This window comes from Lygodium microphyllum, chromosome 1, assembly GCF_053477565.2.
Source record: "Lygodium microphyllum isolate KBCC chromosome 1, Lygodium_microphyllum_v1.1.10, whole genome shotgun sequence".
In the NCBI taxonomy this organism is placed as follows: domain Eukaryota; kingdom Viridiplantae; phylum Streptophyta; class Polypodiopsida; order Schizaeales; family Lygodiaceae; genus Lygodium; species Lygodium microphyllum.
Window position 1 is genome coordinate 47,043,381 of NC_141135.1, and position 72,089 is coordinate 47,115,469.

Below are 72,089 nucleotides of genomic sequence, written 5' to 3' on the forward strand. Positions count from 1 at the left end.
GCGTGACCCCTTGATAGATCTATCCAATGGTAGGGTGGTCCTGATTAGCTGGGAGCTTTCTAAATTTGCAATAGAAATAGAAAAATGATAGAATGACCATCTAATTGCTAGGTAGAACTGACTTGCATTGTTTTATGGGGTCACAATGGGATTTTACCTTATAGGAAAGAGGGTTGACATGCCACGGACAGTTCAGGAAAGATTGTCCAAAGCTTGGTGGAAACCATTGCCAAGGCCAATTGCGAGGTCAAGGCAAAGCTGACCAAGGCCAAGGTCAAGTAGCTATGGCAAGAGAAAGAATGTCAAATATTATCCTTAAAGAGATTAATAAGGAGAAAGACCCTTCTATGGAAGAAGATATTGAAAAAGCGATTGTTCATGTTGCATTCCACAAAAAGGGTCCAAATTGTTAATATTCAGTAATACAGACACCAACTAGTCACTGAGGTAAGTCATTTAAATTTTTGATTGATTGTGGAAGTACACACTCGTTTATTTCGCCCAAGTGTGATAAGAAGTTAGGGATAGATATAGTAAATGCATCAAAACTACTTGTGGAGTTAGCAAATGGAAAGAAAGTACTTTCTACATAACAAACTGCCAAGGTAGAATTTAGTCTAGGAGAAAATCTTTCAAGTATGAGGTTCAATGTAATGAACTTAGGAGCTTATGAGTGTTTACTAGGAATGGATTGGCTAATTCCCAATGATGCTCATATCCATTGTGGAAAAGGTCAAGTCACATTTTAGAATTTGAACGGTGACGTAGTGACTACACAAGGTGAAATAGAGAAACCTAAGGTTCAACTAGCAAAAGATTCTTGAATTGTGAAAAGGCCTAAAGAAAGGATTACATGTTTACTTGATTAAGCTTAACAAGGTAAATTAAGATGGTCAGACAGAAGAAGAACCATCTTGGTTAAAAGAATACACCAACCTAATTCTCGAAGAGCTAACTGAGTTACCTCTAGAAAGAGAAGTTGATCATGAAATCAAACTTGTTCTAAGAGCTGCTCCAGTTGCAAAAAGACCTTACAAAATGTCTATTTTTGAAGCCATCAAACTAAAAGAGCAATTCAAACAACTACTAGATCACGGGTATATTTGGCCAAGTAGTTCACCATAGGGAGCCCCAATATTATTCCAGAAGAAGAAAGATGAAACTCTCTATTAGTGTATTGACTACCGAGTGTCAAGATTGTGGGAGAGAAGGAAGGAGTCTCACTTGTAGCTTTCTTGCTTGCACAATGGGGGAATACACACAAGGGTGGAGGCTGAAAACAGTTTTCCTCTTCTTAGTTGTGTAAGCCAAAAGAACTCAAGTACAAAGAAATAGAAGAACCCTATATATGGGTCTCAAACCAAACTCAACTAACTAAGGTGGCATACTAACTGAGCCACGAACTAGAGTAGATAAGGATAGCTATCATGTAGCTATTATTCATGGGCGGTGTACCAACCGCATCTGCAACTGACAAGTCGGTGACATAAATACACAACGGTCACCCTGGCGTATCACGAGTGGAGCTCGATATCTCAACACTCCCCCTTGAGCTCAATCCCAATTCCTGCACACCTAGTAGGTCTCTGAACTTGCGCAGCTTCTCTGCGCCCAATGCCTTTGTGAATATGTCAGCTACCTGATCCTCTGTGGTGACATAAACTAGATCAATAAGACTTAGTAAAACCCTCTCTCGCACATAGTGATAATGCACCTCAATGTGCTTTGTTCTAGCATGATAGACTGGGTTATTTGCCAAGTGTATACTACTCATGTTGTCACAATAAATGACAACTGGCCCATCTGTAGACTGATGCATATCATAAAGTAGCTTATGCAACCAAGCTACCTCACATGCAGCCATTGCTGCACCCCTGTACTCAGCCTCTGTGCTTGACAAGGCAACTGTAGGCTGTTTCTTGCTGCTCCAAGTGACTGCAGCACTCCCAAAAGAGAACACATATCCACTGGTAGATCGTCTATCGGAAATACTACCAGCCCAATCAGCATCAGTGTATCCATGCAACTGTATCTGAACCCGAGTCTCATAAAATAGTCCATACTGCAATGTGGACTTCACATACCTGAGTATGCGTCTAGCCGCATCCAAATGCGGTTTCCTTGGAGCCTGCATAAACTGACTTACCAATCCAACAGCATAGCTCAAATCTGGCCTGATAATAGTCATATAAATCAAACTTCCTACTATGCGTCTGTACATAGTAAGGTCTTCTAGAAGCTCACCTGCATCTGTGCTCAACTCCACATTCTGCTCCAAAGGAACTGAAATAGGCTTACAGCCTGTCATCCCATATTTGGACAGCATGTCCAATCCATACTGCCTCTGCAAGAGCTGTATCCCACTTGGTGATCTAATCACCTCAATGCCCAAGAAATAATGCAGCTCTCCCAAATCCTTCATCTCAAACTTCTGCTTCAATAGCATTTTCACATGAAGGATATCTTCATCACTATCTCCTGTCACAATCAAATCATCAACATAAATGACAAGTAGCATAATACCTTTCTCTGTTTTTCTCACATAAAGTGAGAAATCTGCCTTGGAAATCTGAAAGCCAATAGTGACAAGATACTGTCCTATCTTGTCAGACCATGCTCTAGGTGCTTGCTTCAAGCCATACAAGGCTTTCTTCAACCTGCAAACAAACTTAGGATGAACAACATGCACATAACCTGGTGGCTGCTCCATATAGACCTCTTCTTGCAAATCACCATGCAAGAAGGCATTCTTTACATCCATCTGATGTAAAGACCATCCCTTTGATGCAGCCATAGCAATGACTGCTCTTACGGTTGCCATCCTTGCAACCGGACTAAATGTTTCTTCATAGTCAATGCCATATGTTTGTGCATACCCCTTGACTACTAATCTTGCCTTGTATCTGTTCACAGAACCATCTGCATTGTGCTTCACCTTATAAACCCACTTACAGCCAATTGCATTTTTACCTTTAGGCAAAGATACCAATTCCCATGTAGCATTTGCTTCCAAGGCATCCATTTCTTCATCCATGGCTTTCTTCCATTTTTCTTTTCCCATGGCTTGCTCAAAAGAAGTAGGTTCTGGTTCCTGTATCATGTTGACGATATATGCATAGTGAATGGCTGTAAATCCATCATATTTCAGCCTATCCACAGGATACCTAGCTCTCGTAGACCTGCGCAAAGTAGGTTCACTCCCAGGTGCTCTCAAAACATCCCTGGTCTTCCTTACTCCAGGTGTAACAATAGAAGGAATACCCAACTCATCATCAATGCTCTGTTCAGAGCCACTGGATTCACCATCCACATAAGAGTGACCTGCATTCACATCAAACATGGGCTAATCAACCTTCTCTTTTCCTTTTCGTGATACCTGCATACCACTATCTGCATTGCTTTGAGAAGATTCTCCTAATCTCAATCTGCCTGTCCATGGCGAAGAATGTGAACCACTGCTAGAGGACGCTCCAGGTCCACTAATATTTTGTGACTGCTGCTGTGAATTCTGTGCAGCATTACCATTTTGTGCATCTACATCATCAATCACATTTACTGGTTTATACCAGCTACTCATCTCATTAAAAACAACATCTCTGCTCACTGTAAACTTACAAGTAGAAGGGTTATAGCATCTATACCCTTTTTGCTGCAGAGAGTAACCAATAAAGATGCACTTCTCAGCTTTTGGATCCAACTTGGATCTCAACTCATCTGGCACATGTACATAGGCAATGCAACCAAAAATTTTCAAATGAGAAATATCTGGTGTCCTACCACTATACCTCTACTCTGGAGTCATTCCATGTATTGCTGCAGTGGGAGTCCTGTTCATTATGTAGACTGCTGTAGCAACTGCTTCAGCCCAATAAAAATCTGGCAAGTCTTTTTCATTGAGCATGGCACGAGATACCTCTCCAATATGCCTGTTTTTCCTTTCTGCAATTCCATTTTGTTGTGTTGTATGACTGCATGAATATTGCTGCTTTATGCCATGCTCCTGTAGGAACCTTGCAAACTCATTTGAGAGGTACTCTCCCCCTCCATCTGACCTTAGGCATTTTATCTGCATGCCTGTTTCTTTTTTAACCATCGCTTTAAGAGTTTTGAAATGCCCAAAAACTTCACTTTTCTTTTTCATAAAATACACCCAAACTTTTCTGCTATAGTCATCAATAAAAGTGACAAAATAATGACAGCCTCCAAGAGATGCAGCTTTAGTTGTCCACACATCAGAGTGGATTAATTCCAATGGCTTCTTACTCTCTTGAACATGTCTAGGAAATGGTTTCCTTGCCTGTTTTCCAAACTGACAGGCTTCACATACCTTATGCATTTCTGCAACCTTGAATTTTGGCAAACCTGCAACAATATTTTGGGCCTGGATTGATTTAAGTCGCTGTACATTAACATGACCAATGCGTTTATGCCAGATATCAATATCTGCAACTACACCAGTCCCATGTGCAAACATTGCTACACTCAATTCAGACATGTCTGCATCCAATGTAAACATTCTGCCCTTCTTCTTTCCTTTTGCTATCAAGCGACCTTTATTTTTCATATCCTCAACAAAGCATCCATGAGGATTAAATCTGACCTGCAAGCCCTGCTCAACCATTTGACCAATAGAAACCAGATTCTTGGTGATATTCGGGACATGAAATACATCGGACAGGTATTTCTTTTTCCCATCCTGCATAGACAAGGGAATTTTTCCAATCTGCACAATAGGATGTGCAGTATCATCACCAGTCTCCACAAATCCTGGTTTTTCCATTTTTCTTGCATCCTCCATCCATTCTGCATGACCTGTCATGTGGTTTGATGCACCTGAGTCAACATACCATACATCATTGCTTTCTTCTGCACTTGTCACAGAATTGTTCATGTGCTGCACCATAAACAAGTGCTCATTTCTGTCATCACCCTGTCTACTAGAAGATGCATAATTCCCTTGTTGCAGTTTTCCATTCATGATGTCATTCTGCTTTTTATAGCAGTCTTTAGCCATATGACCCATTTTACCACAGTAGTAGCATTCAACATTACTGTTTGCATTTTAGCCTCTTTGCCATCCACCACGACCTCTTTGGCTCCCCCTGCCTCTAGAGTTACCACGTCCTCCTCCATAGGACTGGTTTTCTTGAGTTTGCTGCATATTCAGATTTCTGCCACGGCCTCCAAATCGGCCTCCTCTACCTCTGCCTCTACCTCTTCCAGCATTTGAGTAGAAGACAGCTTCTTTTGAAGTTCCTCCTGAAGAAGATGCACCACCATTTCTCTGCTCCTCAGAAATTAGAAGAGCAATCAACTCCTCAAAATCAGGAAATCTTTCATGGATGGAAATGGATGTTCGAAACTGTGCATAATCATTTCCTAGACCATTCAAGGTCACGGAAACTAAATCATCATCTTCCACTGGCGACCCAATGGAAGCAAGTGCATCTGCAATCTTCTTCACCTTCATGTGGTAGTCGTTGATGCTCATACTTTCTCTTTGCACATTATGCAACTCTTGCTTGAGCTGCATTTTCCTGGCTTGCGTATTTGTGCTATACATTTTTGACAAAGTATCCCATGCCTCCTTTGGCGTACTTGCATCCTGAATATGCACAATCATAGAGTTTGAAATACTGATAGACAGCCAATACATAACTTTCCTGGCTCTCTCATGCCATGTTTTGAATGCCTGCATTTGCTATTGATTGGGAACATCAGGAAGAACTGGTTCTTCTTCATTTCCTGCAACAAATTCCCAATATCCTTTTCCCATAAGGAAATTTTTCATTCTAAACTTCCATGCTTGGAAGTTGTTCTTGTCAAGCTTTTCAGTGACAATCTGTGAAAGAGAATCAGATGCCATTACAGAACACTGCAAAAAATTCTGTCACTGCAAAGAACATAGCTTCAGCCTCACAAGGGCAAATCTGCAAAACTGACGAAAGTGGTATTTGACCACACAGTCACTTCCTAGTGACGATTTTGCATCAACTGGCAACAGGGATGATTCTGTAACTCCCAATGTCTCTGCACACAGGCATACAATGCAATTTCTACAGTAACTTTTCACCGACCTGTAGAACAGTGGTCGCACAGCATAAAACTGGGCCTTTTCCTGAGTGCGTGCAAAAAACTTCCGCCTCCAAAACAGGCCCCGAAATGGCCTCAAATAAAAAAAACAAGGTCGCCTAGGGCTAATGCCCTATCTCGCAGCATATACTGCCCTCTTGCTTCACCGCGAAGGGCGTCTCAACCTGAGACAATGCACTCCTGCACTTTTCGGCTATGCTACCTGCAGAGATCTGCTCCCAAAACAGAAAATGAAAGCAACATTGCTCCTCTTACCAGAACACCGCGAGCTTGGCTTGCTTTCTTGAGCTCCTTACCACGAACAAGGCTCTGATACCATGTCAAGATTGTGGGAGAGAAGGAAGGAGTCTCACTTGTAGCTTTCTTGCTTGCACAATGGGGGAATACACACAAGGGTGGAGGCTGAAAACAGTTTTCCTCTTCTTAGTTGTGTAAGCCAAAAGAACTCAAGTACAAAGAAATAGAAGAACCCTATATATGGGTCTCAAACCAAACTCAACTAACTAAGGTGGCATACTAACTGAGCCACGAACTAGAGTAGATAAGGATAGCTATCATGTAGCTATTATTCATGGGCGGTGTACCAACCGCATCTGCAACTGACAAGTCGGTGACATAAATACACAACGGTCACCCTGGCGTATCATGAGTGGAGCTCGATATCTCAACACCGAGGGCTAAACTAGGTAATAGTAAAGAATAAGTACTTGATTCTGGGGATAGATGAGCTTCTTGATTGTCTACAAGGAGCAAGGATATTTTCTAAGATGATCTTCGATCAAGATATTATCTGATTAGAATCAAGAATGAAGATACTCCTAAAATTGCCTTCAACACAAGATACAATCATTTTGAATTCATTGTGATGTCATTTGGGTTGACAAATGCTTCAGTCACCACCACCGCCAATAGGTTAATGCATGACATTTTAGACCTCATCTCGATGATTTTGTTCTTGTATACTTTGATGACATCCTAACTTTTTCTAAGGAGGAAGAAGATCATGAACCACATCTTTGCATTTTCCTAGAGACAATGAGAACACATAAGTTGTATGTCAAGAAGAAGAAGTGTGACTTCTTCAAAAGGAAGATTGAATACTTGGGATTCATAGTGTTTGCCAAAGATATATTAGTAGATCATGCAAAGATCAATGATGTTCAAGATTTTCCACCCCCAACCACTATCAAGAAAGTGAGAAGTTTTCTAGGTCTAATAAGATGGTATAGGATATTCATAAAAAACTATGCCCAAATTGCAACACCTCTTACAGACCTACTCAAAAAGCAAGTTGCTATTACTTGGATGCTAATTGAACAATCTAGCTTTGAGCAACTAAAGCATAGTTTGATAATTGCTTGTATCTTAAGGCTACCTAACTTACTCAAGGAATTTGTGGTTGTCCTAGATGCCAGCTCTCTTGCATCGGGATGTGTACTGATGCATGCAAGTCATAATGTAGCTTACTCTTCGAGAAAATTAAAAGTCCAAAAAAAGAGTTATGATACTCATGACCTAGAGTTCTTAGCTGTGATTCATGCTCTCAAATTATGGAGATATTACTTGCATGGAAATAAGTTTTCCATAGTAACAGATCATAAAGGTCTTAAGTGGATTTTTACACAGCCTGATCTTAATATGAGACAATGATGATGGATCAAAATTTTATAGGAGTATGACTTTTAAATTAAGTTCAAACGCGGTAAAAAAATGTAGTAGCAAATGTCCTTAGTCGTAAAGCCTTCCTTAATGCTCTTATCATCACTGAAGAACCATCTAGGGTAGAAACTCTAGCTACAATGGTATCAATGCCAACCAATCATATCATTGAGTTGACTAAGGATGAAGCAAATAAGGACCTAGACTATCATCAATTGTTTTGGGAAGTTCAAAATAAGGAACAAGATCCCAAATTCAAGACTAACTATCAAGAATTCTCAACTGATGAGGACAAAGGACTTGTTTATTTTCGAATGAGACTATGCATTCCTTCAAGTCAAACTCTCAAGAGAAGGATACTTTGGGAAGCACATGATTCTCCTTTTTTAGGACACCCAGGTTATGCACAAAAACTCTTAATTCTATCAGGAAAAGCTATAACTAGAAAAGACTCAAGGGTGATGTACTTAAGTATGTTACTGAATGTCTAAGCTGCCAAAGAGAAATCTAAACGTGTCAAGTTACCAAGAAAACTCCAGCCACTTGACATTCCTAAGATGAAATGGAGCATGGACTTTGTAGTTGGGTTACCTTCTGTGCAAGGAGGATATAACTTAATGATTGTGATAGTAGACATGCTAACAAAGGTCGCTCATCTTATTCCAACCAAAACCAATTACAAAGCTTCATATTTTGCAAGAATTTTTGTAAAAGATATTTTTAGGTTACATGAGTTACCTAAAAGGATCATCAATGATCGTGATTCTCTTTTCACATCACACTTTTGGAAAAGTTTATTTGAAGCCATTGGAACCCCTCAGTACTACTTATCATCCATAAACTGATGAGCATACAAAACAAGTTAACTAGGTGATTGAGGATATTCTACAAGCATATTATTGCAGCAAGGAACCTAAAAGGTAGATTTAATATCTACCCTTAGTGGAATTTGCTTATAATGTCTCCTATCATCGAAGTATTCAGATGACTCCATTTCAAGCACTATATGGTCAAGTTTGTCTTATGCCACTTAATTTTTTCAATCCTATCATAAGGGTAGAAGCTTCAAGAAAAATGTTAGAAGAAATGGATGATCAAATCAAGATTATCAGACATGATATTCAATCTGCCAAGGACTGACAAAATGCATATTTGGAAAGGCAAGAATGAATCTTCAAAGAAGGAGACATGGTCTTTGTCCATGTCCATCTGAAGAAGAGCTCCTCGTCTTTGGGAGAATTTAAGAAGCTAAGTCCAAGATATTGTGGACCCTATAAGGTTCTCAAGTGCTTAGAACTAAGCACCTATAAGATACAACTCCTTGAGATTTGAAAATCCATAATGTATTTCATGTTAGCTTATTGAAAGCATACGTAGCTAACCCTAACCATATCATTGATAATCAACAAGTCATAATACCTAGCTAAGGCATCCTTGAGCTACAACCTAATAGAGTAATTGATGTAAGAGAGAGAAAATTGAGAAGTGGAATCGTTGGAGAATACCTTATCCAATGGAAAGACTACCCTGAAGAAGATGCTACATGGATAGATGAGAATGTTCTATATCAACAATACCCACAGTTTCTCTTGAGATGAGGACATCTCGATTCCTCTAAGGGGAGGGGGATGTAACATTCCCACATCTTGAAAAAAAAAAGGTTAGTTAAGACAAAAATATTAGTTTGTTATAAGTTAGTAAGTTACTTTATACGTTAATTAGTAAGTTAATTTATACGTTAATTAGTAAGTTAGGAAGGTTAGTAATATAACTTATATGTTATATAAGCTATATAATAGATACTTATTATAAAATTTTAAACATTATAATTAATATTTGTTTAAAAAGTGTTGCAAACTAACTAGTTATTGCTACCATAAAGGGCACCACCTCTCCTGAATCTCCTCGATGAATAGGTCGTGATCATCATCATCAACGCCATCATCACTGATGTTAACACCACCATTTTTTCCAAACGTAAAGAGCTCCCACTCTAAAACTGAGAGTGAAGGAGTTATTATGGCAAGAAGGAAGGAGAAAGAGATGGGAAGGGAGAGGTAGCACGTATTCCCTTCTGCCTATATAAATCCATGCCCTTTACTCGAAACGGAAAAGGAAGATTTCGAGAGGTTGAGAGAGAGAGAGAGAGAGAGAGAGAGAGAGAGAGAGAGAGAGAGAGAGAGAGAGAGAGAGAGAGAGAGAGAGAGAGAATAGGGAGTTAGTGAGAATAGAGAGAGAGAGAGATAACTTATTCCCTCTCTCAATCATCGACTAGGAAATCTTCTCTCATGCTCTCCCCTCCCAAGTTCAACCCTCCTTCCTTATCTCTCAATCCCACTCTCGACAATGGCACCAAAGCAATGAGGTGCAAAGACCATGAGAACCACTGCAACCAGCCAAGGAACGGGTATTGCAAGAAATGTATGAGTGCTCGAGGTTGTTGGAGTTTCCAGTACCAATGGAACATTGGATGTGGCGAACGCAATTGTAAGAAATATGAAATTCATAATGTCGTCATGTCGAACCAAGTTACTCACATCTCAGAAATTGACTATTGTTTTCATATCAGTACATAAAATAATAAGGTTTTTAAATTTTATATAAAATGTTCATTTTTGTATTAAATAGTGCACAAACTACTTGTTAGATTGCATGGACAATATCCATATAACACTTAAGTACATAAAATATTGGTTTCCATACTTGCACTTACATGAGAAGATAGCTTTGATCTAGAATGTGCGTTAATGTATGCATAAATTGATAACTACTACCTATGGTTTGTAGTTAAGATTAGTCAAGGTTATAATCCGTAGAATCATGATAGAAAAAGTTGTAGATGGATATTGCATAAGTTATGAAATAGAAACCTACACTACATACTAAACTCTTAGGTAGTTGTGTAGATGGTTGCATAACAAAGAACTTAGTATTATGGAATGATCTATGCAATAGGATATTGTGAATAGAAGTGCAATCTATGCATTAGCTAACACACAAAAGGAATTTCTAATTGCATTGCATAAAATGAGTAAATGACTATATGTGCACTTGAGATCAGTTAAAGTAAAATAGCTCGATATACCTATTGTCAAATGCGAAAATGTCATGTATTGTGAATAACACTTGTTATATAACGTAAAGGTCTATTTAAAAGCCTTCTAAATCATCTCGATAGGTTATCATCGTTGTATTTTTCTAGGTACCAACTGAAGTAAAATCGCTATTTCCTAGGATAGATCAACATTAAGGAAATATTGGATGGAATTACCTACAAACCCCCAAAATTGAAATGGAGGAATATTGTATATTCTTGAAAAATAGTTTATGCAAAGGTATTGCTTATGTTGGGTTAGTTAGCCCTAAGAAGCAAGAAACTCATGCCTTACATAAAAAATTTTGAAAGATATGTGCTCAATACTTCTTTATGGGGAGGAGAATCCTCATTAGATTGTAAGGTTACCTTAGGTTAAGGTCTATCTTGTATTCTGCCCACCAAGATTCCACCCTTGTAACTAGTATTAGGGTTCCAAGATCCCATCCTAGGTCAGAAAGGGACTCTCGTCAGATTCTAGGAGTAATGTGGAATTTACAACTAAAGCCCCCTTTGGCATTCACATTTCCGTACTACTGGATACTATCCTTACGGATAGGCCTTTCCGCTACGTAGCATGGAATTTTGTATATCTTCCACATAGTTGAAAATATTTGTAATGAACTTCTAATATAATAAAGGAAATTACTTTATTCAAGGATTTTTTGAATTGTATGCATGTCTATGAGATAAATTATGTGAAGGAACCTATGATCTTACATATTAATTAAGGAAGTTGGTTGTATATGTTTCAATAAATGTGCTAAAGGTAATTAAAAATCTAAAGATGATACTTTCACCGAAGGAAAGTGGGTGATTGTGACCCTTGGATGGGTGTGTCCAACAGTAGGGTAGTCTCAGTTAGCTAGAAGCTTTCTAAATTTGGATAGAAACAGGAAAACGAAAATGACCACCTAATTGCTATGTAGAACCGACTTGCATTGTTTTAGGGGGCCGAAATGGGATTTTTCCTTATGGGCAAGAGGGTTGACGTGCCGTGCTTCTGTTCATCTCCCATTCTCTTTGAACTAAGTGCAATGGCAAGTCTGCTTTAGTTCGAGTGATCCTATGAGAAGTGGAAACTCGAATTATTGACGCTAGTTGTCTATTACGAAACCTAACTGATTTTAAGAATGTAGAATTTAGGTCGATCCTAGTGGATTCACCTAAAACTCTTGTGTTGCTATGTAGACTCAGTAGGGTCTAAGTGACAAACCGTGTGATACTCCAAGGGAGCGCTAGGAGGTGTTATTTGGAAAACCTACTAATGGACTACAAAAGGCACGCCTTGTCCTAGAGCTTGGCAGGCACGTTACATCAACTTGGGGGTATCCTCTTATGATGTTTATCTTTAGAATGTTTATGGGAAATAACACATTGCTAGCCCACAAACTGTTATGTATCACATTAGCATTGTTATCTACTACATTAGTAAGAAAGTGCAATGCTAGAAACTATAGATCACCCATAATCTATCTATACTTTTTTGATAGCATCACTATTGCTATTCATGGTTAAATATCTTGTATTAAGGCCAAGCAATCCATTACAAAATAAAGACATTTATTCTCAAGTTTCTACATTTTCTTTGCCAAGCAATGACACGTTCAAAGTGGGATGTCCTCATATTCATTTCTCCTTGGGTGATTTCTCTTGTGATGTGTATATTTAAGATGTTTTTGGGAAATAACACATTCTAGGCTCAATACTATTGTGTACTACATTAGCATTGTTATGTACTACATTGTAGCCTCAATATTGTTACGTAGCACATTAGCATTATTATGTACTACATTGTAGCCTTAATACTATTATGTACAAAATTAGCATTGTTATGTACTACATTGTAGCCTTAATAATATTATGTACCAAACTAGCATTGTTATGTACACCACATAACCAAGAAAGTGCATCTCAAGAAATTGCACATCAAGATGTCCTCAAATAATGCTAATTCTGTTGTATCCTCTTGTCTTTCACCTAGACCCTATGATGTGCATGGATGCCTTTTGTTTAGTTAGGATGTATTCCTATGCACCATGGGATCCGGGTTGGTTTCTTATGCTATAATGTAAGATTTTCTAACTTTTGTTTCTTTTACTCTACTTCTAGGCCAATGGAGGTGAATGAAGGGAAGATAAGCAAAGAGACATTCAAATATCCATTTAATCCCTCACTCTTTCCAATCTCCTTGCCATTGCCATACTCGTGGAGTTCTTGTTGCTTAATGATATCCAAAAATTTACAAGGCTCATGAAGGAATTTTGCATTGGAGTGATTGTTGTAGAGGCTTATGAGGATGATTAGGATCTGATTGATGGAAAATAATGCTCTTAAATTCTACCTATAAAAGTCTCTTAAGCACTGAGAGACACTTTCAACTGAAGAGGGAATTTTTTTAGAATGATGAGTTGGTATTGACAATATAGGTAGGGAGACAAAGAAGAAGGTCATCGTGGAGAGGATCCTTAGCTTGGTTCTATCAATTTTTGGTGGATAGATGAAAGGGTTACATAATATGAAGAAAATCCTAAAAATGTAGGGCCTTTTTTTAATTATTCTTTCCCATTTTTAATTGATTGAATATTTCATAGTTTAAAAAAATATTCTCATATTTTCTTCATGTATCATCTCACAAACAATGGTCTAATGGCTCATTTTCGTGGTACAAGGGTTAAGTTTGGATAAGATTTTACCCTTGCATACTATTTTTCCAAACTTGATCCAAACATTGTGATTATCTATCATTCAAAGTATAGTGATGAGCCATCTATTCCAATGACTACTTTCTGAAGACTTTGTCCAAATATTTAGGCTATTCCCATGTACTTGCAAATAAACATAAAGTCATAGTTATTGAGAAGTATGATGTAATAAGATTTGTTGGCTATGCTCTTGGATGCAAAGGCTCAAGGAGCAAATACTCAAGCAGATACTTCTTATGCTATAGTGCTTATGCCCTAGCTCTACCAATCCCTTAAGGAACCCCTCTTTGCAAGGTTATAGGAGGTGAAGACACCTCTTGCAAAAGTAGTGCATTTTTGCTAGAAGATGAAAAAGATAAAGAAGAACATGGGAAAGTAGAAAGTCACAAAAGAAGACGGTTCTTCATCATGTGTATATAATATCCTTAAATGTATATATATAATTTTATAAAGAGTAAATTCTCTCCAAAAAATGTGAAAAAAATCACACTATGTACAAAATCTCATCGAGCTAATGAGAATCTTATTTCTGAGTTTCATATCAATCCTCTATGGTTTTCTCGCTTTCTTGTGTAGTATTGATTGATTTTACACATTAGAGCTATTTTTGATCAAATGAATTGAACATTTCACACAATGATTTTTCTTTCTTAGCCCACAACCATGGATCTTTGCATGCAATGTACAAATATACACTCGTTCTTATGGAATTTTGAAGGATAGCCTCTCGATTTCTATCTTGTGATTCTTGGAGTGCACTACCTTGTAAATGCTTGCCTACACTATTCAAAGTCATAGCTCAACTATTCATCTTATCCCTTGATGGGGGAACTTCTATTCTTCTTGTCTTAGACCAATCTAAGGAGGTCATTCCATTCATACAATACAATTATGGATGATGTGTATTTTCACTCCACCAAAATTTCCAAACATACATTTTAAGGCTTTCAAGTAAGCCTCTAGTTCAAGTGACCTAATGTCTTCTACCACAAGTAGCTCACCTTTGTCTTGTGATGCAATGATGCTTGGGATGTTTGTGTGGTTGAAAATCCATTTGAGGTCTCATGGTTCACTTGAGTTGTACTTATCCACCATAGATGATTCTCAAATTGAATGCTATTAACCTTTTTCTATGATGATAAATACCTTGCATGTTGCAGAGCCCTATTCATGAGTGCAATACTTATATGTTTCATCTTTTGGTGTTTTAATATTTTTGATTCATCTAGTTTCAATACAAATATGAGTTTTCCCTCTATATTCTCCAAAGTCATAGCATATTCATGCACCATTACAACATGAATGCTCTTTAGATCTACCCACGCATTTTTGAATTCACTAAAAACCAATATACCTTTTTTCTTTCCCTTTGTAAAATGCATTGAATCTTTAATATGCTTATAGGCACCAAGGAGCTTTTGTGATCATAGGGTTTTTCATTTTCCTTTGATCTTCTGCAATCATATATAGTCTAGAAAAATAACATTACCGTGTTCGTTGATATGTATCCTTGTCCACTTATCTTGTTATTGAAGCATTATTACATGCTTCCAAAACTTTCCCAAGTTCAACTATGTTTTGAAGATCCTTACTTATCTCCTTTCACATATCTTTTCATGGAGAGATTGAAGTTTTGTAGTAAATTGATAAATTTCTCTTTGTTTTTGGTTTTGGTCGCCTTATGAAATAAAAATTCTTGAAGTCAATAATTATCATATTATTTTTTATTATTTTATTGAATCCCTTGCCTTTAAGAGCTAAATTATCAAGGCTTTTAAAATGCATTTTCTTGGACCTAAAATCACTTGATATTAGTGAGGCTTTCAAAATTTCCACTCAATCCTTTTGTGATTTATTGTTCTTCTTGATCTTAACCATTTCCTTCTTCATTGTTTTTAACTCTATGTCTACCTTGAACAATCTATTCGCTACTTCTCTATACTTTGCCTCCCAAGAAGAATGGTTGTGTGATAAAGTAATTGTTTCAAATTGTAAACCTTACTTACATGTTAAGACTCCAAATGATTGTAATATCCCAAAAAGATATCCTTTTCATCTCTAATATACTTGATAATATCATAATGAGTCTGAAATACATATGGTTGTTATACCAATAGATATATTGGATATAAGACTCCATTTATCCACATATCAATGTACCTCTTGCATTCATATCTCAACCTTGAGGCTTCATCTCTCACAAAGAAGTTTATGGTTCTTTTCTCTCCATGCAAAATATTCTTTTTTCAGAGTATTATGCATATGAATCCTCTTTTTCCTTGGAGCTTCATCCATGTTTCTTGAAAGAAAAAGAGAGTGAAGACATGCAACATTGGAAGGTATTGTTACAAGTGACTACTTAAACCAATGAAAGTGCAAAAACAAATAGAAATTGCTTTAGTATTCCAATTACCTCAATCAATTTCTTACTTCATCTAATCTAGTTGGCATGCTAAGTCTTTTCCAATAGAGCATAAGAATACATAAAACACAAAAGAGTAATAATAAGAAAGAAGACAAATCACTATCATAATGAAAAAGACTCATATATCTCTTACCATGTTAATTACCTCCATAATTTTCTTACTTCTTTTTATTCAAATTGACACAACAAGTCTATTCCAATAGAGTATGCAAATATAGAAAAAAAAAAGCAAGACTAATAGTAAGTAAGAATGAAGGTAAGAATAAAGGCCTATAACCATGAAAATGACTTCTAAAACCATTAAAGTCTCAACATTTCAATTACCTTTGTTAACCTTGTTTCTTCTTCTAATAGAGCATTGGAAATGATATCTCAAGCTTCTTTTAATGGCATGGACAAACACAAAGAAGAGAATGTTGATAAGAGGAGAAAGAAAAGAAACACTAAATGAAACAACAAAAGAATATATAGAGAGCTTGGAGAGACCCTTAAAAAGTGAAAGAATTTAAAAAACTTTAGTTTAAAAATATATAATTAAAACTTAAAAAATAGGTATCTAGAGATCATAATCAAATGTCTTGGGAGATATGGTGCTACTATCAAGGTCTTAGCCAAAATATTTGGGAATGAGGTTATTAAACACAAAAATAAAAGGAAGAGAGAGAAAAGAGAAAGCTACCATCACTATCTAATGCTAATTTGGCTCTAAACATAGAGAAAAATGAGTAATTAGTAATGTGTCCTTCTTTTTCTATTTTTAGCTAGTTAGAATGTGGTTGGGATCTAGTTCAAATCCTCACGATGCCCTTTTGGCCTCAAAATTGGACCTAATTATTTATGCTCTCTCTCTCTCTCTCTCTCTCTCTCTCTCTCTCTCTCTCTCTCTCTCTCTTTGGGTTTCACTATATGTATATCCTCTATATCACATGTGTTCAAAGCCTATTTAATCTATAAATAAATCCGTTATATGACACCCTTCTATATGTAAAAAATGCATAAAGAAGATATTTTAAAAATCCCTTATTTTGAATTCATGTGATACACACACATATTCATGAGTTACCCCCTTGAGCTCTCTCTCTCTTCTTAATCCCATTAAAGAAAGAAGGAAAAAAGATTCAAGAATAGTTATAGTGAGCATTACCATAGTCTTCCATACTTTCTATAACAATCTACCATATGGTTTTTCAATAAGGTTTCATATTCAATTGAGGCTTCTCTTAATCCACTATCACTAGTCCCTTGATCCATCTATCACCATTGCTCCATCACCAAGATATTAGTAGAGAGAAAGAAGAAGAAAAAGAGACTAGAGAAATATAGACCCTCTCCACATCAGTTCCTCATCCTACTCTCTCTCTCTCTCTCTCTCTCTCTCTCTCTCTCTCTCTCTCTCTCTCTCTCCAACTCAATACCTCACTCTCATGCTCTCACCAAGACAAGAAGGAGAAGAAGAATAAAAATAGCTAGAATGACGAGAAGCTTTAACTTTTTGCATCCCTCACTCTCTCTCACTCTCCCTTGATCACTCTGAAGAAGAGGATGAATGACGAGTAGCTTCATCTCTTTAAGTCCCTAACACACTCTCTCTTCCTTGCTCACTCTCAAGCTATGATGAAGCAAGTAAGAAGATACAAATAGAGGAGCCTCTCAAAATCTTGCACACAAAAATATGAGATAGTAAAATATTCATCTTACAAATCATAAACATAGAGTTTGCTTTTGGTTGGGTACCCTCAATCATGTCTCTCTTATTGTGTGAATCTTCGTCTCTTTTTATAGTGCACTGTGGCTTGTAGTCTATCCATGGTGGCCTTGCAAAAATAGTCTTGATAAATGAAATGCCTCTACTTGCAACCTCTACAATGGTTGCATTTCATCTAGTCTTAATCCAAGAGTTACTACAAATTACATGGAAGTGATTCTAGCTCTCCTTCTTTACAAGTTTACATAGAATTGATATCCATAGATACTAGATGAGATTAAATTAATTATTCAATCTCATAGAATTTGAAGTGCATAAATCAAATACAATGAAGTTTCAAAATATTATACCATTTTCTTTAGTATTTCCAAAATTGCTTTTTCTTTGGCTTGTTCCTCTTTGACTTTTCCTTTAATGTGTAGCTATTTTGATTTGTGGTTAACATTTATCCCCTTGCTATTAGCTAACTGGGGGCTAAGTGCCAATCTAATGGCATCCATCCATTTAAGGTATTCCCATGGAGTGGGTAGTATATTTATAGAGGTGAAAACTCAATGGATGTGGAGGTAGTATGAAATTACTCATGAATATATGTATGCATCACGTGGGTTCAAAATAAGATATTTTTAAAATACCATTTTTATATATTTTTCACATACAAAAGGGTGTAATCTAAAGGGACTATTTACAGATTGAATAGAAAAGTGTTATATTTTATTTAGGAAAAATTCACAGATAAGGATATTTATAAATAGGCCTTGAACGTAAGTGATGTAGAGGATATACATATAGTAACTTCCCCAAGTTGCTAGACTTCAATCCCTAAATAATAATGCAACAAGCCCAAGTCTCTCATTTCATACTTAGAGCTCAAAGCCTTTCGATTCTGATGAATCATATCTTCATAGTCACCTATAATAAGAAGGTCATCCACATATAGGACAATTACTACAGACTTTTCACCATCTCTATAAACATAGAGGTTAGCATTTAAGGCACATCTTTTGAAATTCAAGATTTAAAAATTTTTATCTATCAGCTAGTGTCGTGTTGTAGGGGTTTGTTTCAACCCATACAATGTCTTCTTCATCTTACAAAAATTGTTCTCAAAATGGGGGGCCTCAAACCCTAGTGGTTGCACCACGTATATATCCTCCTTGAGATCACTATTCAAGAATACTAATTCGACATCCATTTGGTAAACATGCCACTTCTTATGAGTGGCCACTGCAAGTACTATGAGAATAGTAGTCATTCTAGCAATTGGAGAAAATCATTTTTAAAAATCAAATCCTTCAACCTATCAAAATCCCTATGCAACTAATCTCGCTTTGTATTTTTCTAAGTTGCTATCACCCGAGCATCAACCTTTTACTTTACCTTCTAGACCCACTTGGCGTCAATAATCTTTCTCTTCTCTAGTTGTTCCACTAGTTTCCAAATATTATTCTTCATCATGCTATCATACTCAGCTTGCATAGTTGCTCTCCATGCTAGATCAACAAGTGCTTCTTCCAAGTCTATTGGCTCCATTACTTCTATCATAATCTTAGCCATCAAGACCATATTGACTATGTGAGTAGAAGCCATTTTTTACTTCTCTACTCTTAGAGATATGCTTTTTCCATATGCCTTTTTGTCAATTGTGGTAGGCATAGGATTAATGTGATCACAGAGCTACTTCAGTCATCGTAGCAATGACTTTTCTATTAGTATGATTGCAAGTTGGTGAACTTTTTTCTCATCATCCGAAGATTATGCTTTCTCCTCCTCAGAGAGTAGGGACAGTTCTTAGGATAGGTTCATAGTGGACTACTTCTTTGTTAGATGATAAAGTGGAAGAACTTATATTCTCCTCCTCCATTGTATGTGGCTATTTCTTACACACCACGTCATGGCTCTCTATGATATTCTTTGCCTCTTGGTCATACAATTTGTAAGCCTTTTGCTCATAACTATAAGCCAATAATATATGTTTTATACCTTTTGGATTTAACTTGTTTCTCTTATCCTTTGAAATATGTGTATGATATTTATTTACAAAAGTTCTAAAATGTGAGATAGATAGTTTCTTACCAAAATGGGCCTTGTGAGGAGTTTTTCCCTTAAGAGCCTTTATGTAACTCTGATTAAGAATGCAAACTATAGTATTAATAGCATCTTCCCAAAATTGGTTAGGCAATCCTTTGTCCTTAAGCATACACCTTGCCATTCCCACAATAGTATGATTTCGGCATTCAAAAATGTCATTCTACTGAGGTGTATGAGGCATCATCAATTGATGCTTAATCCCTTCACTCTTGCAAAATTATTCAAACTCCTTCAAGTTGGACTCACCACTAGCATTTGTTCTAAAATTCTTCACATTCTGTCCTATTTCATTCTTCACAAGTTTTAGTCATTCTTTAAACTTATCAAAATCTTGAGCCTTGTCCATGAAGGAAGTACATCCACATCTTCCTCCTATAGTCATCAATGATCAACATAAAATAAGAAGATCCTCCCAAGGTTTGTGTAGGCATTTTACCACACAAGTCAGCATGCGCCAACACTAGAGGAGCATTCACTATATTCTTACTTTCTTGTGAAAATGTATTTCTCTGTTGCTTGCCCATTTATACAAGCTTCACATGGTTCTTTCATTTCAATTTTATTGTAGTTAGGTAAATAACCACACCTTGCTTATGCATCTCCTTTAATATTGCAAAACCAATGTGACCAAATCTTTGATGCCAAAGTTTACTCGTGCCCACACTAGCAGTGGCTATAAGAGCACTTAGCTCATACAAGTTGTTTCTTCTTTCTCCTTTGCCAACAACTTTTCCAACACTATTGATTATTTTTGTCCCTATCTTAGTGAACCTTACCTCACGGCCAATATCAATTATAGAAGCAACTGATAGGCTGATTTCTCTTAATCAAATATTTTTGAGTTTATCATTTGCAACAACAAAGAAAATAGTGCTTGTGTCTTTGGTAGAGCATTTTGCATCATTTTCGACTATCAAAGTGATAGATTCTTGTAGAGGCTTCATAGAACTATATAGGCATTTGTTGTTGGTCATGTGATAGGAGGCACCATTATCCAATATCCATGAGTCAGTGGTATATATTTCTTGCACTGAAAACACACTTTCTCATTGGTGGTCGCCATGAATAACTCCTGAGGAGTCCACCTATAAGAAATCATCCTGCATTCAAAGGATATTAAGAAATACCCTTTCTTTACATAATATAAGGCCTTGAAATGACCCCTTTTACTTTACTAAACGTATATTTTTTTTCAAATTATATTTAAAAATCCATTTTGTAAATATAATATTGTAAATTTTACTAAATATAATATCCTTTCTTTTGAACTCACGTGGTATCTTACATGTTCTATAAGGTGGAATCCCCAGGGAATAACTCCAACTCTGCTTCAATTGTATTTGCTGTCTCCTTCCCTTTAGTCTTCATGATGCCATTCTATTCATTTTCCTTCTTAACATATCAATTTGTAATTGCATGTCCTTTCTTCTTACAGTGGAAGCACTCTCCTGAAACTTTTTCTTACTACCCTTCTTCTTTTTTTCACTGTTGGTAGAGAAACCAACTTTTCCTTTTACATTGGCAAAGAATGCAACATCTCCACTAGTGCTACCTTCTCAAGCTTTAAGTCATAGCTCCTCCTTCTTCAATTCTACTCAAACATCAAAGCTTGGGGTCTCACATGAGTGTTTAGGGTAGTTACCAATCCATCAAACTTTGGTGGAAAGAATCCAAAGATACCTCCAAGATAGCTCCTCACTATTCTTTTGTATCCTAGTGCTATCCATCTGGTCATGTAGATTCTTGATCTGAGTGATGTGAATACTTTAGCTATCTCTCCTTCAACAAACTTCTCTACTGCTAGTTGACTCTCCAAGTTTTGAATCCTTATTTGATTTCACATTTTGTATCGACTCCCCAGCATGTTCCAAGCCTCTAATGCCTTGGTTGTATGTTGAATCAAGGTTAAAAAACTATCAAAATGGCATGTAACTAAGGCACACAATGCATTTGTGCACCTTTTTTTGCAAGCTTGTAGGAGATCTACATTTGGAGAAATCATAACACTCAAATTTGATGGATTGAGATGGGATGTGGCTTTGAGTCAGCCCCCATCGTCGTCTTTAGAAGCTCATAAGAATCAAGGATATTTGAACTTTCAAAAAGTGTAGTTTGTACCATCTAATTTGCCTTTGCTAAAGGTTGTTGAACGATTTCTCAATGTTTAAATTGTCAATATAGCAACAGCAGCACCTAGTGCACCAATATCGCTACTTGATGCAATAGATGTCATTTTACTTCTTTGTGATTGAATCCCTTTTCTTTCGCATACTCTTCACTCCTCAGAGCCCCCTAGGCTTTGATACATTAGAAACTATATGGCATAGCAGACAGAATGTAAGTGAGTAGAGAACACACAACAAATATGAGAATAACATAAGCTACTTTAATTTCAAATGATTTGATATCAAGATGGCTCTATCCACCTGTGTGATTTCACTATGAAGGAAATCTAGATAGATGATAGAGGCAAAGATCTTAAGGGTAGTTGGAAGAGCTCTGACTAGGTGAAATATAAATTCATGATGGCTTTCAAGGGGTCTTTCTTTTATAGCCTAAGAAGGTAGTCTAGTCAAAATATCCAACCATATTATGAGCCTTCTCTAGTCATCCAAGGAGTATTTTAGTGAATATTCTCTTTGCTATTAGGCTAGACACAGTACCTCTCTATCCTTATTTGGGGGGCCAATGGCCAAGGGCCACTTTTGCAGCCCAAAAATGCCAAAATATGAGTCCTTGATAACTCTCACACCCCACAACTTGATGCATTGTGCCTTAAGTTTCTACCAACATAAGTACTCTATCTAACCCAAATGCTAGATCCACAAAGGTCACCTTTTTTCCATTCAGTCACATAGACCTCATCTAGCATACACATTACAATCCAACCAATGTTTGTGCTCACACACGGCTTCTCCTCATAATGGGAGTCTTACATCTTAGAGCACTATGGATCATTGACAGCACCTTATGAGGGTGGGGCATTGAGCATATCTAGTTAAGGGCATGTCTACCTATCAATGTAGTGTGATAATGTTTATGTGAGGTTTATGCAATGTTAATCCCATACTTAAGGATTTAGTGTATAGAAGGGTTGGAATAAGAGTTAGATGGATGTGCTAGAATTTAGGGTGATGGTCTACTAAATAAGCCAAAGATATCGTATCTTTGATATGCCCTAACCTGTGATGTGACAAGAGGATTAAAAGTGGAGTTAAGCTACCAAGTATGTCTAATTTGAGGACCTCTACATGTAGTGTTGTATTGCACCTACTATTATGGTTGGATCCTTTCCTCTCTTTGCTATTTCTTCTTTTTTCTTCTATTTTCATATTTTAAATAAAAATAAGTTAGTTCTTGAAAAAAGGACACAATGTAGATAGCTCTCACTTAAGATGCATTCATTGAGTGACTCCTACAAGGTTATGGAGAATTTTGAGAAGAAAGGATGGAAACAACTACCAAACTAGCTACCCATCGTGTCTTCAAGCAATTGTGTGATGTAAGAAGGAAGAATACATAGATTGAACCGTGCTATGGAAGCATGATCTGTCTTGACATCAAAAAAGATTTCTAGGAGTCCACCTTCATATGTTGACTATTTTTACTTTAGCAAACATATGAGCAGTTGCAATTAATTACAAGTGTTGATGACAAAAAGTCAAGGTATTGTTGAATTTTCTAACATTGACGATATCAATAGATTTCTTCAAATATCCAAGTTAAACACATAGAACACCTTAGGATTCTTGGTGAGGAAATTTTGGATCTTTGAGAAATTGTAGCTTCCATGATCTTCAAGGTTTGATTTGAACCATGTTAGGTTGGATAAGGGTAGTGATTCATATCAAGCCTTGATTGTGGTAAAATTCCAAATTAGGCTTGCTTATCCACCTATAGGAGAACATAAAACCATCTTAGTTTCATCTTCTAAGTATCTTTCGATTGCATACTAAGACATGATTTCTAGTCTGATATGGAAAGCTATTTTAATGACTGAGTTCATGATGTGGATTGTATTCACTTCTTAATGTCTTTCCTTAAGAGAGGTTGAAATCGAATAACAAAAAATAGTGAGGCTTTCTCTAGAGGCCCTAAATGGGACTAAGGATATGAGACCAACTCATGCATTTGTTACAATGAGAGAAGAAAGAGATGGTTTTATGTCTTTTGGTAAACAAGATTTGATGGTTCTAGTGAGATTCTAGAAGCAACCTCTCTTTGAATGTTTAGGAGCATGTTTCAAGGTTTTCCCAAGGGTTAGTAGCTTTTTCCTTAGAATCACAAATAGATAGCTTGGGTTGTTGACTTGAGATGGTACTATGGCCAATGTAGGACTTTTAGCTTCAATATATTGAGTTGTAAGATATGTATATCATTCATGAATGTGAATGGGATACCATAAGAATGATTTACAAGCATATAATTTCTTAAGTCCATATAAGGTATGAGACTATGAGAATCCATCATGATGGACGAGGACAACAATAATGCATGTGCATATGGGGTGAGTTTGGATCTTGAGGGGGTTCACTATATGTATATATACTCTATATCTCATGCATTCAAGGTCTATTTATAAATATCTTTACTTGTGAATTTTGTTAAAATAAAACAAAATCCTTTTTTATTCAATCTATAAACAACTACTATATGTGGTACTTTTCTATATGTAAAAAATGTGTAAAAATGGTATTTGAAAAATCTCTTATGTTGAGTCTATGTGATATGGACATGCATTTACAAGTGACCTTCCCAAGGTTTGAATGAACACAAGGACAAGTTATGAGTTTCTAGCATACGAAGACTTGCATGTGTAGCATATTGGCATCAATGATTGGTATGCACATGACAAGGAGATAATGACTAAAGATTTAATAATAATTTTCTTATCAATAAAATATTTCTTGATAAAAGTTTATGATTTTATGTTTATGTAGTTTTTTTTAAGAGAAACATGGATGGCACCATGATACAAAAGTGATGAGGTTGGTGTTACTAGTGTATGGATAGATGTGGTTGTTGGTAATTTATGCATAGATACAAGTTAGGAGTTGACCCTTCATTGAAAAGCTAGAAGATATTGAAGCTTATATTTTCTGCCCAATGCTTGAGAAATACTAAGTATTCTTATAGAGATGTGGAGGCTACTTGTTCCTCATGGGTTAAATATTTGAGGAGGAAAGGTCTCGCCAACGGTGATCCTTGGATTTCTACTTGCCTATGTGCTATGGAGTTGTGAAAGTTAGCAATGCTTTAACTCTTAGTTTGTAGACCATGAGTGGAAAGCCTAGTGTTCCTTGATGAAAAATATAGTATAAAGGTACAATTATTTCTCATGTTGGAAACTTTTGTAATTCTTGTTCATCATGTTATCTATGCTTAGGAATTATTTGTCCAGTATGAGAGAGATTTCATACAACAATTAAACAAAAATTTCAGTGACCTCACTATCAATATTGAACACAAAAGTCTAGTTCCATACTGGATCGCTCCCCTGCATTTTCCATAGTGCGACTCTTTTGTGTTTGGTTGTGACAAACAATCACTGCATACGGATCATATTTATCAAAGACGTCTGCTGAGAGAAAAGCGCAGCAAAGCAGGTTGTTTGCTGCTGAGGAAACGACAATAGGTGGAAGCTTTGCTGGATCACCAACAAGCACAATACAATCTGCTCCACTCCTCAAAACTGGAACTAGCGCTGCAGGTTCGGTGGCCTGGGTTGCTTCATCTTCATTTGTAACTTTGTCACTGTCGTTTCCTTGTCACCTTGTGCCGTGCTGTGGTTACGATCATCGTCCGCCGTTCAATAGCTCCAGACGTCCTCTGATGTCACAATCACGATCTTCGAGCTCTATCCTCTGCCGGTTTGTCAATCTTTGTCATCCTCCTCGTCTTCTTCTTCGTTCTTGCGCTCCCATTCTTGTCTTCAAATAGCTTTTTCCACTTTGTCAGCATTCAGCAGCTCCAGACATCCTTCACCTTCATCCTGCGATCAGCAACAACCGCTTCGTCCTCACGTTCCATCACTAGCTTTAAAGCTAATAATAGCTCTTTCATCTTCATCGCCTCCCTCGTCCCTTAGCTCAATCATCGTCATTTCGTCTTTCTTCAACACCATCGTCCGCCACCTTCGGCCTTTGACGTCTTCAGAGTCTTCTTTTTCATCCTCTTTGTCACCTCATTGCATCGTTATTCCACCCCATCCCATTCTTCTCTTTTACTGTGTTCTTTATTGACGGCCCAAGCACCGTTTCGATGCATCTTCTTCATCGTACTTCTTCTTCTACCGGCTTTCTTTATCGATGGCCTCGTCCTTCTTCACCTCATCCTTGTTGCAGCCTTCCTGCTGTCTATAGATCAGTCAAACATCGCTGGGGTCTGTCCTTCATTGTTGTTGCGGCCATGTTTGCTGCGTCACCTTTCTCTTCTTCTTCCCATTAGGATCGAAAGGAGCGATCTCTTCTAAAGTCTTCCTCCCCTAGAACACCTCCATCCACCATCGTGCTTTTTTTCCTCCTTCGCTTTTCTTCCCCAAGCTTACATCTTCAGCCTTTGCTTTTTTCTCCCCATAGAAACATTCGATCCTCTGTTTTTTTCTTCAGGCTCCTCCCCTTTTTCCAGAAAAGCGGCCCAAGTCTTTAATAGGCTAACATAGTGTTCTGCTACCAATGGGGCACATTCTCCTTCATATTGCTCCAGCACGTCTCTAATGAAAGGAAGGTGGACACTAGCTTGATACAACTTTAGAATGTCTTGTAAAACCACTCTTCTCTTGTCTACTTTCCTTGAAAGCCTTTCAATATCTGGGATCCACTTTAGATGTTGCCTTGTGTCTTGTCGTAAAGCTGTATCCTCAACAAAAGCCTGAACCAAATCAAGCTTGCTGTTTATTTCATTAACATCTAGCAGGGGCTGTTTCAGCCACCGGTTCAGCAATCTCTTTCCCATACCCGCAGTACATGTCCTATTCATCAATCCAAACAAACTAAAACTCTTGTTACTATCTGTCTTACTCTCCAAAACATTTAATGCCCACCGCAGGGCTACAACATCAAGCCGCATAAAAGTGTCTAGACTGTACGCTTCTAAGGGGAACTTGCCATGATTTGAGTCATCTGCTAGTAGTTCAGTGTATGACAGAAGAGCACCAAGAACTCCAACTGCATTCTCAGAGGCCAAAACCAAATCTTTTAGCTATTCACTGGAGCCTTTGGCTTCATCTCAGACTTGGCATACATCTCAATTATGCTGCTTCCCATAGATGTATGTATTTCCAATCCACTCTTTGCCATGTCCAAAAGTAATTTTTCACCTTTGTCAATGGCTCCCATGTTACCACATGCCTTCAGCACAGAGGCAAACGTGAAAGCATTCGGAGAAATACCATCGAGTTTCATCCATCTGAAACATTCTAATGCCTGATGGAAAGGTCAATGTTCTGCTTATCGTGGAATCAGTGTCATCCAGGATACAACATCTTGAGTTGACATCTTAATGAACACTTCTTGTGCATCTGAAACCAACCCCCATTCTAAAGCATTACAGATAAGTTCCTCTTGCTCCAATCCCTTCTCCACTATATTGCCCACGTAGAACAAATGCAAACACAATGACTCAGTATGTACAAAGTAACAAATGTCACACACACAACTTTTTGGTGGATTCCACACCTCGGATGTGCAATAGTACGACATCCACCCCCTCTGATCCTGTGCATACTCCGGATGGGCCAACTACCCATGATCATTGTCGTCAAGATCCAAGATCAGACAATCTCTTCATTGTGTATTTCCAGTATATCAACAAGATTATCTGTCATATCATCTATCTCTTCTACTGGAGTTTCTTCTCGTTGCTCTTCTCTTGCAAATTCTTCCAATTTATAATCCTTATCATCTCTTTTCTTGAAAATCTTGATTCTTTTTCTTGCAATAGGCACTCTAAGCACTGTCCCATCCGATTCTGTCAGCTCATATGTTACATTATCAAAGACATATCTAACTATGTATGGCCCAAACCATCTTTTGACCATCTTCCAAAGTTTCTGCAATAACTTCTTCAATTTCCGCATGGCTCTAGTGTGGCTCTCATCCCAAAAAAAAATTTGCCCCTTTCGAAACAGCTGATAAAAACAATCTGCTATGTGTTCAAAATGGGGTGTCCAAATCATGTAAAACACACAAGCTCCAATGAATCTCCGTACCTCTGAAGTGGTAGAACAATACTCCGTAATCTTACCTATAGCATCCACCTTCTCAAGTGAAGGTTTCCTAGTAAAGATCACCATAGGGGCTACAATATCTGGAATCACACATCCAATCTCATGCGAGAAAAAAGCAAACCCCCTCCCATGTCACTCAAGCATATCCTGAAAGCATTTCTTCTCTAAGGGTAGCAAGAAAACACCATTTCCAATTTTTAATTCAGCAAGAGTCTCTGCTGAAAATTTATGGCCTATATGCTTTAGATTCCTCAAAATTGGCTGTTTGGCAGCCCTCTCTATTTGCTGACCACTGTTAGGTGGAAGCGGTACAGCCACCGGCTTCACCTTCTTATCCACAGTCTTGTATTTCGTGTCAACCCTGGCTTCATTATGATCCTTTGCATTACTCAAATCTTGCTGTAAATCAGCAATTCTGCACTCTGGTGGGGCTGAATATCCTTAGCCCTCTGCTCTATGGACTGCATAGGAACAGCCTTAAACTCTAGATGCTGAAATATTTCAACAGTGAACTCTGTTGAGACTGAAAGTTTTCAGCCCTCTGTGTCTCTGTAGGCTGATCATAATCACCCGAAAACTCTGTTTGCTGAATTTCTTTAGCTCTCAACACTTTTTGCTGAGTCACCTTAGCCTTTGACTCTATCTGTGACACAAAATCTAAAATTTCATAAAACATGTCTAGGGACTGCACTGATACATTACTGTGACAACTCTGCATATCAGTTTTCAGCATATTTTCCATCTCTGTCATCGTATTTGCACAAACCATACTATCATACATCCCATCTATATGCTCATCATCCTCTAAAATACCTGCATTAGTCAAAATAGTCTGTGCCGAATTTTTTCCTTGTTGGCCGCCTCCATAGCATAGGTCCATAATGCTGACGGACTCTCTAAACCTTTCTCAATCTGGACTCCATATGCAGAAGCATCTCCTCTAGCTGCCACATAAGAAGTACATGCAGCCATATCATCTACTAATTTCTTCATTCCGCCTTTCCCCAAATTTGTAGCAAGCGGAGCTCCTGTTTCAGTCAACCAGATCTTGCCATCTTGTCCCAAAATACCAAATTCTTCCTCCTTGCATCTTAAGAAGATTCACAATCCATGCAATGCTGATGGTCCGTACGATCACACCAAATACATCTTTGATCTCTCCTAGGTGCATTAGGAGCACTTCTAGGTGCACTAGGAGCACTAGAAGAAATAGTAGGCACGGTCAAAGCAAACTGCTCTTTCAATTTCCCCACCAATTCTGCTTTAACTGATCCAGTGTCAAATCCGTTATGCCTTTGATTATGTCATCAAGAGAGGAAGAAACCGACGGAGTGGATGGTGTTGGAGCAGAAGGAGTGGGCATCGGTCTTGGAATAGGAGGAACAAGAGGATTAGAAACAGTAGGCACTGGCATAGGCCAAGAAACTGGTTGAGGAAGAGAGGAAATAACAGGGGTAGAAGCAGACATAGGAGCAGAAGACTGCATCGGTGTCATAGATCCATTTTGTAAGCGGGTCTTCCATATCCGCCTCTTGGTCAAAGTCGAGACCACATCCTGGGCATCTTGCCAATCCGTTTTAAGACCCATAGGCTTCGTGCGATCCTCAAGAAGCTCTCCTAATTCTTCCTGAAGAGCAAGATCTGCAGCTTGCAAGAAAAGCTCAACTTTCTCAACATCCAATGCTCTTTGTTCAATGGCATCAAGTTGACTATATCTCTCTTCAAATTCTCGTATCAATTCTGAAGCAGCTAGACCTTTGTTTGGCATGTAGACCCACTCTCGGAATGACCCCCGTGTAGCCATCCCAAAGTCCTCAAGAAAATACTCTTCTTTTAGGGCCTTCTTAAAATCTTGCCAATGCAAATTTTGAAGAAAAAGATCAGTCACTTTTACCCTCAAGGCAGGTGTGAGAAGGCAAAGTAAATATTTACTCATAAGTCCCATCGGTACTCCAAAAAATCCCATCTTGATTTTATACGTCTTCAAATAAGCCAATACATTATGGCCATCAAATAGCTTCTTTTCATTCGCAACTGCTTCAATCGCCTTAGTCACACTGATTGCATTCTCTTGCTCCGAATATAGTTGCCTTTGCTGAGACAACTGTTGTTGATGCAACTCCTGCTGTTGCTGCATATACAATTGTATCTGCTGATTTTGAAGCTTCATATACATAGACATATTCTGCAAAATCTACTTTAAATCATCCATTGAAGTACTTGAAGCAGCAGTTGATGATGAAGCTGAAGTAGAGGACAAAGCAGGAATTGTAGAAGAGGCTGAAATGGATGTTGAAGTATCTCCCATTCTGAAATTTAAATGCGATGCTTTCACGTCAGGTTCACCAAAGATGTCGAAGGGTTTTTGAAAGCAAAGTCGCATCTACAAAAGACCTTGACAAATTTCAAGATAGAAGATCAATCTAGCGAGATCAGATTCAATTTGAAAGCTCAATTTCAGATAATATGAGACATACAATCAACTACATCTAATTGGAAGCATCTCCAATAAACGTCTTGACAAAAACTCATATCAACAAAATTTTCATGTAGTGTGAATCCCTATGAAGCTTCTCTTGGAACTCTTTAAACCACTGATTTAACATATCCATTGGAACAATAAACAGCCTGTCTCTCCCAAAGGAACAAAAAAAACTGCATAAAATTGAACATCTCCTATCCGCATTGCTAGGGCTTCGATCTGCTGTTGTTAAGCAGCACTGATAGCAAGAAGAGAAAGCACATCTTTAACTATGAGACCAATCTTTGCAGTCAAAGGCACTGAATTTGTCTTGAAGCCCAACCTTGGGCATAAAATTTAAAGCCTGCTTGGACCTCTCCCTACGGTTGTTCGTGTTTCCCGGGTACTTTGTAAGAGATTGGCGGTACAAAACCTTCCACAAACACCTTGTTCAATGGGATCACAGCAACCCCTAGAGGATCATCTGCTGTAAAGGTATCTCTGTCAAACAATTAAACATAAATTTCAGTGACCTCACTATCAATATTGAACACAAAAGTTTGGTTCCATATTGGATCGCTCCCCTGCATTTTCCATAGTGCGACTCTTTTGCGTTTGGTTGTGACAAACAATCACTGCATACGGATCAGATTTATCAAAGTTGTCTGCTGAGAGAAAACCGTAGCAAAGCAGGTTGTTTGCTGCTGAGAAAATGACAATAGATGGAAGCTGTGCTGGATCACCAACAAGCACAATACAATCTACTCCACTCCTCAAAACTAGAACTAGCGCTGCAGGTTTGGTGGCCTGGGTTGCTTCATCTTCATTTTATCTTTGTCATTGTAGTTTCCTTGTCACTTTGTGCCGTGCTATGGTTACAATCATCGTCCGTCGTTCAATAGCTCCAGATGTCCTCTGATGTCGCAATCACGATCTTCGAGCTTTTGTCAATCTTTGTCATCCTCCTCATCTTCTTCTTTGTTCTTGCGCTTCGATTCTTGTCTTCAAATAGCTTTTTCCACTTTGTCAGCATTCAGCAGCTCCAGAAATCCTTCACCTTCGTCTTGCGATCAGCAACTGCTTCGTCCTCACGTTCCATCACTAGCTTTAAAGCTAATAATAGCTCTTTCATCTTCGTCGCCTCCCTCGTACCTCAGCTCAATCATCGTCATTTCGTCTTTCTTCAACACCATCATCCGCCACCTTCGGCCTTTGACATCTTCAGAGTCTTCTTTTTCATCCTCTTTGTCACCTCATTGCATCGTTATTCCACCCCATCCCATTCTTCTCTTTTACTGTGTTCTTTACCGTTTCGATGCATCTTCTTCATTGTACTTCTTCTTCTGCTAGCTTTCTTTATTGATGGCCTCGTCCTTCTTCACCTCATCCTCGTTGCAGCCTTCCTTCCGTATGTAGATCAGTCAAACATCGCTGGGATCTGTCCTTCATTGTCGTTGCGGCCATGTCTGCTGGGTCACCTTTCTCTTCTTCTTCCCACTAGGATCGAAAGGAGCGATCTCTTCTAAAGTCTGCCTCCCCTAGAACACCTCCATCCACCATCATGCTTTTTTTCCTCCTTCGCTTTTCTTCCCCAAGCTTGCGTCTTCAGCCTTTGCTTTTTTCTCCCCCTAGAAACATTCGATCCTCTCTTTTTTTCTTTAAGCTCCTCCCCTTTTTCTAGAAAAGCGGCCCAACTCTTTAATAGACTAACATAGAGTTCTGCTACCAATGGGGCACATTCTCCTTCATATTGCTCCAGCACATCTCTAATGAAAGGAAGGTGGACACTAGCTTGATACAACTTTAGAATGTCTTGTAAAACCGCTCTTCTCTTGTCTACTTTCCTTGAAAGCCTTTCAACATCTGGGATCCGCTTTAGATGTTGCCTTATGTCTTGTCATAAAGCTGTATCTTCAACAAAAGCCTGAACCAAATCAAGCTTGTTGTTTATTTCATTAACATCTAGCAGGGGCTGTTTCAGCCACCGGTTCAGAAATCTCTTTCCCATACCCGCAGTACATGTCCTATTCATCAATCCAAACAAACTAAAACTCTTGTTACTATCTGTCTTACTCTCCAAAACATTTAATGCCCACCGCAGGGCTACAACATCAAGCCGCATAAAAGTGTCTAGACTGTACGCTTCTAAGGGGAACTTGCCATGATTTGAGTCATCTGCTAGTAGTTCAGTGTATGACAGAAGAGCACCAAGAACTCCAACTGCATTCTCAGAGGCCAAAACCAAATCTTTTAGCTGTTCACTGGAGCCTTTGGCTTCATCTCAGACTTGGCATACATCTCAATTATGCTACTTCCTATAGATATATCTATTTCCAATCCACTCTTTGCCATGTCCAAAAGTAAATTTTCACCTTTGTCAATGGCTCCCATGTTACCACATGCCTTCAGCACAAAGGCAAACGTGAAAGCATTCGGAGAAATACCATCGAGTTTCATCCATCTGAAACATTCTAATGCGTCATGGAAAGGTCAATGTTCTGCTTATCGTGCAATCACTGTCGTCCAGGATACAACATCTTGAGTTGACATCTTAATGAACACTTCTTGCGCATCTGAAACCAACCCCCATTTCACATGCATGTCAACTAAAGCATTACATATAAGTTCCTCTTGCTCCAATCCCTTCTCCACCATATTGCCCACGCAAAACAAATGTAAACACAATGACTAAGTATGTACAAAGTAACAAATGTCACACACACAACTTTTTGGTGGATTCCACACCTCGGATGCGCAGTAGTACGACATCGTTCCATGGATTGTTAGTGGATCCACAATTCAAGTGCTATGCCTTTTGATCCACTACTCCATAACTCCAAATTGGTCCATGTATACTCCAAGAAATTGTGAATGAAGAGAATAAAAAAATAATATCATGGATGATGAAGAAGAGATTCTCCAATAGTCCCTCACTCTCATTTATAAACTTCCTCTCTCTCTCTCTCTCTCTCTCTCTCTCTCTCTCTCTCTCTCTCAAGATGCTCCAATGGATAAGGTAAAGGTAAGAGGAAGAGCTCACAAAGTTGGCACATACAAGAATGACCTCTCTATCCAAATTTCAATTATTTATACATGGACCCAAATTTTAGGCTTTCCCCCCCAAAAGGGGCTCCCTATCTCTTCTTGGGCTCTTGACCGGTCCTTATAGTGCATGTATGCATTTAGAGATTTGACCTTAAACTATCTTAATTAAGATTGTTACAATTTTCACGAGAGTGAGATTGGTTCTTGGTCTTAAAATTGAAATGTAACATCTTTTATAAAGTATTACAAGTATATCTATTTGTTAGATCTTTCTTCTGTATCTAAAAAAATTGTCCTTCACACTCTTATGCTTCTATTCTTCCTTAGCCTTGCTCTAAAATGAGATTAACATTACCCCCTCTATCTAAATGGCATTCCTATAGAGCTTGTTTTATTGCGTGATCACATACTTGTAGATGCCTACATGTTCATTAAGCTAACTCTCTCTAACATTATAGATGTCTATATGTGCCTTAAGATGACTTGTATCTGTATAGTGACGTTTCTAGTTCAAGTTCAACTTTATTAGTGCCTCTTCATAGGTCCCTTTAACTTCATTTTCTATTTTTCTCAAAGATTCAATCTAAATTATCTCAATATTTTTCTCCAACCCTATGCAGGCTACCTTCATATGTTCCCTAGGCTTGCAAATTTTGTTGGATTTCTCTTGCATGTAGAGCTTTCTTGGCTTTCTCCTACTCTAACTTGATAGTGAGATCTATCACATTGACTTGAACTTCATCTGCTTCCTCATATCTTGGTTCTAAGATTTAAAAGTTATGTTTGGCTCCTTCAATTGCACTTAGAGACCTTATATTTACTGATTAGTTTCAACTATGAATTTCTTGTAAGCCTCATTGTTTGGGCATCATCTAACCACACTTCGAGTGTTTAGTTTTCTTGAATTACTTTTTACCTTATCTTGATGGAGTCCTTCATACATGTTTAGGTTTTGTACTACACCTAGTATCAATATATGCTCTTGTGGGCCCAAGGTAGAGACTTGAGAGGGAGTTTTATATCATTGTGAAGTACTTTGACTTCCTGTGTAGCTTTTACCTTCTCTAGCTTGATTATTTTAATTTTAAAATTTTGTATTTTTGTTACTATTTGTTGGACAACTCCTTGGTCAACACTTTCAAAGCTCTCAAATACCTTTTCTTTCCCTTTTCAAGACCCGCTTTCACCTCTCTTTTCCATCATTTCTCTACCCATTGTAGAAGTGTTTGATCCATTTGATGTCTAGCTTCCTCATACAATTGCAAGAAAGTCCTTTCAAAGTCTTCCATGTGTTTTCAGAGGTATCTTCTTCACTAAATTTTGAGGTAGATGGACTTTCCTTACTCTCTTCCCTACTCCTCTTTTCTCCCTCCCGACTTCTTTTCTCTTTATTGGAAGTTTGTCTTTTTTTTTTCTAGTTTCCTTTATTCCTTGTTCCTTTCCCTCATTTGTTCCCTAGAATTCTTTGAGTGTGATTATTCTAGTCTCTTTTATCATAGGGTGGCCCAAATTTTCCTAGTAATGTGACTATCCCATGGGAAGGTGGCATTTTCTTGGAGTGTCCCAATCCTATATTGATTACCCTAGTAAGTGTACACTCAAAATTGATTGCTAGCCCCTTCAACTTAGTTGATGATCACCTCACAGTTTTGAACAAAAGTCATTAGTTGGCTAAAGGATGGACTCATGAAATCCCTCCATTCAAATGTCATTTAAATCCTTAGTCACAATCTCCTCCTATTGTATGTCTTCCATGAGACTCTTAGGGATCCTCATTGTGGAAGAGATTAGTTTATTGTAAGTGCACATGTGGACCTAGAAGATTTGTGTTGTTATGTCTACTTCTTTCTTAGCAATGACACTAAACAGGAGTTCATTTTCTCATATTTTCCTTCCTTATATTTGATCCATGGGGCAAAATCCACTAAATAGGAGTCCATTCTCTAATTGGCCCCATGCTTTTTTCAAATTTGTGAAATTGAGGATGTTTTTACATATTTTTAATATTTTGTTTCCTTATACTTGATCGTTAGCCCCCCCCCCCCCCCCTCAACTCAATAACCAATATGTAATTTTTCAAGTTGGTTTTATAGTCCCAAATGAAGCTAAAAAGGATAGTCAAATGAGTGGGTCCATTACATGCTTTGTTCAATAGAGTTTTTGGTCATATCACTTTTTTCATCAACTATTTTCAACAATTGAGACTTGAGGTCACAAATAACTAGATGGTGGGTTGAAAGCCATAATCCTTACATTATTCAATAGTGAAGTTCATGTTTTCCTTATTTATAGGTGTCATTAACAAGGATAGGTAATAGGATGTCAATGATGCTCATCCTTGGAGCTGGAGTTCTTTTCATATTGACATTTACAATGATGAACTGCTATGAGAAATATATCAAACAAAAAGTAATGAACTCATGAGGATAAGATTAATATGATGCTAAGGTGAATTAATATAGTTCAAATTTTTAGTGCCCATTTTGAATTGTTTGTTTTGGTTATCCCCTAGCTACAATAGACAATTTCTTAGTTGTACAATTGCATTTGGGTTTTAAGTGTGTCTATGCATGTGCGCATGTAAAAGGAAGAGTTTTACTATATATATAAAAGATGTATCCTTTAGTGGACTTTATCATGACATCTTGGGCAAGCTACCACTCAAAAAGGTTGAAGTTATATACTCAAGCTAGATAATTGTACCTAAGTCAAAGGGTTGACGAGAAAGTTTAGAAAGATAGGCCATGATATCAATTACCAAGGATGGGTAAAGATGGGCCTTTGAGAGAGCTTCCTACATAAAGTTCTTCTTCTAGAAGAATTCTATCCAATAAAGAATGTTACTCTATTTTTGACAATATGAAGAGTTACAAGCAATGAGAGATGCATGAAGCAAGATGCCACTATAGTGATATTGGATCATGATGTAAAGCCTTGATAACATGTCAATATTCTACATTGATCATTAATTGATTGCCATTACAAGCACTATCAAGTGATGATTGTAGAGACATTGAGGAATGGATCACATTTTGCTAAATCTTTGTCATTTCAGTAGGTTCATTGGCTTTTGTGACTAGGGCTTACTTGATAATGATGCAAATTGCTTTAATGCTCTTCTCTAAAAGTACCATCAAGATATCTCTTTGAATAGCTTCGTGCTTGTAAAAGATGTGTTCACTATCTTCCCAAGTAGTGTTCAATTGATTTGAGAGAATTTCAATCTTTGTTCATTGATCATTTCTAGATTGATTATTTGGTACATCAAGTAGGAATTTTGAATGTGGTGTCAAATGTGGCAAAACAATCGATGGTTGAAATGTTAATTTTCTCGACTAGTGTCATAGCCATTTGATATATTGATTGGGGGGTGTTATCTCAGGCTTCATTCCAACTAACAGTTGTGGTCTTGTGATACTTCTTAAGGGCATAGTAGTAGTGACTACAAGTTTTCTTTTGGAAATTAGGACTCTAATTTTGAAGCCCACTCCTCCAACTAGTTGGTTATGTGGTTTGAAACCTATTTAGAGGAATAGGTGGTTGGCTTCTAGTGGTTTGAGGATAATTTTACCCATGAATGCTCAAATAGGCTCATTGGCTCTAAAATAATTCTCCCAATATCATAAATGCTATGTGGTATCCCCTTCTTCCCAATAATACATGGCTAGGGAATACTATTTGATGGCTAAAAGGACAGTTTATCTCTACTCTCTTTCTCTGCCATTTGTGCTACCAGAAGCATAGAGATTTGAGTACTGAATTTATCCTAAGAATCTCAACAAATACATGAAAGGTTTTTGCCCAATCCAGTAGAATCACAATTGGGGCTCTAAAAAGTAATATCCTAAGGTGACAAAATGCTAAACTAACCTCTTCATTCCATTGAAAGACACATTTGGCCACATGCATCAATTTATTCAAGGGAATGGCCAAGTGTACCAAAATTCAGTAGTAGGTGGTAGCCATGCCACCAAATTTGGTCCAAGAATTTAAGTAGCATGGATTGTGAATTCGCGGCTTGCATGATTGTTACTACCTTGGTGGGGTTGACATCAATATTGTAATGAGAAATAATGCAACCCAATAAAATGTATCCTCTAATAGTAAACACATTTTTTAGAGGATTTAAAATTAAGTTTACATCATAGTAGCATGTGAGACAGGGTTGGAGGTGCATCAAATGGAGCATTGCTTTTCCAATGCATCTAGAAATACTCTAATAAAAATAGTTAGCTAAGGCCCATAGATCTCTTACATGTCTATCTAAAAAGAGTCAAATTGTTCTTGAGGCAAAATCACATCACCATACAAACATACACACCCCATGTTGTGATGAAAGTTGTTTTAGAATGATGTTTTGGTCAAACTTGGTTGTTGCCACTAAAACCATCAAGAAAATAGTACATCTCATGGCCAACCACTTTATCCACTAGAATAGTATCCAAATAGAGAATGGAGAACGGATCTAGGATTGTGGCTGCTTTGAGCTTTCTATATTCCACACATACTTGTAGTTTCTTGTTCTTTTTAGAGACTATGACATTGGGGAAATCCAATCCGCTCAATCTACTAGAGTGATAAACCCAACTCGCAATAGTTGATCTAACTCTATTTTGACTTGTTTTTCCATGTGAGGGTTCAATCATCGGTATCGTTGAATTTGGACTAAAACAACATCTAGTTTCAAAGGAATTCGGTGCTAATAGAATCTAGGATCCACTCCTCTCATCTTTGAGTATTCCCAAGTGAAAACATCTTTAAACTCAGTCAAGATCTATATTTTCTCCTCAAACCTATGCTCTTATCTTAGTATTTCCTTTATTTAGGTTGGAGTAATCTTATCATTATGGGTTTTGAAACTATCTAGAGTATTGTCATGCTTCTTTGGGGTTTTGTGCTACAAACTTTATGGTTGCATGTATTACTCACTAATTTGTAACACATTAATGAGACACTAAGGCGATAAATTTGCATTAGCCTTCAAAAATTCATCTTCTTTGATGGGACCTAAAATGGGCCGGCACTGGCTATGGCACTAGCCGGACCTCATGCATATGACAGACAACCCCACCACACGGCCTCGTGGGCCAAGAGCGTCTAAAACTCACTTTGCACTAAATGCTTATGACGATTTTGTGTTTGTATCCAATATGTAGTCCAACGTTCACCTTCCCTTCTCCTCAAAGGGAGATCCCATAACATATAGGCATAATGTCTCGTAATACACACATACGGAAGCACCCCTCGGCTGATTGCCACGGTTCGACTGTGACTCTCCTACACCTCAGGGATTAGCCCCAAGATGCATCGCTAACACATATAACATTCTCACAAACTCCACTCTTTCATAATTCAGCATTCCAGGAGATTTTAATTTGCCTCACACAATTTTCCCTAACGGAAACACCCGTCTAACCCTATAGCTTGGGTTTCCTGTCCTCTTAGCATTGGTCAGAGTTTATCGAACAAGTGCAATGCATTCTAGGAGATACCACATGGCATGCTTGATGCAAGGTGTATGACAATTGTGCACAACCATTTTATGATTAAAAACAGCCATGTGAGGTGCAGAAATCAACGCTTTCATGAATCTTAACTAAGCGTTACGTGCTGCGCTGCTTTAGGGACTAGCACCGGAACTTTCGTGCTACTAGTCACCTCTATTTAATTATGAAATGATCTCTAAATGATATGCACAAAGAGGGAAATCAAAATTTGTATCTTTTCAGCAATTAGATCGTTGCACAAACTTCATCCCCCCCTCACCGTTTAGTTGTTGTTGCATTGCATAGGTGTAAATAGTTGTTTTGTATCATTTTTGTAAGCGATAAACACGGACTATAACACAAAAGACAAGGCCAAACTGAGGCTTGACCTCATGCTTTAACCTTGCCAAACACTTTGAGCGCGAAAATCCCAATTTTCTCCATTTTCACTATTTTTTCCTATTTATTATTCATGGAAAATAGGTATTTTCTGATCTATTTGTATTGCCTTATCATTTTGACTGAAACTTAACATTTTCTCTAATTTTATCCCATTTCCATCCTTGTTCTCCAACTCAAAATCCAAAAAAACCACTAAATTCCATTAAAAATGCCATTTTACGGGTTTTAAAGAATTAATAATGACTCTAAATCATTACGGGTTCTATATTTCTGTAATTCCATCCCTCAATCATGATGCAAACAAGGTTCAAACAAAATTTCATCGCATAAGAACAACATTTGGACCATGAAACAACAAAAACAATCAAAATTCTTTGTAAAATTGAAGCATACCATGTGTCTTGCGTGTTGCGGGTTTTTTAATGATTATTCTGAGCAGCCCACAGACCAAGAAATAACCATTCTTTAGTGTGCTGAACCTCTTTTCTCAGCCTCCTCTTCATCTTGAAGCAATCCGAGCATTCTTTAGCCCCTCTTCTTCTTGATTTCTTTCACATGAATAGCCTCTATGCAAGAGAGAGAGGGAGCAGAGAGAAATACTGATTTTTTATCTCTTCGCTCAATGCATTATTCCTCAATCTGTTTGTGGTGATGGAGGGCAAAGGATAGAAGAATTCCAGGCCCAGGAGCATTCCTCTCCACTCTACGGATTAGAAAATGCATCATGAGGGGAGAAAAGAGGGGGTGCAAAAAACTGACGCACCCCCCCCCCCCCCCCCCCATCGTTTCATTTTGTGGGCATTTCTTGCCTTAAGCTCTTTGTTAAGAGCTTCCAAACTCTAAATCAACTTAACTAGTTCATGACTTTTGCATTCACACTTTCGGCAACAACTGGAATTTTCAATTTTGAGGGGGAAAACATCATCGAAACCGAGATCCATCTAGATGGGTGGCTCCGTGGCATTGAAATCTACAAAGTTGGGCCATGTCACGCTCTTTTAGGCTTCTAGATCTAGTAGCTGCTTCACAACCCCAAACCTTGCAGGGATTAAATGGGGGATCAAATGACCTCGGAATGGAGATCTGACACTTGCGTTGGATTCCTGACGTCGTTTTACATCTAGGAAAGCTCCAGCTCAGCCATCTGCCACCATTTGATTTCCATGAAAATAAGCACTAGCGCTTTAGGGACTTGCCACTTAAAATCGTACTGATTGCCATCGTTTCCTTCGAGGAAGTCTATTTTTTCCTTGATATTCGTAATTTTTGGCTATTTTTAAGCACTTCTTGACATAAAAAATTATATGTCATTCTTCTTCATCATTAAGACTTCTACCATATTGATTGTTGCATTTTAGTACAAGTGAGATAACATTGGTCAAGAATACAATCACCTTACGTTCATTCTTGTAGATTGTAAGTTTATCTTTATCCTGATTCTAGCTTAATCTTGCATGGCGTAGCCAAGGTCTTTCCAACAATAGGCAATTATCTTCCACATGCTCTACACTTAACACAACAAAAGAAACCAAGAATTGAATCGTACAAATTTCTAGAAGTATAGAGTAGATGATACCAAGAGGTCTTATTCATTGCTAATTGGCCATTCTTATCAGGATTGGGATTGGTTCCAATCCATCAATCCCAATTCTTGGCAAGTTTCCAATGTGATGATATTGACACTGGATGTACTATCAAGCAAGACATTCTAGATGATTTGGTCCTTACCCTAAACAAGAATAACAAAAATGATCTAATCAAATAGGGGTTCTACTAGCACTCTCTCTTCTTGGATTTTTTGAATTTTTGCCTTCAAAGTGTTAATACTCACAGCCACTATTTTAAGTTATAGTAATATTGGTCACTCTAGATGAATCATCTTCAACAGGTGATCCTTGAAAGCTAGTACAAGATTCAAGAGGTCACTATTAAAACATTAATATTTACTAGTCTCCATTTGGTTAATACTTCTGATGATTCTAGAATAGCCAAAATGCTTGGCATGGTCCCTTCCATTGCTAATATCAGTATGTTGGCTTCTACTTTCTCCGAGATTAGTGTTGGGGAATTTACATTGTCTCTATTTGAGTTGATATTCTAGATTATTTTTGTGAACTTGCCAAGATTATCATCCGATAATTTATACTTTTGCTTGCTAGGATAAACTTCTAGCTGCTCCTCTCTGTGAATTCCAAGGTGACCATTTGGATTCTTAACTCCATTGGGTTTTAGATCCTCTGTCACAACTTGCTTATTTTTCTCCTTTTTGGGAGTTGTTGCTTTGTATGTAGATTCCTTCTACAATTTTGACTTCATAGACTATAGGCCTATGGTCAATTTGGGATTTGAGTGACTCCATCCTAAGTATAGGTTTATCTTCATACCTTATCGTATTTTATGAGCTATCAGGGTATAGGCATTAGACTATGGATAATTCATCATAGTGCAGCTTCCTTTCATTGCTATTAGGGTTGTACCTTCCCAATTATCCTTTTAATGTGAAGGATTTTTCCTTTCACATGAGGTACCAAAAATTTTTTTGCCTTTAACTTTTAGATTAGGACTAGGCAAATATTTCATCACGGTCAATTCTCTTGTTGACCATCCTATCACCTAATATCAAAATTTCTTTTGCCTTGCCCACAAAGCTCCATTGGGTTGCAATGAAGCTTCCTTGTAGATTTTTTCGGGTTATCAGATGAATATCTAGTTCTATTAGCTCCTTGATTTCAACTATGTTGACTCCAAGATTTTGTGTTGGGCCTTGTCCTTGCCTTTTCTAGGCATCATATGCTTAAGCTTCTAGATACTTTGATCTCTAGTGTACTTCTTACATACATAATAAACAATCTTTAGAGAATGGCCGAAAATTACCTCATCTTATTCCTCCTCTATCATGTATACCATGACCACCACACCACCATGTTATTGGTACTCCTAATTTGTGTAAAAGCCACAATCAGTATAGAAGCTTGATTGGATGGAATGGTGTTCCATTGGCCAAAGGAGAATGCTTTGGTGCCTTGCCATCCTCCTAAATGGGCCATTCGGTACTAACTATTGTACCAAAAGTACTCAATGTTATAAGGGACCATGTTACAAATACTACACTGTCTCTAGTTTAAGCTAATGCATTCAACCTAAACATGTCTAGGGTTGTTGTACTATGTGCACTAGAGACTTTTTACTTCATTTAACTTAGTTTTTATGGAGGTTTTCTTGCCCTTGTCTTTCTTCTTACTCTTGGTGAGCTTTTTCTCCTCCTCTTTAGAGTCAATTCCAAATCAAAATTAGAATTGGAAGCATTATTCTTATCATTTTGTTTCTTCTAGGTCAGATTATTGGATTTCCTTTCTTTTTTGCCTTTCTTTGGACAAAATTTGCTCTAATCCAAGGGATTTCTTATAGTTAGCATTTGTTAGTGTATAGAGCTCAACATAGTCACAACAATGAAAACAAATACCAAATATACTCAACAATAGAAAATCTTCAATGCATATTGCTATATGAAAACAATATAACAATCTCAATAGAGACGAAAGTAACAGTAACACAATACTTGGGGACAAAATCAACTGAGGGATCATAGAACCTTGATAAACTCGAAAATAAAGGAATATAATGACAATGGTAGTACTACTACTAGATGTTGTGACTGAGGATAAATACAAGAGATAGCTTTGCCACTAGGTAGTGCTCAGGATGCTAGTCAAACGACTAGTCAGGGGGACACATGAAAGATCTAGCAGCCGAGCATGGGAGTCCTTAAACCTTCAAATCCTAATTTCCCTTAGATACTTGATCCCTTGCAATCCCTTGATCCCCTCTCTCCCTTTTTTATATAGCCAACTATGTAGCACGACATTTTCTTTGCCCATGTGTCATGCTAGGTAGTCTTCATTGTTCTTGCACCCATCAGCTCATTAATGCGTTGTTGGTAGCCCTAACTTTAAAGACTGCTAGCAAACTATCGACACCTTTAATAAAACTCTTTAGTTACGGTATGAAAGTTATGACCATTTTTGTGCACTAGGGTCACTGTGGACATGATGTAGACCGCTCTCCAGGATAGGCATTGTCAACCCCTTACAGAAAATTTTGATCATTTTTTCTGTCATAAAGGTTAATAGCTCATATCGAAGAGGCCATGTCCTCTTCGACTGGAGCCCAAAACCTCACCAATCAGAGTTTCCTACAAAGAGTTACGCCCCTTTTACTGACAGCAGGTCCTGTGGACTGCACCCAGATGGCTGGCCAGAAAGGAAAAAGCAAGGCACAAGAGGAACTCTAGAGGGAGATTAGAGACTCCCGGACCTCCATGAATGAGGAACCAAGCTCAATGCAAGATTACAATGGTGAGATACAAGAGGAAATTCCTGAAACGGACTCGTATACCCTTCTCAATCACACCCTCTGTCAACATGAGCTCCATCATATGGAACACCATGATGATATGGTCACCAACCACCGCCAAATGATGTCTAAGTTTGATGAAGCGATCGAGCACATGGCTATCTCAAACTCAAAGGCCCAATAGACCTTGGAACAGCTCACTGCTCTTTTTGCTTAGTTAGCGACTGCTTCATCCCAAGAGAAGACCAATGACTCTAGACATGAGTCTAGACGCCCTCCACATCAGGAACCGCCGCATCGCCCACACGGTATACTTGGCGCTAAGGGAATTTCCCCTTCTACCTATGAGATCAGGGAACCCTCTCATATGCATGATGAGCCCCTATTGAATTCTCTTGTCCACCATGCCGGCAACATTCACTTGAGGCCTTCTCCCACCTTGGGTCAAATTTCACCCCTCTACCTAGGAGCCCCAATGCACCACATATGAATCAGCCCCATCAAGGACAATATGGTACAAATGACCATCCTGACAATCATGGACAACATGGTTATAATGGACAACATGGGCTGAATGCATCACAAGGGATGTATGGACAACAGGGCATGTATGGCCACCATGGGATGCATGGACAGCAAGGATTTCATGGGCAGCATGGCCCCTATGATGTGCGTGACAAGGATATCCTAACAAAGTACAATGGGCAATCCCCCTCACCATCTAACCTGGAAGAATGGACGTCCAAGTTGGCGTCCTACTTAAACATCTACCCCCGCACTAACGATTAGAAAATACTTTTTGCTTCTTTCCATTTGGAAGGTTTTGCCCACACTTGGTGGCGCTATATTAATCAGGAGAATCAACAGTTCATTGATTGGGAAGATTTCAAAATGCATATAGCCCAAGTTTTTGTGTCCCCTGCGGAAAAAGAACGGTTGGCAAGATGATGGTACACTTTTGACCAACGTAACCTCACTGTATGTGACTACACCAATCAGTTCATGAACTTGACCATGTATGTGGAAAGCATTAGTGATGATGCTAAATTGCACACGTACATCTATGGGTTGGAACCAAGTCTATCGGATGATGTCATGGCCCAAAAACCCACTACACTCTTTGATGCAATCGAACTGGCCGAGAGATATGCAAGAAAGTATTGTAAGAATGAGCATTTTCAGCAAGGTGTTGGACCTCCCTGCATCCCTTCACGATCAGCCCCATATGGAGGTGGTTTTTGAGGCACTTCTATGCCTAATCATAACCCCAAAGTACCCACTTACCCCGCATTCCATGTTGAAAGAAAAATGGGCACTTTTGGGACATCATCGAGATCTACTACTAAAAATACGTATGCTGAAAATAAATAGTCCACTGCGTCACCTTCCCATGGATCCAATAGTCAACGGTTCATCTCCCCAGATGTTGTGAAGGAACGGAAAGAAAAGAGCCTATGCTTTAAATATGGAGATAAGTACACTGTTGATCATGCCTCCAAATGCCCCTACAAGATAGCTAAGGTCAAATTTCATAGCATGTATGTCATGGAAGATTGGCACAATGAGGAGGATGACTTGGCCATTGACCAGACTGAGCCCACGGAGGATGTTGATCATGAGCAGTTCTATGACCTGAGGGATGGGTTTCCCTTTGACCCGGGCGGTGCTCCCTCACAGATACTTAATTTAACATCCCACCCACCTCCCACTTCCCTTTGCTCGATCTCCTTGGATGCTTGGATGGGTTCCCATAGCCTCAGTACCCTTTGCATTCAAGGCAGTATCAATGGGAAGCATGTTTTTATCCTTGTGGATAGTGGAAGCACTCACAGTTTTGTCAATAAATCAGCCATTGATTGGTTGAGATGCACCCCTATGGAATTACACCACCCCTTGAAGGTCCAAGTAGCAAATGGAGAAGAAGAAATTAGCATACATGTATGTCCCGCAGTTCCCTTATGTTTGGCTGAATATTATGTGGCACTAGTTGATCTGATTGCCCTAGATATAGGCCCCATTGATGTTGTCTTGGGCTATGATTGACTAAAACAATTGGGAAAAATTGTTATGGACTTCTCTCAGCTTTACATGGAGTTTATGATGCATGGACAGCTTATCCACCTAGAGGGATTTCGAGATCATGCTGATTTTCAGCTCATTACAGGAAAGCAACTCAAACAAGAGTTTAAGAAATGCTCACAAATCTTTGTTTTGCAATTAAATAAGGACACTTCTGATCAGCCCTCCACAGTATCACATGACTCTACCTTGCAGGCCTTACTTGAGGAATACAATGACTTATTTCATATGCCTACATCCCTCCCTCCCAAGAGACAAGTGGACCGCCCACTTGACCTAGAGCCCCATTCTAAGTCAGTGATGAACAATCCCCCCTATAGACTCTCCAAGTATGAGCGTGAAGAGGTTTCAAAGAAAATCAAGGAGTTGTTGGGGATGGGTTTTATTGAACCGAGTTCTTCCCCCTATGCATCCCCTGTCCTCTTAGTAAAAAAGAAAGATGGCTCCTTTCACATGTGCATTGACTACAGGGATTTGAACAAAATTACAGTGAAGAACCACTATCCCATACCATGGATTGATGATTTGATGGATGAGTTAAAAGGGGCATGCTTTTTCACTAAGATTGACTTGCGCTTTGGCTACCATCAGATTTGTATGCGGACAGGAGATGAGGTCAAAACGGCCTTCAGGACTAATCGTGGACTTTACCATTTTCTTGTGATGCCTTTTGGGTTGACTAACGCCCCTGCCACCTTTCAAAGCCTCATGAACAAAATCCTGCAGTCCTTTCTGTTCAAGTTCATGCTTGTCTTCTTTGATGACATCCTCATTTACAGCAAGTCATCTAGGGAGCACTTGACACACGTTTAGAGGGTGTTTAACATATTGAGAGAGCATCAACTCTTTGCTAAGGAGAGCACTTGACACACGTTCAGAGGGTGTCTGACATATTGAGAGAGCATCAAATCTTTGCTAAGGGAGAACTTGACACACATTTAGAGGGTGTTTGACATATTGAGAGAGCATCAAATCTTTGCTAAGGAGAGAAAATGCATATTCATGTAGACATCTGTGGAGTACTTGGGACACGTTGTGAGAAAAAAAAGGTATACAGGTTGACCCGAAAAAGGTGCAATGTGTTAAGGATTGGCCCACTCCTTCCATCACCACTTCCTTGCGTGGCTTCTTTGGTCTCTCTTCATTCTGTAGATGCTTCATTAAGCACTATGCCACCATTGCAACGCCTTTGACTGATCACTTGAAAAAAGAGTCATTCTTTTGGGATGCCACTACAGATCATAGCTTCAAACAGTTAAAGGATGTGCTTACTTCAGCCCCCATCCTTGTTTTCCCTGTTACTTCTCTAAGCTATTTACCATTCATTGTGATGCTAGTGGTTGGGGTATTGGTGCAGTATTGTTGCAAGAGCATGGTGTGACTACATTTGATGAGAAGGGGATGCAAATGAGTGTATATGACCAAGAGATGTTGGCCATCCTCCATGCCATCAAGAAATGGCACCACTATTTGTATGGCAGCCGCTTCCAAGTGAAAAGCGATCACCGAGTCCTCCAATACTTCTTGACTCAGTCTACTTTGACTCCTAAGCAAAGGTGATGGGTGGCAACCTTATAGAACTATGACTTTGACATTTCACACACACGGGGCAAGGATAATATTGTGGCTGATTCTCTCCCTCTCGAATGTGGGCATGCAAAGTCTCTTCTATCTCAGAATTGCACAGTGATTGGGTTGAAGAGCTCCAAGAGGCTTACTTGTTAGATGATCATTTCAACCACACATTTCAAACTGAAAACTCCTAATATCAGCTCAAGCATGGCTTTTTTTGGTCCCATGGCAAGATTTTCATCCCGCACACTTCCCCCTTCATGCAGAGGATCATGGAAGAAATGCATTCTTGCCCTACTGCCGGTCACTTGCATGTTTTCAAAACGTATGACAGGATTGCAAGAGCTTTCATTGGAAAGGCTTATGGAGGGACGTCAAGGACTTTGCAACCAAATGTGTTCCATGCCAACAGAATAAGGATAGTACACTCAGGCCCGTTGGCCTCTTGCAGCCTCTCCCTATCCCTGAAGGGAAATGGACTCACATCACAATGGACTTTATCAGTGGCCTTCCTATGACTAAGAAAGGGTGGAGCAGTATCTATGTGGTAGTTGATCGCCTCACCAAAGCTGCCCACTTTATCCCCACTAAGGTCCAATATACTGCCTCTCAGGTGGCCACTCAGTTTATGGAATTCAGCAGACTGGTTCCGAAATGTATGATGTCCCTAGTCTCTCCACACCTAATCTTCATTGTCAAAGGGCTGTGAGTAGGACTCTGCAACCCTCCCTTAGCCCACCCATCACTCCCCTCTATTTCTCCTTATTTTTGAGGGCAAAAACCTTTCAAATGGGGATGGATTGTAACAAGTGGGATACACATCGACTAGGGTTTAGACACCCCGTCACACTAACCGAGGTATTTAAGGTGTAAGAGCCCCAGATTAGGGCAACCAATTATTATCAAGATCATACTCTTCACCTTCATCTCCAGCTTTCATAGCTTCCTCCTTCCTTCTCTCCTCTTTTCTCTCTTTCTCTCTCTTCTTCTAGTCTTCTTCCTTCTTCTTCTTGTCCTCTTTCTCTCTCCTCAGCTCTCGTTCTCTCCCCTCTTAGCTTCTTTCATTACACATGCAAAATGAAAACATTAGGAAAATATATGCCCTTAGAAGAGAAATTGATGCTTCAAAAAAACAAGAGAAAAATAATAAGAAGTATGAGGAGATTCAAGAGGACTTCAACCTTAAGAAGGAAAGTAGAATCCAATTGGAACAAAAATATGGAGAAAATTAATAAAAAGTATGAAGAGATTCAAGAGGACTATAATTGTAAGAAGGAAAATAGAATCCAATTGGAACAGCAATATGCTACTATCTTTTTTTAAAAACTAACTAGGAAGCCCAATTGAACTAGCTAATCCAAATAATAGAGAAATTAAGGAAAGAGAAGTTTAAATGGGAGAATCAAACAAGTTGGAAAATGGAGAAACAAATTAAAAGACTAAGGCACTAGATATAGACCTTTCACTAGAATGTCTAGACCATTATCTACTATTACTTGAGTACATAGACTACATCTTCCACAACACCTCCATGGATCTAGGCGATGTTAATTATATGTAAATAGATCAAACACATGTTGAGAGTGGAAAAAGATTGAATTTTTGATTGATTTTTGTTGTTTTTTAGGTTTGAATGGTTGATTTTTTATGGATTTTGAGTGATGTATGGTTGTTTTTGGAAGTTTTGAGAGTGTTTTGGATGATATTGATTATGTTTTGGAAGCTCATAATGATTCTTAGTGGAAATATGAAGCTCTGTGATGTTCTGATAGGTTCTGTTGAGGTTCTTCTATATGAAGCATGGATTGCTAATTGATGAAGTTTGAGGTCTTTTGAAAACTTATTGAATAGTTTTTTATAGTTTGGAATGGTTTTAGTATGAGTTATGAGGATTTGTTTTTCTCTGATGACCTTCTGTAACCTTTTGTAGACCTTCTGTAGAGCCTCTATCTCTGCTCTGTCTTTGTTATGTTCTTGTTCTATTCTGTTATGTAGATATTCTATAAGTGTTATGTAGAATGTATGTGTGACTTTGGGAAAGTTTTTTTAACTTTTGGAAAGGATGAATCTAAGTTCAAAAGAGCTAAAACAAATGGAAGAAGCAGTTGCTAAAGACTGAAGAGAAGGTTGGAGTGACAGTGACAGTAGTGAGCTATGAAGAGACACTGTAGTAGCTCTGGTGCCCTTTCATACCTCCCATACCTCTTGGGAGGTGCGAGATAGCCAATTCTATCAAAACAATGTGTCTATCTATGAGAGATTGAGAGAGAAAACTATGAAGACATTGAAGATGAATACTATGTTATTTATTTCCATTCAAAAATGGTGTATTCTTTGTGTTTTTTTTGTTTTATTGATGGTTTCTGTGAAGATGTTGAAGATTATGGTTGATTCTATCAAATCCCTGGGAGATATCTACTATGATGCTACATGAAGATTTGTTGTTTTCCTTGTTTTTTGGTCATCAAAAGAATGAAATAAAAGCTTGTTGATGTTACAAGATAGATTTTTTTGCAGTAGAAACCTCTTTTACTTTGTGTTCCTGGTTTTTGGTGCGCAGTCAGGGGGAAACTTTCCATCAACGAGCATTTAAAGAGGCTGAAAATGAAGGAAATGACATCACCAAGAAGAGGAGAATTCAATGGATGCTTGCATCTTGGTGGAAAATTGTTTGGGAACAAACTTGCATCTTGGTGGCAAATTGTTTGGGAACAAAGTGAAGGGTAAAAACAGAGAGAATGACCATCCATGGAAGATTTGGCATTCATTGAGAAGTTTCTAGACATTATCAAGTGGGAGATCGTGAAGAAGCTTTAGGAGTCGTGGTCAGTGGAGGTTCACAAACATAAGAAGGAAAAGAGTTGGAATTTGTTCGTGGATGCTTAACAGCAAGATACGTGGGATGCTTGGTGTTCTGACAACCTTCTGTTTGTCCAATTAGCAACCCACTGGAAGTTGGTAGGCAGAGTGTTTTCACAACATATACTATTGAAACCCTCAAAAGATGGCATTATTACAATGATGGCATAACAACAATCTTAAGAAGAATGAGTTTTGATACTTTCAGAACGGAATATCTCCCCCTCTGTAATGGTTTGAAAGCTAAATTTAGAGATGTTGAGAAGAAGGAAGTAAAAGAGATATTGGCCAGAGAATCCTTCAGAGAGACTGAAGCCCCTCTCTGATTCTATTCTGTTGAGTACATACCAACTGGTTGGAGCCAACCCCCTGATGAGTGATGCAATCAAGAGGCAAGTGTTAGAATGAGTCCAGAGGTATGTGAGAAGAGAGAAGGTAAGAATCAAGGTTGAGAACGAGTTTGTAGCAGAAGCCTCTTTTGACACCCTAAAAGCACTCTTTACAGAAGTCCCCATGGCAACTCAAGGTCCCCTTCCTAGTCAAATTCGTCCTAAAAATATTGACAGGCCAGCAAATGTAGTTCCATTGCCAATTTTTAAGGGAAAGTACCCTTGAGCATGTGTGGCTAACAATTCCAGAACCCCTGAGCATTGGTTAGCGATATTCCCCGCCACTTTTAAGGGTGCGGTGTTTCAATGGTATGAGAGATAAGCAACACAAACTTTTGGCACATGGGACGACCTAAAGTTGGCCTTCCTCACTAAATTCAGGCGTGAAGGTTTTGAAGAGCTGATGCGAGAGGAGTTCATGAATCTAAGTCAGTCCTCTGGAGAAAGAGTAGAAGCTTATGTCTCGCAAATGGAATCCATCCTAAAGAGATGGACCAACCATCATTTGGATGAAGGCATCCAGAAAGGAGTGTTCCTCAGAGGCCTATAACCAGAAGTTCGCAAGTTCTTGGAATTAATAAGACTAGTTAATATGCAAGCTGTAGTGGAAGGTGCAAGATTGTATGATAAAGTTGAAGCAAGGTTATCAATGACTCCAGGAAGAGGAGTTTTACCTCCTGCCATACCAAGAATAGTATACCCACCAAATGCAATCCCAGGGATAGTTCCATACCCCTATTCCTAGATGCAAACACTGCCACAATACAATACGCCTAATCCACAGTGGCCACTGTAGACGACAATGCCTCAAATGATGGTTCAACCACAACAATAGTGGCCTCAAACAGTTCCTCCAATGGCGACTCAACAACAGTGGAACATACCAATTGGAATCAACAACCCCAAGTCTCAATAGGAGCTTTGAATCAGAACCACAACAGAGGACCCTTTGGATCAACCCAACCTGTATATGCAGTAATTATAGAAGCTTTCCAAAACCCCAATACAAGTACTTCGAGAGGTGAAAATCTGAAGGAATACTTATCCAACTCAGTCGTCGCAAGTATCAAGAAAGAGCTTATGGATGTGATTACAGAGCAACTACAGACACTGAAGGTGAATACCACTAATCTATCTACTCTTACGGAAGCTGGGAGAGATGCGATGCATTCTAATACATGGTGTGGAAAGTGCCATCAAGTGGGACATTTAGCCACTGAATGTACCCAAAAACCAACCATTCTTGGAGCCTTCTATTCCTATTGTTTGTGGAAGAACCAAGATTCAACTTGCTAGAATCTAAAATGACAATGCAAGACATTGGACCAAATCCTAGGGAGTTTGGTCCTAATTTTGGTGCAAGGAGGTTTCCCTCTCAAAGTTACAGAGGACAACAATTTCGCAGTGGTCAGTGATTCGAGGTGGAATGTTACAGATGTGGAGAAAAGGGTCATATCTCCCCGAATTGTCCAAATCCTAGAAGATCTGTGGATTACAAGCCCTTATGCAACCGATGCAAAGGAGAAGGCCACACTACAAAGGACTGTCCAAGTCCAACCCCTGTCAAGGCCAATGCCACTGATAGCCAACGGAAGGCACAAGAGCCTGCCTCCAATTTGGTAGAGTTGGAAGTTGCCGCTATCACGTGCGCCAAGAAGAAGCAACCAGTTATCCACAAAGAGAACAACTCCCCTGCCAATATTGTGAAGTTCAACCTGCCAAAAGAGGGATAGAGTAGTACACGACAGAACAGTGAAGTACAGAGCACTGAAGTGCCACAGAGAGTCACAAAGATAGTCCCAAAAACAGGACCAGAGGTCCAGGAGATAGATGATACAGAAGCACCTCCAGAAACGGAAGAAGTGTCGATGCTACCATTGCTAGAAGAAAAAGTAAAGATGAAAATGGGTGTAGCCCCATTCCCCAGTAGGCTGGAGAAGCCCGTGGATCCTATCAATGAATATGACTTGGTAAAAGACCTAGACACTTTTAAACTAAACTTAACGTTCCGACAGTTATTGATGCTGTCTCCCAACTGTCGAAAGAAATTCAAAAGCATCTTAACTCAAAGACGTGGATTAAGGATTGCTCCTTCAACAACGACCAAGACCAATAAGGCCCCATAGCCTGTAAAGGAAATCCTATAAAGGAAGTAGATGTGGCTAATGCCTTCCTAGATCCTGGAACCCCAGAAACTAGTGTATGGATAGAAGGATGCTTTATTTCAGATGCATTGATTGATGGAGGCTCATCAGTAAACATAATGACGGATGTGACAATGAAGGACTTAGGTTTGCAAGGAATTCAACCTACCCAGTGGCTTATTAGATTGGCAGACTAAAGCAGAATCAAACCGTTGGGCATCCTCCCATATGTAAAAACAACCCTTGTAGGAAGAGACTATTGGCTTACATATTTGGTGGTCAAACCAAATTCTTCTGGGACCTCATATCCTCTGATGTTGGGAAGACCTTGGCTTTTTGAAGTAAGAGCCAGGACGGAATGGTTCAAAGGAACCCTAACCCTAGGCAGAGAACCCCATAAAGTGGTGTTGAAATTATATGGATCGCAAAAAGGAAATGGATCCACATCCATCAAAGTCATAATAGACTCCTCCAACGAAGTAACAGAGGGTACATCAAGAGACGAAGAGGCTGTTAAACAGATCTTTCCCAAGAAAACAGAGGCACAGTCCCTAACAGTGGGCATTGTAAGCCAACTACTGAAGGAAGAAAAGTCTTCATCCATGGGAGAATACCTCCTGTCTCAACCCGAATTGACTTCTGAAATCACCTCTAATAGTGAAATAGAAGCATGCTCTCCCTATTACATGGCAATCACAGAGATAGAGTCAGAGACAAAAGCAAACACATAGGTGGAAGATTTGTTCTTCTCATATAGAGCCTCTACAAAAGCAAAGACAGAGCCTCCAAAGGAAGAGGATGAAAATGATGAGGAAGAAAACGATGTAGGTTATGAAAGTGCAGAAGAAGAAGTTCCTCTGATAGCGAACGATCTTGTTGATGTCCCTACAGAGACCTTAGAGGCCGAAGATCTTGAGGTGTTGGATGGAATGACCATGGTTCCATTTGGGTTGACCAATGGACCACAAAGTATGTAGAATTTGCATAAGCAATGGATCAAAGGCATAAGAATTAAGTTCACCAGTGGCTCTTGTCGCCATGACCATTCAATCTCTGGAGAAAAGATGATAATGATGCCCCTTGTCAATAGAAGTTAGAGCCATCAAAGCCACGCCTTATAGAAGTTCCATGCTATGTGAAATTCTTATACACATCCTCTGAAGATGAATCCCTAAGTCCAAAAGAAATCACCACTCACATAGAAGCAAACAAAGCTTTGATACCCTTCCAGCAATCTCAATAGACAAATAATTCATCTGTTCAGAAGGAGGACATTGGTTCTAGTGGAACATCAGACGATGACACTACTCCCTTGAAGGAGTCAGACCTCTATCCAGAAGCAATCCGTTGGACATTTATCCGAAAAGTGGAAGGTGAAAGGCAAGTGACGTTCTTGGATACCGATGATACTGAACGTCACCTGAAAGTGGTCTCAATCTTCCAGAAAAAGAACTAGTGGTCCTTTGAGACCTCATGAAGGAGAACTTAGATGTGTTTGCTTGGTCGTATAAAGATCTAAAGGGGGTTGATCCCACAATATGCCAACATCACATTGACCTAGAGCCTGATACCAAACCTGTGAGGCAAAGACAAAGGCGTATGAATCCTAATTATTCTGCTTTGGTGAAGGCTGAATTATTGAAGCTTCTTGAAGCGGAGTTCATTCATCCCGTGGCTAACTGTGAATGGGTTTTTCCCATTGTGGTAGTACCCAAGAAGAATGGGAAACTTCAAATATGTGTGAACTTTTGAAAGCTGAACTTAAAGACAAAGAAGGATCATTTATCTATCCCTTTCATAGACCAACTATTGGACACAATAGCAGGCCATGAGCTCTATTCCCTCTTAGATGGATTCAACGGATATAACCAAGTCCAATTTGTAGAAGAGGACCAATCCAAAACAACCTTCACAGCAGAATGGGGAACATATGTCTATAGAGTGATGTTGTTTGGGCTCTGTAATGCTCTTGCCACCTTCCAATGAGTAATGATGACTGCCTTCCACAATCATCTGCATGATTTCATTGAGGTGTATCTTGATGACTTCTGTGTCTATAGCTTAATTCGTGAGCATTAGGGACACCTAGAGCAATGTTTTGACAGATGTCGAGAGTATGGGATTTCTCTCAACCCCGACAAATGTGTCTTTGGCATCTCATCAGGAGTTCTTTTGGGCCATATTGTCTCTACACAAGGGATTGCAATAGACCCGGTGAAGAATGAGAAGATTGTCGCCTTGACAGCACCAACAAACCTCAAGCAACTGAGAGGATTACTTGGCCATATGGGCTACTACAGAATATTTATTGCACATTTTGCAATCAAGGCAACCCCTCTGCACAAGCTCCTAAGGAAAGATGCGGATTTGCTTTGGACTGATGACTCTGAAGAAGCCTTTAATAGCCTAAAATAGTGCCTTATCCAAGCACCTATCTTGCAGCTTCCTGATTGGATGAAGGAGTTCAATGTGCACGTAGATGCATCAATTGAAGGGCTAGGTGTTGTCCTATGTCAAAAGGCCCCCTCTAAATTAGATCAACCAATCTATTATGCAAGTCAGAAAATAACTAACCGAGAGTGGAACTACACAGTGAGACAGAGCTTGAGTGCTTAGCAATGGTGTTTGCACTCGAGAAGTTTTGACACTATCTATTGTCAATGCATTTCAAGTTCTACATGGATCATGAAGCCCTATCCTTCCTGATGAAGTGGTCACTAAGCCTGGTCATTCCCATGTCCTAGCCGATTATTTGTCATGGATCCCTCAAACTGCAGAAGAGGAACATGATGATCCAGACCTTCCTGATGCTTCCTTGTTTCTAGTCGAAACAGTTACTCCTTGGTATGCAAACATAGCCAACCTCCTGGCAACTCAATAGTATCCTCTTGGCATCTCAATCTGTGAGAAGAAGAAGCTTCTGTTAGAATCAGCCCCCTACACCTTGCTAGGCGGTGCACTGTATAAGAGAGACAAAGATGAAGTATTGCGCAGATGTGTTGCAAGAGACGAAATCGGCATAGTATTGAAAGCATGCCATGACGAACCATGTGGTGGACACTTTGCAGGAGAAGAAACAGCTAGGAAGGCTTTGTTAGCGAGATATTGGCGGCGGACCCTCCACAAGAATGCATATGACTACTACAAGAGATGCGATGCTTGTCATCGAATGGAGAAACCCACCAAAACAAGTGCCATGCCACTGCAACCTATTCTTCCCCTAAAGCCGTTTGAGAAGTGGGGGATTGATTTCTTGGGTCCCATTGATCCACCTATGAGATGGAAGCAGAACAGATACATCTTGGTATGTACGGATTATGTCACAAAGTGGTGTGAAGCTAAAGCTTTGAAGCGGAACGATGGTAACAACGTAGCCCTATTCATGTATGAGAATATTATCACCTGTTTTGGCAATCCCCTCGAGCTTGTAAGTGACAAAGGTACTCATTTCCTTAACAAGATCATAGAAGAGTTGACAAAACTGTATAAGATCCGCCATCGCAAGTCCACTCCTTACTACCCCCAGAGCCAATGGTCAAGTTGAAGTCACCAATCGCATCGTCTACCTGATCCTGACCAGGACAATTGCCGCACATCATCGTGATTGGGATGATCGACTTACAGAGGCCCTCTGGGCGTATAGAATCTCCCATAAGGCTGCTACAGGACATAGCCCTTACCAGCTAGTGTATGGTATTGAAGCCGTCTTCCTTGTTGAACTGGAATTGCCCTCTTTGCGAGTGGCAGTTAAAGAACACTTGGGAGATGATGAGTCACTACAACACCGCCTCCTATACTTGGAATTTTTGGATGAGATTTAGCGGATGGCCCTATAGTGCATGGAAACCACTTAAGCATGACACAAGGCCTATCATGACAGCTTCATCAAGAACAAGGAGTTCAACGAAGGTAATCTAGTTCTGGCCTATAATTCAGGATTTAGCAAGTTTCCTGGCAAGCTTCAACAATGGTGGATGGGCCCATACAAGGTACTTGATGTCAACCCTAATGACTCTGTTCAGGTGCTGACCGTTGATGCCTCTAATGATCCCTTTCTCATTAATGGCTATCGTCTGAAGAAGTACTTCCCTCCTTGGGGATCCTAACAATCATAGTGGATGCACCCTTTTCCTTGTGGGCGGCGCACTGTCCTTCTCCTTGTGCTTCTGATAGCCCTTATGATCTTCCTTATGAGGTGGTCTTGTTCTGCTAACCCCTCCCAGACACCTCACATCCTTACTCTGTTCTTCTCTCGTCTAATCTAGTAGTGGTAATGTGGATGGTTCTGCTACATGGTATTTTTACCATTCTCTTTATTAAAAGAAAAGAAAGAACGAAAGAAAAAAACAAAACAAAATAAAAAAAACAAACTGTTATGGGAGAAAATGAAAAAATTCATTGTCATAGTAGGCCTTGTTCCAAGAAAAGGTGGAAACAGCCTTGGGCGGGAAGCTGACTGTGGAAAAGATGGTAACACCGCGTAGTTCAGGATAGCTAATTCATTAGCATAACCTTTCCACAAGCAATTAGAAGCCACCTCCCTTGGTGCACTGTCTCTGTAATATCAGTCTGTTTGCCCTTCTTAACAGACGATCTTTCATACAAATCATTAACGTACCAAATGTGTCAGCTACCTCCTGGGTACGCATCATCTTCAATACTTTGGTGACAACAACAATCGACGCAATCTTCATCACCAACCCCTTGAGCGATGCGAGCTTTCATCCTAACAGGATGGGAGCATGAGTATGGGCTGCCCCCTGTATCTATCAAAAGAGTGTGAAACAGAGGGTGGGGTGAGTGACCGGTCTTTCCCTTCCAATCAAATGAGAGGTGAGATGTGTGAATGGAGTGTTGTACGCACGGGTTGGGCCTCTCAATGCACAATGCACGATCTATTCCTGTGCACTACACCATAAGGCTCCCTGGCCTTCCTTCTTGCACTGTATGCCGACACAGAGCAGAATGCACTGTTGCATCATCAAATGCATACAACCATTCTGCACAAGTGAATGTGAGGATTACATCAATGGGTTTCAAGAATGGGCTGCATTCTGTATCTTTCAATAGAGTGTGAGACTGAGGGTGGGTTGAGTGTGATTGGTGTTTCTCCTCAATCAATTCTGAGAGGTGAGATTGAGGGACATTACGACAATCGGATTCAGGTACGTTTTCGTTTCCCTATGCACACATGGGATGGGTCTCTGCCATCAACACATGACACATCACCCTGCTTTGTGCACTGCACTACCAGGCTCCCTGGCCTTCCTCTTTGCACCTATACTAGATAGATGGAATGCATGAATGCACCATCAATTGTGCACATTGGCATAGTCCCTCTCAATCACTTTTTCCTTATTCAGTTCTACACCGGCCGTGAGTTATGGGATTTCACACTTATTCATTGAGCGATGTGCATCATGGGGTGAGTGACTATTCTATCATCCTCTTGAGTGCCCATGAGCTGAGACTTCTATTCTTTGACATCGACACTTGATTGGATGGATTTTATCAACAAAACTACCTTCTTGGGTGCTGTTACATGGTCCCTACCGTGCTGGACGTGTTCTGTGGAGTGCCTTGATCCCTCTTGCCGCCCGACGAATGGCTTCAATCTTTCTGCATCAACAACGGCGGTTCCCTTCAACAATCTACAAAATGGACTAAGTGTTCCTAACCCTACTTTTCTGTTTGCAAGTGTATGTTATGTCTTAAATGCGGGGACGCCAGTGTCTAATTGGTTGACAAGTTCGTGGCCGTGGCGATCAATCTACTCTAACCAGTAAGGTCTTAAGTGTGGGGACACGTCCCTACTCGTCTGATGTGCATACCCCCTGCATATGTCATTACCCAATCATGCATGTCTACCCCATACTAGTTCTATTCTTATGGGGTCCCTTCCTCCCCCACCGACCCTCGTACCCCCTGTCGTCGAGGCCGTTTCCCTTGTGGTTGCTTTTATTGTGCAATTTTTTCCTTTTCTATGTGAACATCCCCTGCATTCACCAAACTCCTGATCCAACCTTATAGCCTGGTTCGTCCCTTCGAATGACACACTTTTCATTTTTACATCCCCAGTTCCGGTTTACCCTTTTTGCATTATTCATTTTTGAAGTTTTTCCCACACAAATGGATGTCTTTCCATGCAAACGCACCGTTATCGCTTTGAAATAGTGATCTAACATACTAGCCCTGTCCTATGCTTTCCCTTGGATATTTTTTCTTTTAATCACCTATCATTTTGACGCACGGTTTGTCGTAATCAAATTTTGTGTGTTTTCGTGCTTTTTCGCATATGTTTTTGGCCTTTTTCCATGTGAATCTACCCTATTCTCCTCAGAATTCAATTCTTCTTGGATAGCCTTGTCCGGCCACCCTTCCTTCCCAATTCTCCTTTTTCCTCGGCCATCGTTTCGATCTCTCAATTTATTATTATTATTTTTTATTGGTGTTTTTAAGCTTAATTTTCTCGTTTTTTCCATGTGAATGCCTCCTAACCCCATTTGAACTGCAATTTGATGTGACAACCCTGAAGATTCTATATGTCTTGACATTTTTTATTTTTCTCTCCCTCCCTTCCGGTGCACGGATCATTCGCTATTAATTTCTGAATCCTGTTTCGGATATGCTTTTTGGGTTTCTTCCATGTGAATGGGGTTTCTTTTGCTCGGCACTACGTTTTGATGTGATAGGCTTGTCGGGCACACTTTTCTACACATTTTTCCTTCTTTCCTCACTTCGTTCTGACTAATGGATTTTTTGATATTAATTCCCATATGCATTTAGAGGTTGATTTTTGCCTTTTTTGCATGCAAACACCTCCTAATTCCCCCGGAACTGCAAGTTGATGTGCCAGCCTTGTGAATCCTCTTCCCGGGGACATTTTTTCTTTTTACTACCCTTCGTTTCGGTGACCAAATCTTTTGCTATTAATTTTTGTATCATGTATCGAGGTCGATTTTTGGGTTTTTTCCATGTGACTGGGTCTTATCTCCGTCGGAACTGTGTTTTGACATGATAGACCTGTCGGATATAACTTTTCTCACAATTTTTCTTTTGCTTGTGTTTCATTTTGGAGAATGGATTCTTTGATATTAATTGTTGTATGGGTTTTCACGCTTATTGTTTGCCTTTTTTTCCATGCAAACGCCTTGATTTGATCCCGGACATTAAACTTGGACATCCCATTGTACTTTTCTACAGTCTCCCCGTCACCTTCCAGCCTAGTCTTCCTTTTTATTGCATTGTGTTTCGACAAACTGTTTGCGAGTTATTAATTTTTCTTTGTTTTGCCGTGTCCATGTGTGCGCCTCATCTTGCGCATGAACGTGCGCGTTTTTGTTTTAACATGCCTTGCGACGTCTCCATCCTGGCCCGTCGCCATCCTGGCCCATCTGCTCCTACTGACGCAAATTTTTTATTTAACAAAGAAAAACACCATTTTTTAAAACAAAAAAACAATTTTAAAAAAAACATGAAATTCCCCCTCTCCCCGACGGTTCTCTCCTTCCCTCTCTCCTTCTCCCTCTTCTCTTCCCTCTTCTTTCTCTCTCTCTCTTCTTCTCTATCCCCACCTTCTTCTCCTTCTTCTTCTTCTTTTTCTTCCTGCTCTTCTTCTTCCTCCCTCTCCTCCTCCTCCCTTCTCTCCTCCTCCTCCTTTCTCCTTTCCTTCCCTCCTTCTCCTCCCTCCCCTTCTTCTTCCTCCCTCTCCTCCTCCTCCCTTCTCCTTCCCTTCTTTCCTCCCCTCCTCCTCCTTCTCCCCTTCTTCTTCCTCCCTTCTCTGCCGCCACTGCCGCCGCATCCTTGCCACTGCCGTCGTGTCCTTGCTGCCACCGCCGCCCGCGCCTTGTGCCTCACCTCGCTGCCCTGCGCCATTCCTCCTCTTCACCACCTTTCCTTCTTGCCACCTCCTCCTCCTCCACCCTTCTTCTCCACCTCTCTTCTCCTCTGCAACCCCCCTCTCCCACCCTACCAACTCTAGCCCCCCCACTCAATCTGACTCCCCCCCTCAAATTGGCCCCCCACCCCCCATTTTGGCCCCCCACCCACCAAATCTGCCCCCCCACCAAATCAGACCCCCCCCTCCTCCTTTAACTCATGTTCCCATGCCCTTTCTAAGCCGCCCTCCTAACCCTCCTTCTCAACTCCTATTCCCATGCCCTTCCTAAGCGCCCCCCCCCCCCCCCCCAACTCCCCTTCTCCCGCCGTGGCTCCATTGCCCCCATTCCCACCCCGCTCCATTTTCAGGATCTACACGCGACCCGTGGGATAGTCACGTGCGGGTGCCGATGTGTGATCGCGTGTTCATGTGCTGCTTTGTGGGTGTTCATGTGCAAGGATGCGCATCTTGACTTGTCCGTGTGATGGTGCATGCTCAGCCGTTTCCATGCAACTATTCACACGTAGCCCGGGTACCTATTTTTAATTTCAAAACTTGATTAAAAACCCGAGAAACACCTAAAATCCTAAAAAGTTCTTAAAAAATCAATTAAAAAACCAAAAAATAGCTGAAAAATAATTTACCAAATTAAGAAATTTTTTGTTTATTTTTCTAGTTGAAATGCAAAAAATCAATTGAAGATAAATTACAAATATTAAAAATCCCTCAAAATCCATTGAAAATTGAACAAAATTCATTGAAAAATCAATAAAATAAAAAAAATCCATTTTTTTTTTCCACTACTCATCTAAATATTTCTAGAATGTTCCATACACTAAAAATGCTTTTTCAAATGGTCCAACTATTATTTTAAGTTAAAAATGCTAAATTCAATACCTAAATTCATAGAAAAAACATTTTCAATTCCGAAAATAAGCTAACAAATACTGGATAAATCCAGAAACATTGTTGAAACTTGATGGTATAATTTTCAGTCATGATGGATTGGTGAAACCTCACCATAAAAATTATAATATATTCATGTGTCTCATTTATTCCATTTTAATCATATTTAAACAAACAAACAAACAAACAAACATTGAATACCACCTTTAATTTTTTTTTAAAAAAATAAATAACCTAACAACGCAATCAACAAGAACAAAAACAAAATAAATTGCACACATCAAACAAATATACCTCCACTAACCTTGCCTTGCCATGTCACATCATTTTCAGTTCATGGTTTTTTTCCTTTTTGGACTGTTGACTTGCATCTTGGGATTGACACGTGCATATTCCATTTCATTGCATACACACATACCCACTTCCATGTACTTTTCTTTTTCCCTTTCTATTTTTTATTTTTTCGCTACCCCAAAATTCACGGTTAATCCTTAAAATGAATCTTAAACACCACCATGGCATGTGTGCTCGCGCCAAACACAGCTTTTTTCTAATAAATTAAAATCAACTCGCCGTTCACTTTGCACGCACTACGTGTGCTTCAGAGGCACCTTAATTTTTAAATAAAAATGAACCAGCTGTCACAAAAATGCATGCGCTGAAAAAAGAAGAGCGCTTTAGACACATCAAATTTTTAATTAATGAATATGCATTTAGAGACCTGAGTCTAGGTATCAAAGTCCGGGATTCATTAAAAGCACCGTTTCACATTAATAAATTGTAACTAATAATTTAAAAATGAAATGTCATTTTCTTATTAAGGTTTACAACCTAATAAAATTTCAACCACTGTTAATAATTTATTAAAATGAATATTTCACTAAAATCATTTCACTCACTGCACTTTTTTTCATTTTCAATAAATATGTTTCGTGGGATGGGCACGTGCAGTCTTTCAAGTTGTCATTGCTTATCGAAGTTCTGGTTATGTCTTGAGAGGGTTATTGAGGTATTATGGTTTGATTGTATGATACAATTATAGATGCGGTCTGTAGTTTTCTTTTCTGCTTGCCTGATATGGGGTCTCGGGTGCATGTTTGTTACATAGCATGAAGCTTTCGATCGCATATGTGTAGAGGTCATGCCAAATTTTTTCTAGGATGTGGATTGTTTGGGGTGGTTGGTCGGTTAGTCACGCTTGTGTGTGCTTATTCTGGTCGATTTATTTTTTATAGATATTATGTTATTTTGCAGGTATTCACTGAAATTGTCTACGTGTGTAGTGCGTGTGTATATTCCATCTGGATGGCGTCTCAAGCTTCTCCTCCTGTTCAGTATATCCCGCTAATTAGTAGGGATTATTCTTCCCTACTAACTTTTGAGCCTATTACGAAATCTGGCCTTGCATATTTTGTGGCTTCTCCACTCCCTCTGATTCTAGATGATCCAACCCTATGTGATGAGTTTCTCACCTCATACAGTAAGAAATCGGGCTTGGTTTGTGGTACTTCCATGGTCATGACATCTAGAGGGTTAGGGAAGGCTTTGTCTCTTCCCTACAAAGGAGAACCCTTTGTCACAGTCAGACACTTATTTTCAAATGAAGAGATCCTCAAGCTGTTATAGAAGCAGACTAAAGAGGTCCTCGATGTCAAGAAGGTGATTAATACTTCACGAATGTCTTTCTCAATGATCATTGATCCTCTTTGGAAGCTAGTCTACCAATTTCTCTAGGAGAGGTTCATGCCTGCCAAGACACCATTTCACTATTTGTCCAAGGAGCTCTTCACAGCCTCTAGGATGGTTTTAAAAGGGGTTGCCATTGACTGGAGTACTTTCCTTCTTACAAAGATGGACCAGCATTTTGTCAAGGTGACTAAAGGAAATGTTACCAATGTAACCTATGGTTCATATTTATATGCTTTCTTGACATATTCATGCCTTAAGAAGGGTGTTTTACCTTCTCCTCTATCTGATCCAGTCCCTCCCCCTCCACCTTTAGAAAATTCAGAACCCATTGACATAGAGGATACTGACTCCCCTCTTCCATTGGTCATTCAATGGAAGCGATTGAAGCATGTAGCAGTGACAATTCCACCAGTCATTCCTTCAGTGTCAAGTCCTACTACCTCTGGAAGTGACCTCCCTGCCTACCTCACATGCAACAACTTATTCAAGGCACATCGAGAGGGTTTTTTGGATATATCAATTCCTTCACTGAACAACTTAGTGATAGGGGATGCCATTCCTTTCCTTTGTAACGACATCCAGAGTTCTATTGAACTCTGAGTGACAGCTTGTGTTCAACAGTTATATGCTTCTTTCTATGAAGAATTGATGCAATCCAAAGACCAGATGCATAAGGCAACCATAGAGTAAGCCTCTGCTAAAGACACTCTTTTTGATCTGTTTAAGTAGATGGAGCAGCATACACAAATTATTGAGACCTAGAGAGAAGAAATATCTTCTTTGAAAACTCGGTTAGCAGAAGCTCAGTGAGATGTCACTAGAGTTTCGGAAGAGAAAGAGAAAATGTCCAAAGAAGCTCAAGAGTTAAAGACTCTTTTGGATACGAAACTGTAAGCTTTGCAGACTACTCACAATACAGTGGAATCCCAAGCTTCCCAGATTAAACATTTGAAGGACCAACTTGCGCAGTCACGGTCCATCCCTCCAAGTCCTAGTGTCCTTATGATTCCTTCTATATCTCAGCAGGACTTGGCAGTTCTCCAGAGACAGGCCACATTATGTCCATTGTTTCAAGGTAAAGTAGAAAGATTGTAGACTAGGATGGATTTATTATGGTCTAGATTTGAGCAATTTCAGGAGTATGTTCCTTCCAACCATTCATTTTTTGTCCACTATGAGCTATAGGAGTTGGCGTTCTATATTAAGCTCTCAACAATGGATCTCCCTCTTCCAGAGGATGGTTGGAGTGGAGCTTGGTCTTATGATTTGCTGATAGAAGTTGTTCGTATAGTCCTTGAAGATTCTATGATGACGAATACCATGTTGCTATCTTATATGTATCTACGAGGTGATCTGTTAATTCCAGATGATGTAGATCTGGCTTGGAATATAGGGGATGTGGTCTTACAAGCTGCCTTACATGTCAACCATTTGGAGTTGAGGATAGATGAAATGTTCCAGTGCTATTCTTCTAAAATGGCTACTTTCCCTGACATTTTATGGCATTCAATGATTAATTCTGTAGTCTTGAACCAATGACAGAATACAGCCTCTACTCATGTGCAGAACACTAACCAACTGAGGGTGGATCTTTAAACTTATCTTTCCAAGAACTATCCATTTGATTCATCCTTCTTTGATACCTACCATCGACAATCTGTTTTAGGTCCCTTTGTTCCTAGCTTATTATATTATCAACAAATGGCCCATCGCTATGATGCTTATTTTTCTCTTTATCAATCCAACTCAGCAGCCATCTTACCTCTCCTTTTCCAACCTCAAGGTTTTCCTGAAATTCCAATCTTTACCTATTGTTCTTTCATTGAAGATTGAGTCTTTTCCCCTTCTCCACCTTGTCCTTCCCCATCTATCCATATACCTTCTACTTTTCCTGCTTATCAATTAAAACCTTTCCTAATTGATTCACCTAAATTTTTAGCTAATCCTACTTTAGCTTATTCCTCATTTTATGATTTTTCCTACCCATCTCTTCATCCTCTTTTACTCATTCCTCTTCCATCTCCTACCACTTCTATTCCTCAACCCCCTCAGTTGGTTAGTGGGTATGAAGGGTTTGATTAGTAGATTCCAAGAAGGCGAGGATGGAGCTCAACTAATTTTCTCACGGGACCATAGATTAATTCGCCATTAATTCCAAGAGACTCGACAACTGCTAGTCAAATGTACCAAAATTATCTCCATTTTTTCCAACAATATTCACAATCTCTTGATCCTTCAATGAGATTGACAGCCCATTTTACTTGGTACCTAGCATATATGCATAGGCATTTCCATAACGGTCAAAAAGTTCATTCCCAAGCTTTGTATGAATGTCAACGTGAATATTGATTCCCAACAATTGGATGTCCTATATTTTCATGCCCTTTGTTTACGTAGCAGATACCTTGTTTTGCTAGAAAGAATGTGCTGCCTTCAATTCTTTCAGAATCCTCCAAAATCTTTTGTAGATGAGTTTTTATCCACGGATCACTTTCGTAATCATCAAGCTTTCAAGAGAGATCATCTTCACTGATACCCCTGAATGTATCTTCTATGCTTCTTAATGATATATATTTTTTGGAGGTGCCATTCAGATGGTTGTTTTGTGTTTGTGATGTATTAATTTGTATGTGATGAGTTCATGCTAGTTGAATAATTCGTTCGAGAGCTCTCTTTTTGACTATTGAAACTGATAGTGATGGTGGATGGCAAGTCTACGATGTAAAACTGAAGAACCTCTTATATCCTTTATGAAATTTTCATGACTTTCTATTTGCTTATAAGATGTGTTAATGCATAACAATGTTTTTTGTTAGTAGTATTCTTTCTTAGATACATGTGATAAGTTGGAGTCGTGCTTGGGTGATTATTGAAGATACTAAAGAATATCAAATTGAGCTCTTTACTGAACTTACATTCTTCTTTTCCTTAGGTCGTGAGGAAACTTCCTTTCTAAGTGTGGGGATATGTTGAGCATGGAAAAAGACATTTGTTATTTTTGAGGTCTAAATTGTTGATTTTTGATGGATTTTGAGTGATGTATGGTTGTTTTTGAAAGTGGTTGAGAGTGTTTTGGATGATATTGATTATGTTTTGGAAGCTCATGATGATTATTAGTGTAAATATGAAGCTCTGATAGGTTATGTTGAGGTTCTAATTGGTTCTGATACCTTCCATTTAGCTTTAGTTTTGTTCTGATTTTCTTTTGTATGAAGCATGGATTAATGATTGATGAAGGTTGAGTTCTTTTTAAAACTTATTGAATATTTTTTGATAGTTTGGAATGGTTTTAGTTTGAGTTATGAGGATTTTCTGTTCTCTGATGACCTTCTATAACCTTCTGTAGACCTTATATAGAGCCTCTGCCTCTGCTCTGTCTTTGTTCTTGTTAACCCCAACACGAAGAAAGCAAAAGGAAATAAAAAAGACGCAGGGAAAAGGTGGAAAAAAGGTAGCCCGACTGAAGAAAGAATAGGAGAAAAGGCCAAAAGCGCAAGGGTAGCCTTAAAAGTACAAGGCAAATGCAAAAGGGGAAAGGCACATTTTAAAATAAAAAGGCGTACCCTGAAATCTTGTAAAATTGCGCCGGGCTCTCACCCGTGCAATTTGTAAATGTAGACGGGCGGTGGAAAGGAATCTAGGAAGATAGAAGGACAATGGGAAAAAGGGCCTAGGCTACGGCCGGCCGGCCATGTAAAAAGAGGAAAAGGAGATGACCGCCCAAAAGGGATTTAGGGTTTTGTATATAAAGTTGAAAAGTGAATGAGAAGCTCATCCTTGTGTGTGGCCAAAGCTTCTTCTTCTTCTTCTCTTGTTTCTTGCCTTCTTGCTTGTGCTTGAGAGAGGGATTGAGAGAGTGTGAGGGAATGATTGTGTGAGAGTGAGGGATCTTGGAGAAGAAGCTCTCCATCTTCTCTCTTCATCTTCCCCTCCTCTCTTCTCTTCTCTTGTCTCGCGCGTGGCTATGGAGGATGAAGCTCATGGGAGAGGGATTGAGGTTGCTTGAGCTTGCCTCAAGGATCGTGGAGCTATCGGTGTGCAAGAAAGAGGAGGGTCCTCAATCGAGCATCAAGGTAAGCTCACTACACCCGTAAGGTAAGCATTGCATGTCGGCTATGTGAGAGATAGCCATGGTCGCTCGGTTCGAAACACTTGAGCAATAAGTGGTCCCTAGGTCTCGGGGTAGAGCTTGTAGCTCCCCTTCATTTTGGTTCCGTTGTTGCCGGGACCGACGGAATCGAGCCTTGAGCGCCGCGCGCATCAAATCGAGCATAGAAGTACAGTTTGCAACCCCAACCGGTGCTCGAGATAGCTAGGAGATTTAGGAGGTTTTAATCCATGAAACAAGTAAGTGTTTTGGTTTGCTGGAAGCATTAGTGTAGGACTATCATTCTGCATCTCTGTTTTGCATTTTGGCTGCACTAGATTAAGGTTAGATTAGGTTAAGAAAAGAGAAAACAGAAGGTTTTGGCTGTTGCTGGAAACAGGGAAACAGGGGACCAGATTCAAATTTTTGGGTTAAACAGGGAAAAGGGAACTGGGTTTTAAGGTTTTGCAGTGCTAGGAAAGGACCTTAAGAGGCTTGGGAGGCCAGGGCAAACCTCATTTCACTAGTTAGCTTTGTGAGAGAGAGAGAGAGAGAGCTTCTGGTTGCCAGGAAGAGGGAGCGCTATCACGATTCTGGGTGCCATCGATTTGTGCTACTCCAGGTGAGTCTGGTGCTCCTTAGTAGTGCCCTAATCATATCTGGAAAGTCTCTTGTGATTATGTGTAGTAGGCGTCAAGTGGGATCTAAACGCGTCGAAATTGCGCCTGCCGCCAGACGCAGTCGGACTAGGTCTCAGTGGTCCGATTCCCAGAATCGGACCACCCGAGTCCTGGAGTCGGACCGTCCGATTCCAAGAATCGGACCATCCGACTGAGGGAGTCAAACTGTGTGCTAGTCGGACCATCCAACATTCGGATCGGACCAAACAATTTTAGAATCGGACCCCACTACCGGATTGGACAGTCCGATCAAACGTGCCACGTGGCACTCGGACCGCTTATCATAGTCGGACCATCAAACTTTAGGAATCGGATTCGACCTGTCCTACTGCTGGACTCGGACCATTCTGTCCGACTGGAAGAATCGGATCGTCCAACTACTAGAGCCGGACCAACCCTGTCTGATTCCTAGAATCGAACAATCTGATTACTAGAGTCGACCAGCCCTATCCAATTCCCAGAATCGGACTTTCTACCAGAAGGAAAAATAAGGATCTTTAGTTGACCCTGCCATAAACCTGACCCCCAGGACACAACCCTGAACACCCCCAAGACCCAGTTTGGCCATTAGAACCTCAGAGACCAATCGAACTTACAGCAGAATAGAAAACACAATACAGACCTTCAGAAAGACCATAGAATAGCCGGGAACCAAGCTTAGAACTCAAATCAGGCTAAGAATGTGGAGAGAAACAGAGTGGAGTTCGCATTAAATGCTTTCTGCATCAGCACTTCACTCTTGTGTTCCACTAAGTTTGCACTGCAAGAAAAGAGAAAAGCCTGTTTTCGCACCAAGCACCACGAAAGCACTACGCATAACGTGTGAATAAGGATTGCAGCTGCTTTCAAATAACAAGGAACACATCAAGATATCTAATAACATTAAGGAACCCACTAGTAGGAGAAGACCCCAAGACTTAGACAGGTGCGTGAGTGCCCTACTAGTAGGACCTGGAGAAGACACGAAGACACAGAAAGCAACAATATAGAGGATTGGACACTGCCGGAGCTGCTTGGATTTATTGACAACCTCATGGAGCTAGAAGTAGAAACAATGTCGAGATTAAGAGGCAAATGAGGAGAGGACCAATTAGACTTAGGAGAATTTCCAACCTTAGTCTAGGAACTAGTCCACAACTACAATCTACTCACTAGGACCGTGATCCAGGGCAGACCTGTAGAGGAAGTGGTAGCAAACCTAGAAGAAGAGAGAGGAGCAATCAAGAGAGTGCTAGAAGGCATAATTGCCTACAACCATGAGCAAAGGGCTAGAAGGCTACAGCAAGACATAGATATGTACGAGGCTAGACGAGTGCTAGACCTAGCTGGAGCAACCAAATCTAGACCGAATGTAGAGAGGGAACGGGCAACAGAGGTTGACATGACATTGAGCGAACTGGTAGCAAAGCGACTCTTGGACAATACGTCTGTTAAACAGAGCGCTACTACCCTAGCCACCGCGCTACTATCGGGATTGGTAGTCATGCAAGGGGCTAAAGGGCAGGCTAGAATCCCCATCGTAGCAAAACAACTAGCTAGATATGAACCTAGCAATGACCCATATAGCTTCATGGAGCAGTTTGAGCAAGTATGTGAGGCAAACGGTCTTACTGACCCTGCGCAGCGAGCTCAAGCTTTCGGCCTGTGCTTAGGCGATAAGGGGAGGACCTAGTATTCTAGTCTAGATGATGCAGAACGTACGAACTTTGTTCGCCTTAAGGGCCTCTTCATCAAGAGGTTTTCGGAGGCAAGGTATTCGGATAACCTCATCATTAGGTTGGTGAATCCGAATACCCTACCTCATCATTAGGTTGGTGAAGACGTTAGGGATTACGTCTTCTCAGGTGCGTAGCCTCTACAAGAGAATCCCTGTCAATGAGCGACCTACCGAGAGGGTAGTGTCTACAGTGTTCATGAACGGGATTCGAAGTGAGGAGCTCTACAAGGCTTTGGCCAGTAACTCCACCTTGCAACGAGACGTGCTAGCTAGAGTTTTCGAGGAGGCAATATGCGTAGATGATCAACTTAGGGAACACAGCATGAGGACTACCAACTGAGAGAGTGCAAGCCAGAGGGACCCTGAGAGATCAACTACTTCGGGGGGAAAAGAAACTGCTAGTGTGCACGATAAGGGAAAGAGTGTAGACCACGACTAGGGGATGGCAGAAATGAGAATGGAGATTGCATGGTTGCAAGAGCTGGTAAGGAAGCGTGTGAGATTGCATGTACAATGTATATACTACGGCGGCAACATCACTTCCCAATTGAGTGCCAAGATCCTAGATCTCGGCCGTGCTCAAATTGCGGTAGATTCGGGCATGATGCAGTGCATTGCAAAATGCCGAGGAGATTCCCATACGCGCAGTAGTACAACCCTACATACTTAGATAATAGGACACCCAATTTCTTTGGGAGGGGAGCCCAGTTAGCTCTCCCAGCACCGACTGACTCAAGACTTGCCATACTAGGCTGGAGATGAACCCAAATGGTATACCTAGACCACCAGGGCCTTTTGTAACCCACCCATCTAGCGATGCTCCTGTTCACTTTGTGGAGGAGCCTAATGAGGAAGAAACATATGTCAACCCGTAAATATCCTATGACGAGGAGGGCAACCTAGTCCTAATGGACTATCGGCCGGTGTCGGTGATGGCTTTAGGAAGAGGAAGAGGCAGAGGCTTTGGAGGGCCAAGCCAAGATCCAGTCACATGCTGGACTTGCGGCCACCTAGGCCACATTTCATCACGCTGCCCAGAACGAGAACAAGCTAACAAGGAAAAAGCGGATCTCCAATGCACACAGTATGGAATCACACATCTGTTTCCTGACTGTCCTAGGTGGAAGCCATCAACCAACTCTGCCAACATGCCATCGGTGCCTTTGGGGATTTTTGGAGTGGAAACCTTTGACGGTGAGGATACACCCATTCCACTACATGTTATGATGCGAGCTCAAACAAAACAGGTAGGCATCTCTTTACCTGGGCCAAGTAACCTTGACGCAACCTCAATAAGAAATAAAACCCGGAGGAGACGGAAAAAAAGAACCGATGCAAAGATAACTCTTAAAATCGAGGAAGCGACTACATTAGTAACGAGAAAGAAGGTCACAGATGCAGAGGCAGAGACCTCAGCTCCTAAGACAGCCAAGCTAGGGAGTGCCAAGGTAGGGGAATATCCCCATCCCAAACGGCAGCTCGAGGCTATAGCTAAGGTCAAGGAGTGGGTCAAGGATGCCCAAAAGCACCTCAAGGATGCTGAAACCATATTAGAAGATCCTATTGACGGTTTCTCCAGCGTGAGCACACCAGTCTTACCTTCAAAACCACAAGCTGCGAGCATACCTGCACCACTGGGGCAACTCAGCAGCAAGGCCAAGGGGAAACTTGCCAGGGCAGACATAACGCATGGCCTAGAAATGCTAGCCTCAGGGGAAGACAAGAGCCCAGTAGCCTCCTCACAACCTTGTTGTCTACTCCAGTAACTCTAAGCTTGGAAGACCTGCTTAGGCAGAATCATTGCTTATGATAGGAGTTAAAAGACTTGATGAAGGGACACACAGGACTTGCGAGTGCTGATCCGCAAGATCATGATGCAGTTACACAGATCCTAAGTCTAACTCTACACTCAACTCCTAAGTCTTTGCACATCAATGCTTTTTGGGAAGGCAGTGAAATGCATGCAGTTTTACCCATCCTAGCCTTAGGAGATATGACGTGAAAAGGAATTGTAGACACAGGCGCAGGTGTTAGTGTACTAAGCCATGCAGTCTTAGAGGCATGGGAAAACCCTCCTATAGAGACTGCCAGGTTTAATGTCAAGTTAGCAAATGGAATGAAGGTAAGACCATTCGGGGTCTTAAAGAATTGGCTAGTAAAGATTGCCGGTGTGTAGTTTTCCGTAAACTTCATTGTCATGAAGGGAGTGGATTACGACATACTATTAGGCCGACCTTGGATGAGGAATGCACGTGTCATTGAGGACTGGGGAAATGGTTCAATTTTCCTAGGGAACAAAACTAGTGCAGTAAGGGTAGAGATGGGCACTTGGAAGACGACCC

The 72,089-nt window shown here is 39.8% G+C and overlaps 2 pseudogenes; both read right to left on the reverse strand.

The window, feature by feature from the left end:
- Positions 1 to 26,315: 26,315 nt before the first annotated feature.
- Positions 26,316 to 31,632, reverse strand: LOC148041072 (DNA mismatch repair protein MSH2 pseudogene; annotated as a pseudogene).
- A 350-nt stretch (positions 31,633 to 31,982) lies between these two features.
- On the reverse strand, positions 31,983 to 32,851 carry LOC148041073 (DNA mismatch repair protein MSH2 pseudogene; annotated as a pseudogene).
- Between the last annotated feature and the right edge of the window lie 39,238 nt (positions 32,852 to 72,089).